This window comes from Panthera leo, chromosome C1 (assembly GCF_018350215.1).
Source record: "Panthera leo isolate Ple1 chromosome C1, P.leo_Ple1_pat1.1, whole genome shotgun sequence".
Taxonomy (NCBI): domain Eukaryota; kingdom Metazoa; phylum Chordata; class Mammalia; order Carnivora; family Felidae; genus Panthera; species Panthera leo.
The window spans coordinates 101,703,583-101,758,892 of NC_056686.1; the positions used below are offsets into that span (position 1 = coordinate 101,703,583).

Sequence of the window (55,310 nt, forward strand, 5' to 3'; positions counted from 1 at the left end):
CCAAGCCATGAATAGACATGGAGAAATCTTAAATGCATGTTACTAAGTGAAAAGCCAATCCAAAAGCGTGCCTATATAATTCCAACATGGCATTCTGAGAAAGGCAAAACTATAAACACAGTAGTAAAAAGGTCAGCGGTTGCCAAGCATTAGGGGAGAGGCAGGGATGGCTTAGGTGCAGCATAGAGAACTTTCAGTGAAACTGTTTCACTGAACTTTCAGAGAACTTTCAGTGAAACTGTTTCACTTTCAGTGAAACTGTTCTATATGATATTGGAATAGTAGAAGCATGTCACTATGCATTTGTCATAAGCCATGGAATGGACACCACCAAGAGTGAACTCTAATGTGAGTTATGGGCTTTAAGTGTTAACACAAGATGCAGCTTCACTGATTGTAACAAAGTTGCCACGCTGGTGCAGGATGTTGATAACGGACCAGGTATGCGTGCACGTGTACATGGGAATTCTTTGTGCTTTCTGCTCCCTTTTGCCGTGATCTCAAACATGTCCTAAAAACAAAGTTTATTTTGGAAATTAAATGAGATAATACGTGGTAGGTTCCACGTCTAGGGAGTTTGGAGGTCACAACTCCATGCTGACAACAGATGAAAAAGCTGAGCAGACTGAAAAATCAAGAACTCTTCTTGGATCTGCAAGAGAGGGGAGCATACAAGGCAAATCGTTACCTCTGACACTGGAGAAACAGACCGGTAAATCCAGGGAGTCACATTAATATGGGAAGCTTTCTAGTACATTTATTTCTGTGGTCACTGCTCTCTTCCATTTCCTTTCACCTGTTAGTCCATAAGGTTTTCAAAAGCATTGAGACATTTCAGAGTCCCTGATTGTTCATGTATGCTTTCATTCATTCATTCATTCATTCATTCAGCAAACATTAAGCTCCTATTGTGTGTTGGATATTGTGCTATTTCTTACGGGAACATAAAGATATATAAGGCATAGATACTTCATTCAGTTCAAACACTCAACAATTTTTGAACATCTACTATGTGCCATATACTGTGCTAGGTGTTAAGGATTCAGCAACGAAGGGAACAGCCCATTTTCAAAACAGTGTAACCACCACAACAACATGTTTTGTAGTCATTCTCTTAACTACTTTTGGACTCAATGCACTCCAATTGGATTTTCAGTACAACACACTCCAGGAGGACTTTCAACACAACTTAATAGAAATTGCTCTTACCAAGTTAATTATGAACTCTACGTTGCCAAAACCAAAGGTCAATTCTTTTTGTCATTGCATTTGATACCTTTGAAATATCCAGCATAACCGACCACACTTCCCCTCTTGAAATACTTTCTACACTTGACTTTCATAGTGGCATACTCTTCGAATTTGCTTCCTGCTTCACACCCCTCCTGTTCAGTCTCCTTAGCTGGCCCCTCCTCTTCTGTTCAACCTCTAAGTGTTGTTACGTCTGTCCCAGGAGTCAGTTCTGTGGCTTTTCCTTTTATCCATGAATATATTCTTCTCTATATTTCATCTAATCCTGTGACTTCAAATACTATTGTATGCTTCCATTTCCCAAATTTACCTCTGTAGATGGCATAAGGAGTATAACTGTCCTAAAGTGATCCAGGAGTGGTGTGTAATAGCCCAAAAAAGTGGGAGAACTCCAATTATCCATCAACTGGTTTATCAATAAACAAAATGTGGTATATGCATACAATGGAATAGTATTCAGCACCTAAAAAGAATGAAATACTGATACATGCTACGACAGAGATGAATCTCAAAAGTATATTATGCTAAGTAAAATAAGCCAGATGCAAAAGACCATATATTGCATGACTCCATTCATAGGATGTCCTGAAAAGGCAAATTTATAGAATCAGAAAGTCAATTCGAGGTTCCTAGAGCTGAAGAGTAGGAATGAGGAGTGGTTGCTAAAGGACACAATAGGTATTCTGGGGGTGATAGAATGGTTCCAAAACAGGACTGGGGTGATGGTTACACAAGCCCATAATTTTATTTAAAATAGTTGAATTATACACTTAAAACAAGTGGATTTTATGGCTTGTAAATTATATTTCAATAAAGCTGTTTGGAAATAAAAGAAATGTGATATTGTGGGCCCCATCTGCCTTCCCCTTTATTTATTTCTTATTTTCTATAGAATTTATATTGGTTCCACTCAGAGACTCTAAAGTCTCGTCCTATTGGCTCTTTGGCTGAAAGCAATTTCCAGAAGATACTAGCTGACTCTGCCAGCCTCCAACCCTCCCAACAGCTGGGGGAATGAATTCCCCGGGTCCTGAAGGAGATGGGGATGTGTATGGTTCGCTTAGAACATCACTCTGCTAGGCAAAGAGGTATGATGCACCTTGGTGGCCTCAAGTAGGGCTCCACAGGTCTCGGCAACACCGAGGGCGTTTAGCTAGTGCCGACAGCTTCAGAGACCAAGCTGCTACAACTCGGTGACTACAGTCAACCTTCCCTAGGCAAATGTGTTTGCAGCACGAGGATTCAGGTCTCAAGTAAGAAGAGGAGAATGTCCACAACACAAGGAAAAAGAGAGACTCAGAGGAGGGTGTCAAACCCAATCATTGTAGGGCATTTCTCCCAATATCTTTTTTTTAAATGTTTTTTTATTTATTTTTGAGACAGAGAGACACAGAGCACATGCGGCGGAGGGACAGAGAGAGAGGGAGACATAGAATCGGAAGTGGGCTCCAGGCTCTGAGCTGTCAGCACAGAGCCCAGTTTGGGGCTCGAACCCACGAACTGTGAGATCGTGACCTGAGCCGAAGTTGTTGCTGAGGTTGGACGCTTAACCGACTGAGCCACCCAGGCACCCCACATTTCTCCCAACAACTTAAGAAAACATTCTCTTCAAGTGCATGTGCTGTTTTTACCAGGACCATATGCTGGACTTCAAAACAAGTTTCCATAAATATCTAAGAGTGAAAATCATACCACAATAGTATTAAATTAGATGTCGATAAAAACAAGATATTTAGAAAATACCCAATTTTAGAAATTAAACAACATACTTCAGAACAACTCATGTGTTAAAGAGGAAATCATAGATAAATTAGAAAATATTTTTACCTGAATGATGATAGAAATCTAATACATCAAAATTGTTGTATGTGGCTGGCACAGTAAGTACTTACAGAGAAATTTATTCTTTTTTTTTTTTTTTTTAATTTTTTTTTTTCAACGTTTTTTATTTATTTTTGGGACAGAGAGAGACAGAGCATGAACGGGGGAGGGGCAGAGAGAGAGGGAGACACAGAATCCGAAACAGGCTCCAGGCTCCGAGCCATCAGCCCAGAGCCCGACGCGGGGCTCGAACTCACGGACTGCGAGATCGTGACCTGGCTGAAGTCGGACGCTTAACCGACTACGCCACCCAGGCGCCCCAGAAATTTATTCTTTAAGTGACAACAGTCACACACAAAAAAGGGATAAAGTCAATAATCTAGCTTTGACCTTAAGAACCTTGAAAATCAAGAGTAAATTGAACCCAAGGCAAACAAAAGGGAGCAAATAAATAAAAGAAACAGATGAAATAGAAAAGAGACAAGCAATAGAGAAATACAACAGTAAATTTTTATGAAATCCACACAGAAAATTTAATTTCACATGGATTCTATATTTAAGCATATATCCAGAACCATAAAGACTTTAGGAGAAAAAATAGGAGAGCATCTATCGTAACTAAAAATCAGAAAGTCATTGCTTCTGGGGTAGATTGCAGGCAGGGTGGAAGGTGGGAATTGACTAGAAAGGGGCAAGAAAGAACTTTTCGAGGGTGAAGGAAATGTTCTGGAGGTTGTCTTGGGTAATGGTGACAGTGGTGTGTACATAATTGTCAAGCTTCATTGAACTAACCCTTAAGATCTGGACATTTTCATTCATGTAAATTACACCTCAATTTTTTAAAGTAGAGAAGAGGCAACGTCTTGAGGAGCTTTTGGTGGTGGTACTGGGGCATCTCTGGGGCGCAGGCTTCAAAAGTATCCATAGTATCTTGAGTTCAGGACTCTGCTAAGAGTGGTTTTGCAACCAAAATGTAGGCTGACCGCAAACGACCATAAGATCCACAGTGACCAGAGCTACGGATCCCTATTCTCATTACCCGGATCATAGAACTAGACAGCTACCACTAGATAGCTTCCCTTCAATGGTGATCTTCCCCCATAAACCCAGAGCTCTCCAAGGGGAAATTGAAATTGAGGTTCTGGATATGTGGGGTTGGAAATTCCCATACAACTCAGTGTCTGGAGCTGCCACCAAATGCAAATGTCTACACTTTACAAGACAGTAACATTTCAAATGGCACTCTGAGAGAGGAGATAATGGACTATAGTAGATTTTCTCCCCAGATGTATTTGCTGCACAAGGCAAAAATTGCCATTGTGCTGGCAGATTTCTTCTCTTCATTTAAATCCACAGATTGTGCATCCCAGACAGCTGGCATGGACCACCGGATGTCTTGTTACAGGGAGGACCCAGCCTTTATCACACCGTGGCCCTGAAGCCTGCTTCCTGTGCCTTGGAAGTATGAGAGCTATGTTAAAGGTCAGCACTTTTTAAGGAGGAGGGACCCTGCAGGAGGCATGAGCAATGGGTATGTGGTAAGAGTTCAAGGTGAACAGGCTGAGCCAGAAACAAGAGTGCATAAAACTCCAATCCTGCCTTTGGGACATAAGGGGACCAGAACCCAGGCTCTTTCAACTGGCTTCCAACCATCTAACAGGTTAGAGCTTTCTCATTTTCTTTCAACTATTCCCGGGCATGGGCGTTTTGCAGAAATAAAGTGGAGGAAACAAATTTTTTTTTGTAAACCTGTAACTACTTGATCTCTCTTTCTGGCCTTCTCCAGGATCACGCTGTAATCCAATCTGCTCCCCAGTGTTTCTGATTCCTGGAGAGTGCTTCTTGATACCCCGGTTTGACCATGGCTGGGTGGATCTGCCTTGTGACAGGGGCAGGAGGGTTTCTGGGTCAGAGAATCGTGCGTTTGCTGGTGGAGGAGAAGGACCTACAGGAGATCCGGGCACTGGACAAAGTCTTCAGCCCAGAATTGCGGGAGGAATTTTCTAGTAAGTGAACTTGGGTTCATGGGTGGGTAGCTCCATCTTAACCCCTGGGTACGTGTGGGGAGAGGGTGGTTGTCTAGCAAATCAAGGAAAGTGGTAGCTAAATCAAGGCTAATCCCGGGTCCAAAGTCATCGGAAAGGAAAACAGAAGTGGTGTAGTGTAAGAGATACAAGGCTATCAGGAGACTGGGTCTGACTCTGATCCAGAACTAGAGAGGAATGACCATAGGTCAGCCACTTTGGCCTCGAGGTCTCTTTTCTTCTCATTTATAAAATCATGTATCAGTTCTCTCCCTTGTCAACAACTCTTTAATGTTCTGAAGATTTCAGACTTTGCAGCATCTGCAAAGGGCAAACGAGCACCATTAACCCAGAGACTCCAGCAGTGGGTCCCCGTGCCTCTTGATTGTCCTGGTCCTTCTGTGGCTTCATTTAGCATTGCCAGTGAAGGTGAAATAAAAGGAAGTGAAGGTGAAGCTGAGTGTGTGTGTGTGTGTGTGTGTGTGTGTGTGTGTGTGAGAGAGAGAGAGAGAGAGAGAGAGAGAGAGAGAGACAGACAGAGACACAGAGAGACAGGGAGAGAGAGAGGTAGGGAGGACACACAGCGTGCAATGAGGGAGCCAGAGACAGAGTGCGGATTCCTCTTGTGGATTCCCTGAACATCTCTTTTTACCTTTTGTCTCCACTCATCACCACGAGAAAAGTGGCTGCAGCATTTGCTGGACAACCTCACTGCTCTGCTCTTTTCCCAGATTGCTGACCCTGGAGCAAATGCAAAAGCTAGATTTATAAGACCTATTTCACCCCTCCAGATCCTCAAAACAACCCTGAGAGGAAAGTAGGAAAGGGGTCTCACCCCACAGGACAATGAGGAAATCGAGGTAAAGGTAAAGCGATTTACCGAGGCCCTCTGATTAATGGAAGGCAGGGCTCAGAGTAGAGCCTCATTGCAGAGGTCCCTGTTCCCCCTCCCTGCCCTCCCAGACAGTGCCCGTCACTCTCCTTGTCTTTCCTGTGCTCTGAATGTCTCAGATGTCCTATTTCCTCTACCCTCTGCCGCAACGGTGTCTCTGGTGAACACACAGGAACATACATGATCAACATCGACTGGGTGTAACCCTTATGTCTCAGCAATACTTACGGTCTGACAGCTGATGCCCCAAACAGGCGACGTTTAACCTAGAGAAGCAGTCTCCCAGGGTGACAAGTCACGTGGTGTCAGAGACGGGCCGGGGCCTCTGTCAAGATCACAGGGGAGAAGCCTTACAGTGGTTTTCCCGTGCCAGGCCCTGTGCTCGGTGTGCTACATGCGCCAACTAGTTTGCTCCTCGTGACATCCCTGTGGGATAGGTAATATCGTCCTCCTCTTTTTAGAGATGAGAAGGCAGGGCTGCCTGGGTGGCTCTGTCAGTTGAGCTTCCGACTCTGGTTTTAACTCAGGTCATGATCCCACAGTTTCATGGGTTTGAGCCTCCGCCTTGGACTCTGTGCTGCCAGCACAGAGCCTGCTTGGGACCATCTCTCTCTCCCTCTCTCTCTGCTTCTCCCCCACTTGCGCTGTCTCTGTCTCTCTCAGAAGAAATAAATAAGCTTAAAAAAAAAAAAAAAAAAAAAAAAAAAGATGGGAAAGCAGGCACAGAAAGGCATCTTTGTCCTGTCAAGGCTGCTATAACAATACACCATAGGCCGGGTGGCTTAAACCCAATTTATTTCTCACAGTTCCGGGGACTAGAAGTCCAAGAGCAAAGCAGGGTCATGTTCTGGTGGGAGCTCTCTTCCTGGCTCATAGCCTGTGCCATCTTGCCGTGTTATCACATCGTACTAAGGGGGAGGGATCTCTCTCTGGGATCTTTTATCAGAATACTGATCCCATTCATAAGGGTTAAACCCCCATGACCTGATCGCCTTCCGAAGGCCCTATCTCCTAACACCATCGCGGTGGCATTAGGATCTCAACACTTGAATGTGGGGGGACACAAACATTCAGCCCATACACAGCCAAGGCTAAGGTGTTCAGGGTCCCACAGCTGAAAAATGGCAAAGCTGAAACTGAACCCAGAAGGTCTAGCTTCAGCGGCTGTGCTTTTAACCACTAGTTTGTCTAGTAGCTTCTCTTAGGTCTCCCTACAGCGCAGCCCGCACCGCATAAGCAACTGTCTATTCAGTCTAGCAAAATACTTCTCAAGTTCACAGAGCCTCGGAGAGGGCGCGAGCTGTGCCGCTCCCACCAACACAGTCGCAGCGCCCTCTGCTGGTGTCTCTGCGCCCCTCCAAGCTAATAGGGTAAGAGCCCTTTCTTCTGGCTTTGGGCTTCTCCCCCCTCAACTTGTCAATTCCTCGGAGCCAGCCTGTGGAAGTCAGCAGCAAAGAAGAGGCAGAGGAAAGGAGGGGGAAAGGCAGAAGTGGAGACACAAAATTCCCACTGATCGCCAGCAGCTTTTCCTCTGCTTTCTTCCTCTTCGGGGAGTCTTGGAGTTGCCTGAAAAGGGAAGGGGCGGGAGGGGGTGTCGCAGAGCAAATTTGGCAGAGGCTTAAGCAGAGCAGATGGTTCCTCCAAGTTGTAACCCAGGAAGGAAATTTCTCAGCCCTGAGTTTTTCACTCTGAATTTCTCTCTCTCACTGTTCTCTGGTCTCCATTGCCAATTTCAGTTAAGTTGCCTTATCCTTTAAATACACACATACACACATATGTATATACGTAGACTTATCCTTAATCTGCCTCAGGAAAAAAAAAGTGCTAATCCTGCATTTGGGTGACAGGGGGAAGAGAGCAAAGCTTGAAGGCAGCGGGCAGGCTTGAGTCTTCACTAGAAGTGTGACTTAGACCTGCCCCTTAACCTGCCTCAGCCTCAGTTTCCTTGCCTGTATAGTGGAAATCAGAGTATCTTTGTCATGAGATAGCTGTGAAGGAAAAAACCAGACAACTGTACAAGTTGTGTACAAAGGAGAAAGCACAAAGTAAATGTGGGCAATTTACCCAAACTGTATGCAGTGCCATGTTTATGCCATGGGTTTATCCATTGCCCTTGGCTAGATGGTCAGAATGCCAGTTCCTCGGCAGCTGAGTCATTTGCAGCAATGATACCTGCTTTAGATGATATCTGACAAAGCGTTCCCTGTCAATGGCTCCACTATCCTTCTGGTCACCCAAGCAGGAAATACTCAGGCTAACATTGACTCTAACAAAACCTCTTCCTCTTAGCCTACCTCCAATAAGAACCAGGACCTGTCTGGGTAAGGTCTGGAAAGTCAACCCTGCCTATCTCTCCCTGACCCTGCTCCCTCTGTGGGAGCCCTGGTTCCAGTCCATCTCATCTGAAGTTTGGTGCAGACACTCTGATTCATCTCTCGAATGCCCTGCTCTCTTTTAGATGTACCACACCAATCCATTTTATATACCGCAGCCGGGGTTACCTTCCTACACCACCACTCTGTTGGCTTCTTTCTCTTCTTGTTCCAAACCCGTACATGATTCCTTATTCCCTACAGAATTAAATTCCAATTCTTTCCTCATAAGAGGAGGAGTGGATATAAATCCATTCTTCATAATCACCGTACTTTCCTTAATGAATTTTATGAATTTCTCATGAATCACTTTAATAATTTTTGTCCCAGGTGCAGTTGATCCCTCACTGCTCAAATTCCTTTTTTTTTTTTTGAAATAAAATGGGGTGGAAACAGATGTTTGCTCTATCCCAATAAATGTTACACATCCTGATTTCTGTGCCTTTGTTTACTTGTTCCTTCTGTGGATTTTCCCCCTATCCCCACCCTCCCCTCAATGTACTTGTCCTTGGGACTTGGGTAAATGCCACCTGTATCAGGAAACTTCCAGATCCCAAAAGACTTCCAATGACCTGACTCATGTTCACCCAGAGCTCCAGAGCAAGATCAAGCTGACCATTCTGGAAGGAGACATTCTGGATGAACAGTGCTTGAAGAAGGCCTGCCAGGACACCTCAGTCATCATCCACACCGCCTCTATCATTGACGTCATGGATGTTGTTCACCGAGAAACCATCATGAATGTCAATCTGAAGGGTACAGTACCCCAGGGAGGATATGGGATGATGTGGGCAAGTGAGGCTCAGAAAACAGAACAGGAGGGGAGGGGAAGCCCCCATCCCTGAGCACCTGCTGAGCCCGTGCCAACTGCTTTTTCTTATCACCACTGAGAGATGCAAGGCTGTTATCCCCAGTTTTTAGATGAGGAAACCAGGGCTGAGAAGGGCTAAGTAACTTGTCAAGTCCCCCTGAGTAGGAGAGCTAGAATTTACACCCACACCTGTGTGTCTCCAAAGGCCACACAAGCTCTTCTTACTGTAGCTCTACTCAAACATCGACTCCATTCCGACCTTAAACTCTTGCTATCCAACCACCTCCTACCTCCCCTGGGCTAGAATCAGACCTTACAAGTGCCTCCCTGGTCATCATTTCAGCCCTTCTGTGTGCCTCTAAGTTGGCGGTCACCCAGTGAGGCCGAGACCAAAGAGCTCTGTGATATAAAGGGCCCCCATGTCCATCATGAGTGATGGGCCGTAGCTCTGGGCCAGTTTCCTTCAGGCAGGACTCCTGTGCAGGATCGCCAAGCATAATGAGAATACCTAGCACCTTCCTGCTTACCTCAGAGAAGGATTCCTCTCAAGAGACCTAGCAAAGCAAGTTCACAGCAGTCTGACAGGACAGAATTACCCAGCACTGGCCTTCCCGTGATATTTCTTAATGGTACCAGCCTTCCCTTATCCATAATAGTACTTCTTCAGCTCACTGCTGGGTCTCCTATTAAAGGGTAGTTTCTAGCCAGGTGCGCTAAGTACACCCTTCTTAGATCCTCATCCCTTAAATGCCTGGCTGGTGGCTCTTTCTGATTTATGGCTTTCCAATCTACTTTAGATCCAGACACATTTGTTTAAGGGATTAGTGTAAATCCCTTATTAGCCTGGCACGTGATATTATCCTTCCGATCCCTCGATGCAGTTTCTCTAGGACCAGAGCACTCCAATCCCCAATCCTATCTGGCTTCTATGCCCTGCTCTACAAAGTTAGTCATTAGTCTACTCAGAGGCTCCTTTTCTAAAGCAACTCATGGCTTTAGGATCTCCAGCCTAAAGAAGCACAATCTCAAAAAAGACCCTTTCTCATTTCTACTTAGCCACACCCTCACCAACTCCCACGCTGCAAGGAGGGTGCTATATTACCCGACTTTTCCTTTTTTAGCCCCTCTCTCCTAACTCCTGCTCTCCAGGGCTCACAACAAGAGGGGATTTGGAATCACTGACAAGTGTTAGCAGTATCAGTGAATTAAAACCAATGTCACTCCCAGGTTTAGAAAATACTTCATAGGAATGGTCATTTCCCCCTTTGCAGATAAATTAGCCTGTAATTCTCTCAGCCTCTAGATTTGATTTTTTTTTTTAAATAAGGCTGTCTCTCTAGAAAATTAAATTGCACAAAGACCTTAAAGGGTATTTTTTAATAGAAAGAAAGAAAGAAAGAAAGAAAGAAAGAAAGAAAGAAAGAAAAAGAAAAACAATGCTTTGCCGGGGAAATTCCTTCCTTATGGGAATGATGCCTGCGTCACCTCCCCCAGCCAGAGGGATTCTGCAAGATCCTCCTGGTATAGGTATTAACCAGCAGAGGGCACACTCCTCTTTCCCGTTCTCCACCAGGCTGCCCAGAGAGAGCCGGTGCGGCTCAGGAATGCTAAGGAAAAGGAAGGTTTATCACGTCCGCTTTTCAGACCTGGGTCAAAGAAGTCACAGCCAGAATTAGGAGTGGTCTTTGTAAGGATCACTCAGTCAGGATTAGGTAAAATTCTAGTCCATATTCTGAGAGTATGGCCTCCTAATAACGTTATACTTAAAATAACCTGTTTTTAATGAAGTGGGAGGGATAAGTGATCATTTTTGTAATGTCTTTACTCAACAAAACATAAAATGGCAACCCTCTATCCTTTTCCAAAATTAAAAGTACACACACAGGTCCAGGAAATCCAAAAGCCTAGAAATTCTTGCTCTCCAGAACCCAAATGTCGGTTTGTTTTCATTTTTGCAGTTTTGCATTGTATCTATGGCTATAGCATAGTCAGATCTTAGCCAGAGACACAGAGGAGTACACTCCTGATCTACAATAACTACCTCACTTGTGGGTTAGGGGGTGGACATGGTCCGTGGGCATGGCTGGCCCTGTGGGTTATTTGTTGACACTGACTGCATGTTCCCCATGGGCAGGTACCCAGCTCCTTTTGGAAGCCTGTGTCCAGGCCAGTGTGCCAATCTTCATCTATACCAGCACCATAGAGGTGGCTGGGCCCAACTCCTACAGGGAGATCATCCAGAACGGCCACGAAGACGAACATCTCGAATCCACATGGACCGCTTCGTATCCATACAGCAAAAAACTTGCGGAGAAAGCTGTGCTGGCTGCTAATGGGTGGGCTCTTAAAAATGGTGGCACCTTGCACACTTGTGCCTTAAGGCCCATGTATATCTATGGGGAAGGAAGCATATTCCTTTATAACCAAATATACCAGGCCCTGAGGAACAATGGGATCATCAAACAGAGCAGCAAATTCTCCATAGTCAACCCTGTCTATGTAGGCAACGTGGCCTGGGCTCACATTCTGGCCTCGAGGACCCTACAGGACCCCAAGAAGGCCCCCAGAGTTGGAGGACAGTTCTATTATATCTCAGATGACACACCTCACCAAAGCTATGATAACCTCAATTACAGTTTGAGCAAAGAATGGGGCTTCTCCCTTGACTCCAGAATGAGCCTTCCTCTATTTCTGGAGTACTGGCTTGCCTTCCTGCTGGAAATAGTGAGCTTCCTACTCAGTCCAATTTACAAATACCACCCCCCCTTTACCCGCCACACGGTGACATTGTTAAATAGCGTGTTCACCTTCTCCTATAAGAAAGCTCAGCGGGACCTGGGGTATGAGCCACTCTTCAGCTGGGAGGAAGGAAAGCAAAAGACCATGGAGTGGATTGGTTCCATAGTGAAAGAGCACAAGAAGTCCCTAAAAACAAAGACTCACTGATCTGGGGGTGCCAAGGACGTAGAGGGAGGTCTTTCAGGCTCTCCCACTCTGGCTTCCCACAGAAAGAAACAAGGGCACAAGCCTGGGTCCTACTGCCTCCCATTTCCAAGATGGCCACCTTCCTTTACAAGATGGTAACCCTTCCCCATCCCTGGCTGAACCAGCAGCTCTCTGTCCTACCCACACTACAGAGGACAGACGAAAGCCTCCGATGCCGATTCTGAGTTATTCGGGCCTGTTTCACTAAATAGTTTTGCCTATCGGTTCCGTTTCCTTTTGTTATGTGTGAAACATTTCTTAACTTTTAAAAATTCCGATTCCTACACACAGCTCAATGAAAAGAGTAATAAATGCTTTAATGCCTAATCTGGAGGACGCTGTGGTTGACATGGACACACACCTTCCTCCTTTCCCTTCCATGTCCAGGTATCACTACGTCCTTTTTAGGAAGGTAGCATGGAACGGAGGTGGGCAGAAGTGTTTGGAAGCGGGGGGGAATCAAGATCGACTGAGTACCAGTATATATCACTGCATTAATCCCTCTCCAGAAAACTAGGAGGTAGGGATTAGTACTTCTTTTTATTGACAAGGAAACCCGATCATCATGACCACCAACTGCTAAGTGACCAGGCCATTTAACCCAGACAGACTGACTTGACAGCCCCTGTCCACCGACTCATGAAGCCTGAACTGCCTAAAATTTGCAGCCGAACGGGGATGGCGCAGAGGGGTTTGTCAGCGGGTGCAACAGAGCCCTGGAGTGTGCTTCTTGGGAGAGCCTGGCTCCTCTGGGCCACCTCCTTCTCACCCAGCTCTGTGCAGGAGACTCCTTAGGACCCAGAAGAACCCTTGAGGGGCATCTGGGAGAGTTCGAATACCCTTGCCAGGTGGCCTGGGCTGGGAAAGGAGGAGCTGAGATGTGGCCAGTCTCTACTGCCAATGCCAGTTTCCTTAGCCCCCAGGACGTACGTGGGCCACCCTGGCAATTCAAAGCCTCTATCTAACCTTTCAGATCATGCAATGAAACCATACCATGGGTTCTCGGGAAAGTAAAGGGAACAGATATGAACACCCCTAAAACTTCATCTCCTACCTAGCCCAAGAGGTAGAGGTCGACCACCCCACACCTCCAGAATGAACTCCTTTCTCCCTCTCCCTGGCTCTTCCTTACACTGCCTGCTGTGACGGAAGCTTATCCCTCTACGTCCATAAGTCTCTCTCCTTTCCCTCCACCTGCCCCAGCCTGTGCATCCCTTATCCTCAGGAGAGGAGGCCAATCAAGGCAGGTTTGGGGACTTGAATGACAACACAGTCATGAACTAAACAGAGGACCAATAGTCAAAAGAAACACCGTCAGGACTGGCGAGGACCACATGACCTGGGGCAGCTGAGGAGGTGGCCGTGGGGCTTGGAGTGTGGGTGGTGACAGCTGCCTCTCTCCAGACCAGGCTGTTGCCTGTCTTTATGAACCAGAGCCACGGCAAGAGTCGCACCCAACATCCAGTGGCTCTTTTCTTACCTAGAGAATGTACAGATTATGATTTCAGTTGAATTTGATTACCACAAGGGAGATAGCTTATGCTTTCATTCTAAGGAGAAAGGGGAAAAAAACATTCTGGCTGGGGTACAGGTTTCTATCACCTTCAAAGTCCCAAGGGCCAGAAGATCAACACAGGGCTGAGGCACGCGGAGATGCAGTGGGTTTAGGTGAGAAATGGAACACTCCATCCTGCCTTCCTGCACTGCCCAGAACACAAGGGACAGCACCTGTCCAAGCTCTTATAAGGTGCACACACCTTTATATGAGTGTCCCCAAGCGAAGGAAAGAAAGAAGGTTGGTGGGATCTGGGACAAGGGTTCCCCAGGTGAGTTTTTAGCCTAGTGAAATCCCACATCTATGAACCCACCAGGGCAATTCTCACAGGGAAGGGAAGGGGCATTGTGGCTAAAGGGCAAGGGGGGGGGGGGGGCGCAAGGTAAGCAGAGGCAGAGGAGAGGGGCTCTGACCCATTGGTGGTCCCAGCTGAGTACACATAAACGCCTCAAATGTTTGGACCCGTGAAGTTGGCCATTCTTATACTGGGCACAGAACTGAGGGCTCCCGGCCTTTAAACCTAATGCACAAACTTTAGGTCTCTCCCCTTCCCCACCCCTCCTCTCCCTTCCCTCTCCACTCCCTCCTCCCCTCTTCCCTTTCCTGCCACCCCTGCCCCCCACCTGGGTGCAGCACAGAGTAGGGTGAACAGTGAAGGAAGGTGCAGGTGCATGCACAACCACCAGGTTAAGCGCTGAGTGTATGTGAGTCCAGGGACCAGAGCTCATCTCAAGTTATTGGGAAAGCCCCCCTCCCCACAGCAGGGGGGGGCCTCAGCTAGGCCTCGAAGGCCAAATGGGACTTGGGTAGGAGAGTGAGGTGGTCCAGGCAGGGCAGGAGCCTGAGCAGTGGTGCTAAGGAAGGACAGTGAAGTGTGGAGGTGGGGTGGGGAGGAGGGTGAAGGGGAGTGAGGAGGCTGGCCTGCCAGGTGGAGAAGGGTTTTTCCCAGGGAGATTAGATGGCTTAGGGCGTCAGATGTGACAGTGAACTTGATAAGGCTGGCCTCAGGGTAGAGGTGGAGTGAGCAGGTAGGTGAATGGCCTGGTGGAAGGCCAGCAGACATGTGGCAGGGGGACTGAAGAGGTGAGAGGGGGTGAGCTGGACAGGAAGGCCACCTCAACCAGCTGCTTTAGAAACGTAGACATTCTCGGGGCACCTGGGTGGCTCAGTCAGTTGAGCATCCAACTTCGGCTCAGGTGACGATCTTGCGTTGCGTGGGTTCGAGCCCCACGTCGGCACAGAGCCTGGAGCCTGCTTCAGATTCTGTGTCTCCCTCTCTCTCTGCCCCTCCCCTGCTCATGCTCTCCCTGTCTCTCTCTCAAAAATAAAAAAGCATTAAAAAAAATTTTAGAAACGTAGACATTCTGTGTTTCACCCCAAGTACAAAGTTCTCAATTACTTTATTAACAAGCAGACTAAGAACAATAACAAAAACTGACCTCACAGTTTCTCCTCTCATTAGTATAAGTCAAATATCCAAGGAAGATCTGGAGACTGGGGCGAGGGCAGGGCAGCTCTGGATTAGGACAGGGCTCCACATCCCTCACATGCTAACTGCTCCAGGCAGGCCGGCCCACCCAGAAATGGACAAAGCTATTAGAGGGGGTCTTCGAAAAGACATGCCTGCCGGGGCGCCTGGGGGGCTCAGTCGGTTAAGTGTCTGACTCTTGATTTCAGCTCTGGTCATGATCTCACGGTTCGTGGGGTAGAGCCCCACGTCGGGCTCCGTGCTGACAGCGTGGAGCCTGCTTGAGATTCTCTCTCTCCCTCTGTCTCTGCCCCTCCCTCTACGCTCTCACTCTTGCTCTCTCTCAAAATAAATTTTGAGGTCCCCTGGATGGCTCAGTCGGTTGAGCCTCCAGCTCTTGGTTTCCGGTTCAGGTCGTGATCTCACAGTTCATGGGATCTGGTCCCGCGTCGGGCTCTGCTCTGATAGCACAGAGCCTGCCCGAGATTTTGTCTCTCCCTCTCTCTCTGCCCCTCCCCTGCCCTTGGAATGTGGGCTCTTCTCGCTTTCCCTGCTTCCAGAGGCTGCTCCAAGGACACGGCCTTGAGATAATGATGTGGTGTTGAGAACACCTGCACAGTATACATGACTGAACCCAGCGAAGGCCTCTTTATCTGTTCCTCTGAGGGTAGGAACCAGATCCAGATTACACCCGGGAAGCTCCTGTGAGGATTGTGAGGCAAGTCTGTATCACATGTCATGTGAATATCTGTGCTTTTTTTCCCCCAAAGATATTTCAGCGCGTTCAGTTACAAGGTGCTGGCCCAGAACCTCTTGGGGGTCTATGTAATTATGATATTGCTTTATTACCTTATTAAAATCTAGAAGAAATCTGAATTTCAACACACATCCAGCCCCTAGGATTTTGGACAAAAGATTGTGGACTGCTAGACAGAAGAATCAGGTGCCAGGAATTGCTTTACACATTTTATATAATAACCCTCAAACAACACTCAAAAGCAGGCGCTCTTGCTACCCTAATTTGACACAGGAGGAAATGGAAGCAGAGAGGTACGCAATTTGCTCGAGGTCATCCAGCTCGCTAGTGGTTCAGCTCCAGTAATAATAATAATAATAATAATAATAAAAAAAGCATTGTGACTTCCAGGAGTCCACGTGAAGGCATCAGATTCACATGTCTGCAGGAGCCAGCACCCGAATTATAAGTGAAGCAGGTTGGAGCCCAGAGACCCCAGGGCATGGGGGGGGTGGGCTGGGAGTGTGGTGTGCAGGAGGCCACGCTCTGCTTCCGGGAGGCAGCCGCTGATTCAGGCCTGGGATGTACTCCAAGTTCCCAGATCTTCTGACTCTTCGAGGAAAGCAAACCTTCCCAATCTTTATATGAAATCTCTTGATTTCTAAATATTGGCACCTAATTCTAAATTTTGAAAACAGTGTGCAGACCAGCTCCGGGAATGTGTGGGCTAGTGCCGAAACCGTAAGCATAGTATTTTAGTTCTTAAAAAGCGGGCAGCGAGGCGTTAGAGGCGATCTGTTCCTTCTTGGTGATGGGTCCTGGGTAGGCATTACAGCATATTCTGTACTTTTCTGTATGTTTGATATTTGATTGTGATTCTTCAACTAAATGAATTGTGATTTTTTTTTTAATTTTTTTAACGTTTATTTTGTTTTTGAGACAGAGAGAGACAGAGCATGAATGGGAGGGGCAGAGACAGAGGGAGACACAGAATCGGAAGCAGGCTCCAGGCTCTGAGCCATCAGCCCAGAGCCTGACGCGGGGCTCGAACTCATGGACCGTGAGATCGTGACCTGAGCTGAAGTCGGACGCTTAACCGACTGAGCCACCCAGGCGCCCGTGATTTTTAAAAAAGAATGAGAACTAGTGAAATGCATCTGCGGGCTAGACCCACAACTAAGGCTCCCAGTGTCCCATCTCTGTTCCCAGGCTGGTGGGGGCAATAAAGCATGAGACATGGTAGGTACTGTATGCGGTGAAATGTACAAAGGCCATCAGAAGGGTAATGTGCCTCGGGAGGATCCCATCTGGGCAGGGGACTCAATAAAGCACTTGCACTGGGCTGAATACTGAAAGATGGTAGGATTCTAACGGGCAGAAATGGAGGGCCTGTATGCCAGGCAGAGGGAGTCTGCCGAGACACAGAGGTGGGAAAGGGGAGTCATTTTCAGGCAACGATGAGACCAGTGTGGACAGACCAGAGAGGACAGGTGCCGGGGAGAATGGAAGATGCACCTGGAACGACATAATGGGAAAAGACCAGGGTGACCTTGATTTACCTCTAGGGGAAACTCTGCCTCTTTCCTTCTTTCCCCTCAGAGCACGAATTCTGTTCCCCTTCTAAAGACCATTTGACATTTAGCTACTTTACGTGTAATATGCCTTACCTTCTGTGGAAAATTACACTTTTTCAGGGCAAAGACCATGTCTTCATGTCCCCACTAGCAATGAATATTGACAGGCGAAAGAACTTGGAGATTTTTCAATGTGCAGCCAGTGAGGTTTCTTGTTCAGCTGTCCCTGGAAGAGGACTTGGGCACCAGTGTGCAGGATGAGCTGGAAGAAATTAAGAGGATACCTCAAGGGGCGCCTGGGTGGCTCAGTCAGTTAAGCGTCCGACTTCGGCTCAGGTCATGATCTCACGGTTTGTGGGTTCAAGCCCTGCATTGGGATCTGTGCTGACAGCTTGGAGCCTTGAGCCTGCTTCGGATTCTGTGTCTCCCTCTCAACTCTGCTCCTCCCCCACTCACCCTCTGTCTCTGTCTCTCTCAAAAATAAACATTAAATTTTTTTTTTTTTTAAAAAGAGGATACCTCAAGAACCTAGGCAAGAAATAAAGGTCTGATTTCTGCAGGATTAACAAAAATGGAATGCAGGGGGCAACTGAGGCCAGCCTGAGGCAGAGCAGACACTACTTTAAGAAATACCTGAGTAGGGTCACAGCACTCCTATGCACCCACTCTCTCCAGCCAGAAACCTGGATGTCCTTCCCCCACTCTCCCTCCAGCCTATCAATCAGTCCTACCAATGTCACCTCCGGAGTGCCTCCTGACAGTGTCCTCTCCCTGTCCAGTAACACAGCCTAGTTTGGGCCCTCGTTGTCTCTTGCTTGGCCACCCTGCCTCGGAGAGTCACCGATGAAATCTACTCTCTTAGTCATTGTCCATCCAACATAGACTCTGACCATGTGGCTCCTTTCCTGAAAACCATTCAGTGGAACCCCTTAGGATAACCCTGAGTGTCTTAGAGTAACAGTTAAGGCCCTTCAAGATTTAGCCCCTGCCCACCTCTCCAGATGCAACGGTCACCAGTTCCTGCCCTCTCTCTAGATTGTCCAGCTTTATGTGCCAACGACAGGCCAAGACTTCCCGCATATGTTGTGCTTTTACATACTCCTGTGCTAAAGCTGTGTCCCTTCTGCTTACACCTTGCCCATCACTCCTGCCAGCACATCTTTCTCAAGTCCTTGTTCACTTATCCAAAGCTTCCATTGTATCATCTCTGCATCCTGTGCATATGTAATCACATGGTAATTATTTCTATGTTCTGCCTCGCTCACTACACTGTCATGTCCTTGAGGGCAGCCACTCACCATTTCATCTCTGTGTCCCTAGAGCCAAGACCTGTGCCTGACACAAAGCAGGCACATAGATGGACCGTGGACTGACGGATGGATGGATGGGTGGTTAGATGGATAGAGGGACGGGTAGATAGACAGACAGACAAAACACAAACAAACTGAATTGCTGAGATGGGGAGGGAAGGGAGTCAGAGAAGGGGAAAGATTTCAAACCTCAAGAAATCAACAAACCTGAAGAAGCTGGGTCATCGTGAGAACCAGGAAGAGGGCAAGCAACATTGGGAGTGTGGGGGAGAGAGAGGAATCCATTTGTGTGGTACGAGGAGTGAGTGGTTGAAAGAAACATTGAGAGGGAATGTCACCTACGAAGGCAGAACGTAACTGGGAAGATTTTTATGGGGACTGGAAGTTAGATGTACAATCTGAAACAGCATGATGCCCAGGGAGTTTTTAGACTACAAAAATAAGGGGACGCCTGGGGTGGCTTAGTCAGTTGAGTGTCCGACTCTTGATTTCAGCTCAGGTCATGATCTCACAGTTCGTGAGAATGAGCCCCGAGTCAGGCTCTGCGCTGAGCTTGGAGCCTACTTAAAATTCTCTCTCTCTCCCTCTCTCTCTCTCTATCCCTCTCTCTGCCCCTCCCCCAAGTGCACACTCTCTCTCTCTCTCTCAAATAAAAATAAATAAATAAATAAATAAAATCTAAAAATACAAAAACAGAAACTAGGATATTCTATTTTTAAAAACTAAATTCAGAATAAAATCTCATCAGAAAACAAGGAAGAGGGAGGAGGAGGGGGAGGAGGGGGAGGGAGAGGAGAGGGAGGAGGAGGGGGAAGAGGAGGGAGAGGAAGGGATAGGAAAAGGAGGAAGGAAAAGGGGGGAGGAGGAGAAGGGGGGAAGAGGAGGAGGGGAAGGAGGGGGAGGAGGAGGAGGGGGAGGAAGAGGAGGAGGGGGAGGAGGAGGAGGGGAAAATCTCCCATTCCTTAAATGATTACTTTAAGTGGTCACTTACAGTGCTCCTGAAAGCACCCAGGGACTCTGAAGAAGTTTGGAGGGAATCCCCCTCCATTCACCTGGGACGGATCCCACACAAAGGTAAAGAGCAGGGAACAGAGTTGGTGTTTCAAGGCAAGAGAGAGGCTCATTATGATGCAGCGGAGGGGGAGGGGAGGACTAACAAAAAGTGGATTGGCCACTGTCCCGGAGGGCAGGGGACCCTGGGGTCAGTTGCAAACTCTGGAACAGTCACCAGTCTGTTCTAGAAACCTGAAGCTCCCCACTAATTAAAACTGCAGTCTTTCCTCAAGAAACAGAACCTGAGCAGGCAGAGTCAGCCCATCTTCCAAAATAGGGGCTGGTGACAGGGGGCGGGCACAGTGGGCACAGGATCTAAACTCCTGGCACCAGCTGGAGCCTGTAAAGCCACTGGCTCAATTGTGAGCAGTGCGCTTCATGAGCACGCGGCTTGTAAGGTCACAAGGGCCCTGTGCTTGGCTTACCGCTCTGCCCTGGGGGCCCCCCCGCATCTGATTTTGCACCTAGCCTTGGGATTTAAGCAGCCAATCCTGATAATGAGAATTTCTTTCATCAGTAGGCAAAACAACCCCCTCCTAATCACAGGTAAACCTGGAAGGCTCCCTGACCCCTCCTGGAGAGATCAAAGTGTTGGTGGGGTTCAAACTATAGAGCTCAACTAGGCCCTAGAGACTCCGGCATTCAGCTATGGTTGCCTTCTCTTCCTCACTTCACAAATGAGAACACGGAGGCCTGAGAAGTAAAGTCATTTTCCCGGGGTCGCCGACAAATCAGTAGCAGAGCTGGGCTAGAGTGTAGGTCTCCATTCTGCCCCTCAAGAACACACGAGAATCCCCATGGTGAAGAAAAGAGGAAGGTTTATAGCAGGGGCACCTGGGGCCAGGCACATACAGAGTTTGAGAAGCACAGCACATGGGCTGGGGGGGGGGGGGGGGGGGGGACGGTGGTTACTTTGTAGCCTCTGACACGTCTGAAACACCCACCTGAACATACTCTCGCCACACCACGCTGCTGCCATGGCCGCTCGTGCCTGCAACACATTCCTGTTCCCTGGCACCCTTCCCTGACCCAACGAACTGGTCCTCATGCTTCGGGCTGCACCTTCCCTAGAAAGTCTCTAGCCTTCCAGGGAGGGGTAAAATGTGTCCCTCCGCTAAGGCACTTGTCACAGTCCAGGTGGTTGCTTATTAACTTGCCCATCTCCCTAACTAGACTGTGGACTCCGGAAGGCTCCGTGAGGACCCTGCTTGGACAACCCACGCCTGGCCCAGAGCAAGCATTCGGTCAACATTTACGGAGTGGAGGAAGGAAGAAAGCCAGTGTTCTTAAAGAAAGAGACTCTGGACCAGAAGAAATGGGATTTTAGGGAGTGGAGGGAAGGTTGTCCAAGTAGGCGTTCCTCTAAGCAAGACAAAGCTGGACTCCATACCCACCTGTCCTGGTGACCTGCTATCGACTGCCAAGGTTGGCCTGTGAGCACCGTGCTCAGAATGGGTAGGAGAGACACTGCCTCCTGGAGGCCAAGAAAGCACAGAGCCAGGAGGCCACCCTACCAACATATTTGCTAAAGAAAAAGAAACAGGGATAAGAGAGAACATTTGGAAAGGGGGCAGAGGGCAGGCTTACCCAGCACACCGAGCCTTCTGCCCGGAGCCTTCTGCAGAGCTGATACAGCCCAGCACGGCTAGTGGAATGCTGGTCTTACACAGAGACAGCAGGTGCTTCATAGGACAGGAACAAAAGTTGCTGGGGCAAAGTGGGGGTGGGGAGGGGGGCGATACTGGGGGAGGAGGAAGAGGAGGGAAAAAGAGAAGACAGTATTTTCTCTCTTCAGAAGCTTCTATCTCCAGGGGCGCCTGGGTGGCTCAGTCGGTTGAGCTTCTGATCTCAGTTCAGGTCACGATCTCACAGTTTGTGAGTTCGAGGCCTGCATCAGGCTCTGCGCTGACAACTCAGAGCCTGGAGCCTGCTTCGGATTCTGTGTCTCCTTCTCTTTCTGCCCCTCCCCTGCTCTCTCTCTCTCTCAAAAATAAACATTAAAAAAAAAAAAAAAAGAAGAAGAAGCTTCCATTTCTGCAAACAAGGGTGAACACCTGGGCTCTCTTTCGTTTTGGCCCTTTTCAGAATTAGGCAACTCTCTTTACTTCTCTCGGTCTGTTTCTTTAGCTGCAAAATGAAGGTCGTGGCCCATTTCTCAGGTCCATCCCAGTGACATTGGGCAATCGTAAGTGGCTTCTAGCACCACCATACTTCTGCAGCCAACCTTCAGCAGAACACGGTCGTCCAGCTGTACATTTATTTGGGCAAAGCCAAAGGCTCCCTGGCCCTGCCCCAGCCCTATTGGCATCTGGTTCCTCATCTGCACAGGGCACACTCTCCTTCCGGATGTGGACGACCAAGGCCCGACCAAGCAGGAGCCCCCCGGAGAGTCCCCTCCCTCCTGAGCCACAGAAGCTAACATGCACTGAGACAAGCTCCCACGCCATTCCTTTGCCCGTCCCTCAAAGGGATGGTAGACCGGTTCCTCCTTTCTTCCTCTGTCCTCAGGAAAGGAGTGAAGGCCATGGCCTCCCATCCCCTCATCCCTCTGCCTCTGGAGCTGGAAATCTGAGAGGAGACAGGCCAGTGGTCAACTCCATGACCCCTCCTACGCCCACTGACATTAATCGAGAGCAGTAGAGCTACTTCAGAGGAAGCCTGGAGGTGGTCCTTGCGTATCAAAATTCTGGCTTTCCTCACCACTTTCTAACACCAGACTTGACAAAAGAAGTGTCTAGCCAGGTCCCTTGGCAGCCCCTTGCTTCGTTAGCCTCTCCAAGGTCACACTGCCTCTTTCGCCCACCCACCAAAGCCAGATAAAGTGGATCACTACCTGCTCTGCACCGGCAGTGACCCTGGCACAAGTCCTTGGCAGCGTCCGTTTCCCCCTGAGCCTTTGCTGGAGGTACCACCTTACCCAGGCATCATACCTGAAGCCATACTCCATATTATGGAGTTCTTCCTTCCCCCACAAGGGGCCAAATCCCAAGTCACACTTACAGTTTGCAAAATAATTCTCCACCAGGAAGCTGGTTTGATGTTAGGCAGCGAACAAAACCAGCCTTCTCCTTCACCGTTCTGGAGCGTTACAACACGTGAGCTTCTCTCTTTCATACCTATACCCCCAGCATCAAGCGCTACCCCAGCACAAGGGCACTCAGCAGGCTTATGGACTGAGCTTCTCAGCGTCTCTGCTCTTAATGAGCCACAGCCTTGGGGCACCAGGGAGGCCACCCGTCCATAGGAAATGTGTATAGGACATTATGGGAACGTCTCTGCGGAAGAACCACTCCAGCCTTCGTGGGTCAGGGAAGGCATCTCAGGGGAGCATCTTCTGTGAACAAATGACCACCCTAGTTTCCAGCAACTGGTGAAGTCTGGAACCGTTCAGCCCTTTCGCTGGGCATGACACCCCTTCAAATATCTGCACAGGAAGGCCAGCTGGAGCCCTGCCAATAAACGGATACACTTCTTAAATCTTTCCTAAGCACAGGGAAGCTTGGTACATGAAACACCTTGCGACCCAGCTCTTTGGTTTCCAGAGCTGAGCATCTGCAGCTGCTGCAATGCAGGTGGATACAGCTGCTGCAATGCAGGTGGATACAGACAAGTCTGTGAACAGTCCCCTGGACCCCAGTGGGGCGGTTGGAAATTGAAAACCGCTGGAGTGTGCTTCAGATGAGCAGAGCTGACCTTGAAAGCACAGGCGGCCAGCAGGGGACTATAATCTGCAGACACTTGAGGCTCCAACCAGGAAAAATAAGAGCCCAGCACTAGTCTGTTCAAGCTGGAGACCCGATGGGTGAGCTCCTCCCCTTTCTCTCCAGGAGCAAAATTCAGAAAACCGCTGGATTGCCAAGGGCAGCTCAGAAAAGGAGTAATGAATGGAATTTTGCTTTGTTAAGTGAGCTGAGGCGGAATGAAGGTCGGAAAGAAGGGAAGGCAGGCAGTCTATGACAGGCAAAGACAAAGGAAGGCCAGCAGCTGCCTGTGATGCCTATCTGGCACTACCTGATGAAGGGTGAATGTGGGCACTCCCCTGGCCCTTACTTATTATCTATTTGGGGAAGGTGCATGTGAAAGGCAGGCCTAGCAGGAATGACAGGCAGCAAAGCCAGCAGCATCTGACAATGCCCTATGCCTCTATACCCCCTTGGCAGAGGAGAGATGGGAGGCTTACCAGTTTTACTTACTGTAACCGCCAAGAAAGAAAGGAGATGCCTAAATGGTCCTGCAGATTGCTCAATCCTGGTTGCACATTAAAGTTGCCTAGGGAGCCTTTATAAAATTACAGGTCCTTGGACTTCACTCCAGACCAATCAATCAATCAATCAATCTCCGGACCAGTTTTTTTGGTTGTTTTGTTGTTGTTGTTGTTGTTGGGGGCGGGGGGGGGGGGGGGGGGGGGGGGAGGGGGAGGAGGTTGTTTGTTTTTAAAGCTCTCCAGGTAATTCTACTGTGTAGTTAAGGTTAAATTCAGAAAATCCTGATCTTAAACTAATTAAGCCTAAAGAATTCCAAATTGACCAGATAACATTTTCTCCACCTGGACCTCGGACTGAACCCTGCTCTAACAGCAAGTTCAGGCTGAGCATCCTTTCGTGGCATAGCCCAGAAGGCCAGGTTCACTGCTCTGTCCCCACAGAGCATCAGACAAATACTTCAAATACTCGTTCCTAGGAACCAGGAGCTAGACTGGTTGCTTCAAGCCAGAACAGTCAGGCCTAGGGAGGAATGTTGCAATCTCAGAAGGGAGAGCCTCCTCCACAACTAGGACCCAGCGTTCACTGGACCTGCCAGGCAAAGAAGGACCGGCAGACACACAAGGAGGTAGTTGTGATCATTACAAGAAAATAAGGTATTTTTCACGCTTCCTCTTTTCTAGTTCTTGTGAATCCCTTTCTTACAAACAGCTGTCTCATTGTTTCCATGAGGTTGGACAGAAACCAGCTAAAAAAGATTTTAAGTAGGAGTCCAGTCTAGCTGATAAGTTCCATTCTGAATTATCAGTAGCCAGTAAGTTACATGTCTGAGAGCTGAGGGAAAGAAAATACTTTCTTAGGTGATTCAGGAATATATTCTTTTAATAGATTAGAGGTGAGACCTAAGGCTGCCTCCCCTCCCCACCCCGACTTTCCCCTGCCCGCTGCCTAAATGCCCCAGATTGGTTCATACAAGGAATGAACACACAAATCTTTGGATATCGATACCAGTGGCATTGCATTAACATCCTCCCAACACCCCAAAGTCCCATTAGTACAGAAGTGCCCCGCTGAATTATTGGTTAAAATGGGCAGAGTATTTGGACATCAGCCAGTTCCAGGATGATCTAGGATCCACCTGAACATTCTAATAACACAGGAGTCAGCAAAGTTTGTCTGTAAAGATCCAGAGAGTAAATATTTTAGGATTGTGGGCCACGCAGCCTCTGTGACAAAGACTCAACCTTGCTGTTGTAGAGCAAAAGCAGCCACAGACAATCTGTAATCAAGGTTGTATGGATATAACTGTCACCCAAAAATTTTTACTTGCAAAAAGAGGCAGCCTAGGTTTGGTAGTTTGCTGACCCCTGTTCTACCAACATAGCTTCCATATACTGATCTGAGTGACATTCAATGGATGACAAAGAAGAAAAGAATGACATGGGGAAAGACTGATATGGATTTAATGACAAATATTCCATATTGGTGGCTGAACACCAGAATGCTGTCCAAGGAACCATCATTAAATAAAACAACCTGAAAATAAGGCAGTTCTCACATATACAAGCACACACACAAAAACTGTTATTTTCAGGATCATTAAATTATTCACTATTTTAACAAACAGCTGTAAAATAACATTACAGTGAAGGAAAATGTGCACAAACTTCAGAAACACAGTTCAGATTGTCTATGAACACAGGTTCTTAATCTGTACTTTTCACATATGTACAAGGCTCTTGATCCTGAAGAGACCACACGGCTCAAGGGGTTAACTTTTCATCTTCTCTTTCCAACTCAGAACTCAAGATTTCGTCAAGCCATTTAACCTATTTAAACTGCTCCTGGCTTCGCCAAGTAAAGAGCAGCCTGTACTTGACCAAACTCCCCAGGAAACAAATGATACACTTGCCTCCGCCATCATTAATGAGTTGATGGAAGGAATATTCAAAGTAACACTTTTAAGGGTGAACCACAGTTAACAAGCGCTGGCTGAAGAAAAACAATTCTCAAACTAAATACGAGAAACAATCTCCTGACCGCATTTCGAGTCACCTAATGCAGCTCTGTTCCCTGAAGAATTATAAGAGTGGAATCACGTTTAAATGCACCATGAGAGTGGGGGTGTTGGTGGCTGGACTGTTTTCTTCTGCTAAGGGATTTGCTCACAAAAGGGATACAGAAGGAGTAGCTGACTCTCTTATCCATGGCACCCAAGAGAGGTCAATGAAATCCAAAGATTTCCACTGCCACTAAGTTATTTTATATTAGCTTCAATCTCCTTTCCCTGTTGACCTCTTTCTTGAAAGCCATCCATACATAACCTAGCTAATATAGATGACTGTGCAGTGGCAGCAAAACACCAAATAACCCATAAAGTGGAGGATCAATCCCCGAATAATCAAAAGTTAGATGAGATTTCATAGGCACGAACTTGAGAGAACTTAAAACGGCTGGAAGAGGTAGATGTACATGGAAAAAAAAACAAAAAACAAAAACCACACACACAAAGGAATACGATTACCTACAAATCGGCTATATTCTTTTCAGAGGAGTCCTACACACTTAGTATTCAGAGTAAAGAGTCAGAATAAATAATGCACATTTACTTTGCTCATAGTGCTGTCGAGTACTAAAAGAAAATAAAGAATTAGTGTCTTCCAAAATTATCTATCTTTTGAAAATCTGTATTATTTGCATTTGTAAGCGACAATAAACTGATTAAGAGGGCAAGATCGACAGGCATTACATTAAGCCCAGAAGTCTCAAGACTTTTTTAAGAAAGTGTTTTCATAAGGACAGAAACATGCTTTCCTACAGTCCCCAAAGAGGTTCTTGGCTAAAACACAACTGATCAAGTATAAAATACCAGCATCCACAGAAACTTTGCTAAAACCATAAAAACAATCTTGCAATTTTTCTTCTTCTCCTTCAAGTGCGTCCAACAGCTTGTGAAGATGCTTCCATGAAAGGTACAGGACAACTCACGATCACTGGTGAGGAAAACAACACTGCTTTCCACAACTCTAACTTCTAGAGGCTAAACCAGGGGCGGGATTTTCAGCACAGGTAACCGAAATCTGTTTAACAGTCATCTAACTACAGCCCTACTAGAAATACAACAAACCTAAGACACCCTAATTGCGTGACAAAGACCAGCTTTGTCAACAAGGACATCTTTGGCCCTTCTAGACTAGCCTTAAGTTTTCCATAAAGCAGAAGAATTTTCAGTGTCTTTATTACATAAATCATGACAGGTTGTCTTCTAGCAGCTGAGCTGGAGAGCACAAAAGGTCAGGCCGTACCTATCCCTATGGTCATCAGCCTCTCTTCAGAACAGCCTGCTGTACTCTTGTCCCCAGGCCTTCCCTACGATCATAATACTGATCTACCTCACAAAGATGTGAGAAACAACTAACAATCATTAAAAAGCATAAAGCACTTTACAAATATAAAAGTGCTGTTTTGGCATTCATATAACAACCAGAAAACATTCATTGCTTGTGCTATTTGGCAATGTTGCATTTACACCTCTCCCTGCTTGTGCCCTCCAGGTGTAAAGCCTTAAGCTTTCTACCGTGCCTCCCTGTGTAACAAAAAGAAATTTCTACTCAGACCAAAAGCCCGTATCAAAATGGATAGAGGTGGCTGTTCTATTCCCTCCTCCATTACTACCAAGGTGGGAGGGGTGCACTGGATACAGAGTGAAGGCAAATGAGACAAAGAAGCCTTGTACCCCAACATGTGACCATTTGCTTTCCCGGATTTCTGATGTAAGGCTAGCAAAACTCTGAGCTGGTTGACTTCTGTAGCAGGTCACTGGTCTGAAACAAGCATCATGTTGACCTGGGAAAGGGAAAGTCACACACAGCCAGGACTGTTTCATTTTCCTGCACTTAGAATCTCACAAGTGAGACCTCAAATACCCGGCTTGGCACACACCGGACTTCCACATGGACCACCTTGACCTAGCATGGAGCTAGACTATTTTAAAGGAAGTAATAAAGAGCCAGGGGCAGGACCAACCTTACCCAGGTCATCTTAAAACCAGTTACGAACGCATTTCTAAACTTCAGTGTTGCGTTTGAAAACAGAGTGTGTAGCTTTCCTGCCCAGTTTCTCCTGGATGCCTCAAAATAGCAGCTAACTGTGGCTCAGAGAAAAGAAGGGAAGAATATATAAAATATCCTCCCCCATAGGATCGACAAGGTTTCGTCTACTTTTCATGGGACTACAGCTGTTGGGGGGGGGGGGCAGGGTTCCAACACTGACTTAACGCCTGGTGAGACCAGGATAGAATTATTCATACCGTCCTTTTATCCCATAATCCTCACTCTAACCACGCCCTCTCCCGATTTTCACAGGCCATCATCACCCTACCTACCCTATTGCCTGCCATCCTGTTCACTCCCCCACCCCGCCCCCCCTTCTTCAAGGTCCTCAAAGCGCCTGCTCCCCCCTACCCCGCCCCTGTGCTCTTCACCCCCTACTGCGTGCACCTGAAGAGTCTTCGCGCTCAAGCACATCTCCCCCAAGCGTGCCCTCCTGGGGGAGGAGGCAGGCAAAATATAACACCCCCAAACAACGCTTAGTCAACCCTCCCCTTCAAGACCCCCTAACACCAAAAGACTCCCCAGTCACTCTCCGATTGCCCCTCCCGCCCCTTCCCATTTCTTTCTACATGGCCTATCCCCAGAACATCTATTCCCCGCATGCTCCCCCCACCCCACCCCCAGGGCAGCCTCCCTGCGGCCCAGCCCTAACACAGGTGCAGCTTCTGGTGTTGCGCGAGGTGCGTTTTGTAGCGGAAGCCCTTGCCGCAGCCCGCACACTTGTGCGGCTTGTTGCCGGTGTGGATGCGGCGGTGGCGGATCAGGTGTGAGCTCTGGATGAAGCTCTTGCCGCACTCGATGCACGTGTAGGGCTTCTCGCCCGTGTGCGTGCGCTGGTGCTGCGTGAGCGTCGAGAAGTCGCTGAATCGCTTCTCGCACTGGCCGCAGCGGAAGGGCTTCTCGCCCGTGTGCACGCGCAGGTGGTTCACCAGGTGCGAGTTGCGCCCGAAGCCCTTGCCGCACTCGCGGCACACGTAGGGCCGCTCGCCAGAGTGCGTGCGCTTGTGCGTGAAGAGGTGCGAGCTGACGCTGAAGGTCTCGCCGCATTCGGAGCACATGTAGGGCTTCTCGCCCGTGTGCACGCGCTGGTGCTTCACCAGGTCCGAGCGCCAGCTGAAGCGCTTGCCGCACTCGCCGCAGCCGTGCGGCTTCTCGCCCGTGTGGATGCGCTGGTGGTTGGCCAGGTGCGAGCGGCGCACGAAGCCCTTGCCGCACTCGCCGCAGGCGAAGGGCCGCAGCGCTGTCGCCCCCGCGCCGCTGGCCGCCGCGTGCGCGCGCCGGTGGCTCAGCAGGTGCGAGCTGAGGCTGAAGGCCTCGCCGCACTCGGGACAGGGGTAGGGCTTCTCGCCCGTGTGCAGGCGCCGGTGCTTGAGCAGGTCGGCGCGCCAGCTGAAGCTCTTGCCGCAGTCGGCGCACAGGTTGGGCCGCTCGCCCGTGTGCAGGCGCAGGTGATTCGTCAGGTAGGTGTTGCGGCTGAAGCCCTTGCCGCACTCCCCGCAGCGGAAGGGCTTCTCGCGCGGGGGCCGGGCCAGCGCGGGCCCCGCCCCAAAGCCCCCCGCCACACTCACGCCCACGCCCACCATCCCCACTACCGCGCCGCACTCGCCCGCGAAGTCAAAGGGCTCCAGGCTGGCTGCGGCGGCGGCCTCGGCCAGGCGGTGGATGCGCTGGTGCTGCAGGAAGGCGGCGCCGGGGCTGAAGCTCTCCCCGCAGTCGGGGCAGATGGTGGGCGCGTCCATGATGCTGGCCATCAGGCTGTCGAGCTCCCCGAGGTCCATGGCCATGGGATGGTGGAGCCGGCGGAAGCGGCGGTGGGCAGGCTTGTCGCTCCGGTGCCGACTCCCCAGGGAGAGGTGCCGCCGCCAGGGAAGCATGGGAGGGGGCGGCTGCTCCTCTTCGTCTAGCGGGTTCTCCCCAGGGCTCTCCTCCTCCTCCTCCTCTTCCCGGGGGCTGCGGGAAATGCTGTCCGACTCAGACAGTCCCGGGAACATCGCCATCTCAGCTACACCAGATGGGTAATCTTCTTCCTCGCGGAGAGCAGCCCCTTCTTCCTCACTCAGCAGCCCCTCTGCAACAGAAAAGGTGGCAGTGGGGGGTGACCATACTTGGCGCTCAAAGGTAAACCTAGAGGAGGCCAGCCTCTTAGAGTGTGGGCCACGGAGTGATTCCCTTCCCCAGGTACTCTCAAGCCTATCTCTCCAGGGCCCCCACGATTCCAGCCTCTTTCCCACCTGGTACCTCCTGGGGAAGGCCTACCTGAGAGTGGGCTCTGAAACCTGGGAAAGGCTCACTCACCTGTTCCCTTGGGGGGCCAGTTCTTCCAGCAGCTGTCTCTGGGCCCAGGCCCCACCCATGGTACACATCTGAAGGCCTGACAGTCGGCTTGAAATGGTCAAGTCTGAGCAGGTGGGGCTCTGTGGGATCTAGGGACAGATTGGCTCACTCTAGCAGCTCCCAATGCGTTTCCAGGCCCTGGCCTCCAAAGACAAGACCAGTCCAGCCAACCACAAGAAAAGACCACCTGTCCTAACCAGGTAATGGGCTGATTTTTATAATTTGTTGGGGTGGAACAACAACCAACCCCAACTTAAGGGCTTTACTATTTAGGCCGGGCAGGGGGAGTGAGTGCAGGGCCTAGAGCTTAGAGACTGACTCAAAACGCACACCTGTCCGTCTCTGGTGGCCATCTCTAAGCAGAGGGCACTCCGGAAGCTTACTAGGATATGAAAAGACCACGTGCTTGTGCACACTGCAGGGGAGGGCAGCAGGAAGTCCAGGATGTGTCACAGGGGAAGGAATGTAACTCCACAGTCTTGGCCATAAGGTATTTGAGTTCACTTCTATCCCCCAGGCACGCACAGGGCGGTATGAAGCAATGAATGCCCAAAGGTGGAGCCAAGGAGGTGGATGGAGGGCCAGCACTTACTCTTTCCAGGTCAGGAGTAGCAAGGGACTTAGCAGAGGCCTTGAGCCCTCTGGGCATTATCCACATGCACCTGGGTAGTCACTTACCACTGAGTTTACTTATCTACAAACAAAGATGATGACTGTAACTGTAAACACCTGGATGCTTTGTTTGCTCAGAGCTGTGCCAAGTTTTTATGCACAACTCATCTGAACTCTCCCAACACCCTGATGAGGTAGGTTCTGATCCTAGCTGTGTTCCCTCTCGTGTGGTTCCAGGTGTTCATTTATAGCAGTGTTCTGCATACTGTAAAGTGCCGCACCAGTGAGTTACCCTCTTCACCCGTGTTAACCAGTTACAGCCCACCTCAAGCTGGACTCAAGAAAAGGCTGTTCCTCAGGCTTTCAGTGGCACCGAATCTGTTTAATGGTGTCCACTAAAGGACTCTCCCGCAACGAATGCCACCCCTGGTTCTAACTCTAGAGGAGCTAGAAATGATGGTGAGTGGGACAACTTCCAAGGAAATGCCAGCTTCGTCCTCACCTGGGCAGATGTCAGACACCAGTTCCCTCGCCTCTGGGTCCCTTCCTAGAGCTGCATCCTGTGGGTTGGAGCCCATCTTTGGCTCTGGGTGGTCTTGTCTCTTGAGTGCATCCTGTGAATTAGAGCCCATTCCCATTTCTTCTGGGTCCCGTTCCCTGTCTTCAGAGTTCTCAAAATCAGAGCCCATCCCTCGTCTTCTGAGTCCTGGGCTTCACACACACCCTGTTTATCTTCTTGTTCCATCCGGGAAGAACAGGACAAGGGACGGGACCAGGGACCCCTGTTCCAGACAAAACACAGATAAAGGTCACGTCAGTCTGGCCTCCTGCCCTCACCATATCTGGCTTGGATTTCCATGAAAATCAGTGGCACAGTCCAAGAAAACGTGTAGAGTTCCATGCCCCAGATGGCAAATCTCTGCTCCACCTCTCATTTTAAGATGCACAGAACTGAGTGCAAAGGAGGCTGGTCTGGGTTGTGTAGGAACAGTGGCACTCTGAGGCTAACATGCCGACTCCCGCTGGATACAGGTTAATCTGCTTCCGTATCTGAAGTGGATTATTCTATCAACATGGCTTTTTAGCCTTCATGGTGGCTGCACCCAGTTTTCAGCTGAGAAAACATAAAGCTCAAAAAGAAGACCCTGTTAGCCTTAGACTAACTTCTAAGCAGGAAAACCTCATTAAACCAATGAGGACCTACCGCTCTCTTACGAGCAGTGAGTCAAGATAATTCAAGCTGTAGCAGGTCAGCTAGGGGTGGAGGCAGATGCAGGGACCCTCTATATTAGAAGCCATCTCTATAACCTCATTACATCTTTTGCCTTATATAATATACTTTAATTGTAGAAAGCCCTTAACAGGAACATGACCCTCACACAGTTGGTAACCCCTCTACAGAACAGGCCAACATGTGAACTGCAGGAAGAAAATGACATCGGATTCCTAAACCTTTTGTTAGACATCAGGTTTAAAGGCCCCCTGCCAAGACTGAGCAGTTGAGCCAAAACTAATGGGCTCCTGCCATCCATCACTCCTACAGCTCAGCTCAAGGCAGCAAAGATCTTGAACTGAGACTCTGAAGTGTCCAGCTCTTTCCATGCCTCAGCAGCATCTGAACTAGCAAGATGCTCTTTCCTTGGCTGGGAGCTTTTCCTGCCTCTATTGAGAGGACTTCCCCAAGGCAACCCTGGTTCTGTAGGCTCTTGCCAGCCTTACTCCAAGGCCCAAGGCAAGTCAGTTCACCTGTCTTAGTGTCTTAGTGTCCTCATCAGTGCAAGGAGGACAACGCTACTTAGCCTTTCTTCCAGGTAGGATGTCCAAAGGAAACATTAACAAAAGTGCTTTGGAAAACACTGTAGAGAGGAATTGATAACTCTTGAGTTTTTTACAAATTGATCCTCACGAGAATATATCTGTCATTTCTATTTTTAATATGAAATACACAGATTATTTCTCTTGAAGTCCTGATGCCGTTTCCAGCATACCTCAGACACAGGGGCACCACCATAATTTTGGCAGATTCGCTGCCCTAAGTAGCAAATTCTATCCTTTCTCAAAGGTGAAGATATATTCCCTAGATTAGAGTGAAAACTCATGCCTGTCCCTTAAACATCATAAGAAAACGGCTTTGTCTGAGGATGTTCAGTCAGCAGTGTCCAGGAATGTTGCTGAGCTCCTTTAGAATATATACAGTTCAAAATGCAGGTTCTGGGATGCCTGGGTGGCTCAGTTGAGCGTCTGACTCTTGATTTCAGCCCCCAGGGTTATGGGATTGAGCCCCACATCAGGCTCCCTGCTGAGCTGAAGCTTAGCATTTCACCTCTAAACCCTTTTAAAAAGGACACAAGACCTTCTGAGTAACCTCAGAGCAAACACAGAATGAGAGTACTTTCTGATTTGCGATTTCTCAGGAACCAAGAGATAATTCCTACCAGAGATACTAAGCAAAGAAACATAGTTTGTATAGATTTAAGCGGGAGAAAGGAAGAGAGGCAGAGGCTGAGTTCCCCAGATGGGGCTGGAATATAGAAGTTCACAGCTGCCACACTCAGAATGAAGAAAGTTCTGAGCTCCCGAAGGGAACATGCCTAGATCCTCATTTGCACCAGGACAGGGAAGATTAGGTGTGCTCTAAAAAGGGTGGGAAGCTCCTGGCACCTAGAGCGACACCACTCATGGTGCAATATCTACTCAGATTTATTTGCAAGTGCATGAATGTTAGAGCAGACCTGGAAATCTGCATGGATTCAGTTCCATTCATGCCCTCACATCATGGGGTCCCAGGCAGCCATCAAATAACAGAGAAGTCTATTTAGAAGTAAGGAAAAGCAGTCATGATATATTGTTAGGTGAAAACTAGCTGCTCTTTAAAAAAAAAAAAACTCATTTATTAGTATATGCATACTAGTATATGTATATCTACACACACATATACAGGTTCAGAGAGGAAAACCAGAACATTATTTATTGAGCTGCTAATCAGCCATCTCTTGGCCACTTGTAAGGGTTGTGCATCATTTAATCTTAACCCAATGATGAAGGGTATGATCTTCAACTCCGGAGACAAAGATACAGGCACAGAAACTGTGACTAGCTCAAGGTCATATAAGTCATCGGGGGCACCACAGAGATTTGAGCCCCTCAGTAGAGAATTCCAGGGCCCATCTTCTTAGCCAGAAGCCTAGTGTGTCACTTGGGGTCACTCTTCCTTTTTGTGAACATCTGTATTTTCTACACTAAAGATACATTTTTTTTTATCAGCAAAAAAGCCAACTTTGTCTCTAATGTGACAAAACACATTAAAGGAAAGAATACAATTATTTTAAAAACCACAAAAAGACAAGGACAGAAGTTGTGTCTGTCTCCATCTAGAGAGGACTTCATCTTTAGACCCGTTATCTAAACACTGCGGTATAACTGAAGTGTCCATCAATAGTGCTGTAAGCACTTTTTGTTCCAACTCCTTTCCCATTCATTCTCAAAATAAAAGCTAGCAACGTGTTTTCTTGGGCAAGGCCAAGGGGTGGATAATGAATGGGTAGCAGGGCCCTGTGACAGATGTGCGGCTAGACTGCCCGAGGCTCAAATCCTCTCCTCTCCGTCCACTACTCTGCTAGTGCAAGTTACTTAACCTTGCTCATCCTCAGATTCTGCACCCGTAAGACAAGCACGGTACCGCCTGGCCTGTTAGATTTGTTCCTTATATCCTATAAGATTTGTAAAAGCCGTAGGCATAGAGACATAATAAATGGTATAGTCTTATAAGCAGAGCTTCCTTTGGCCTGGCAACTAAAGGCTCTATTAATGAACAGCCCACCCTATGGACACGACCACCAGGGAGGGGCTAGCTGCTTGGGGGAGCAGGGGTGAGGGAAGAAGATTCAGTTCCATATTGGTTTGGGGATGTTAAGAAGGGATCCTGTATTCAGAATGTATAAGCAAGCTGAATGAGGTGCATGGCTCAGTAAACCCTGACTTCCACTGTGTGTAAGGGACAGCTTCCTCCCAGGCAGAAGAGTTAGAAGTTTAAGGGTAGGGTGGGGTGGGGGGAACCAAACAGGTAATGGTGGGAGCAGTCAGGCAGACAAGATTAATTCTGCATCTATTTCTGATCATTGCACTAGCAGCAATGGGGAAGAGCCCAGGTTTTTGGCCAGCACAGCCACTGTGCTGTGTGACTTTAAGTATCTGCCCCCTCTGGAGCCAGGCTGGGTCTGAATGTACCTGAGTCCTCTTCTAGCTTGCCATACGGTACACGGGAGAATTAATCCAACGAGGCACCCCTGTCAGCTTCGTTAGACATTTTCAGCTGCAGCCTGTTTCCTCAACTAGCACAGCAAGCGGTTAACTCCCCAAATGCCCACCCCCTCCCCCCACACCTTTCTCTTGGGTGCAGATCACTTCAGGATGGGATCAGTCAACTTGGCCAAGGCTGCTCAAATCCTAGCTTTTAGAACCTGCAATATTTTCATGTCCTCTACTCCTATCCCAAACCTCCCCACTCAAAAAAGGGTAATGTTCGTTACCCTATAAAGTCACTATGAAAATGCTCACGTGCCTTCCACACAAACTCGACCCCATTTCAAAGACTGATCACATCAATTTGAGGATAATGCTACAGAGTAGAAGTAAATGGGATAAAGGATGTTGGGAAGGAAGGAAAGGAGGGAAAGGAGGGAATAGGCTGGGGGAAGAGGAAGTGAGGCCAGTAGCACAGACAGAAATTAGAATTTACCCGGAGTTTACTGGCACATTTTCCCAGAGGCCCCCTCTGGGGCTCTATGCAAACCTAGCCCTCTCCAAAAGCAAGAGGCCCACCACTTCACAGAGTTGAGGGAACTTCCCGGGAGTGGGGAGGTGGGGGGCAGACAAGCGCACCCCTCTCCCTCACCTTCCTGAAAGATCAAGCACTGGCTGTCTTTCTCCAGGGCATCTGGCACGGATGGCACAGGGTCATGCCACCGCTGGCCAGGGCAGGTGGGGTGGAGCGGAGCGAGGTGCTCCCAGGCACCTGCGGTGAGACGTCTCCTGCTGGGCGATGCAGCTCATTTGACTCCAATAATCCCATGATCCCACGAGGCAGACATGGAGGGTCACCCACCCTGTTCTATGTGTCAAGAATGCCGAGGCTCAGCAGATGAGCTCCAGGTGATGCAGCTCCTAGGTGGAGTAAGGACTCGGACTGGCCCCCTGCCTTGGGTGGACCCCAACGGGGGGGGGGGGGGGGGAGGAGGAGTGCTGGCAGGTGCTGAGCCCTGAGCCCCAGGAACCTGGGGGAGTGCGCGCGGCCCCCCAGGGGCCCTGGGCAGGCGGAGGGGGCTGGCCTGCGCACAGACCTCCCCCTCCCAGGTCCAGCGGGCGGGGGAGTCATGTGCCATGGCCATTGCCAGGTGGCCAGGGGCCAGGGCAGCGGGGCTGTCATGTCAGGGGAAGGAAGCGGCTGGGCGGAGGGCCAGGAGCGGCTCCCACTCCGCCTCCTCCAGGCTGCAGCGCCTTTCCCGTCCCCCAGTCCTCTGGAGGGTGCCTTCCTTACCTCCCCGCGGGCTGGCCGGCCTCCCCGCCTCCCCCACGGCGGTCCGGTCCGAGGCCTCCAGCCTTCACTTCCCACGCCCCCTGCACACCACTCGCTCCCTGGGGAGGGTTTCCATAGCAGAGGCAGGGCCAAGACACCCAGACGGGGGGAGAATGCTGGAAAAACAATCTGAAGTCTGCGGTCCAAAAGGCTGAACTCATGACCATAACTGGGGTCTAACCAGGGATTCCAGGGGGTTAATCATTTGTCAGTCCTCAGCACCAACTGAGTAAACAGTCAACTAGCACTAGCCTCTCAGGGGATATGGCCAGCAGGGTCCTGCCGCCTTGCGGGAGAGCCTGCGGTCAGCAAGAAGGCAAGGGCAAAGAAATCCACCCCACCACATTTGCACAGATGCCTCCGGTGATCTGGGACAAGGTGTCCGTATCCAAAGGGTGCAGCTGACTTCCCCAGTCACACACCCAGACTGCCCAACCCAAAACGCCAACCCTCCTGAGTGGCAGGCTGCCACATGAGGTGAACATTCATTTCCCACAGAAAGCCAGAAGATGACTGCAGCTAAGTACCAAGTACTGTCCAGACAGGAGAAGCTAAAATAACACGGTTTCCTCCTTGTGGTTACTGCTTTTTTTTTTTTTTTTTTTTTTCTTTTAACCTGGAGGGGGAAGCCCGGGTTGAAAAAAAGAGAAAGGCTTAAACCAAGGCCACAGAGAAATCAATTCACAACCCCAGTGGTCAGAGCTAGTCTGAGACGCCTTCCAATCTCTTTAGTCAAGAATAGCATGAATGTCCTTGGGGTCAGGCATTTCCTGTCTGTTGGTTGTGCTGGGGCCCCTCAGTTTGGCCAGAGGGGCCTCAGCTTGTCACAGCTGTCAAGCCTTCACCAACACCCTACTCCTGCTGCAAAAAATAAGGATGACTGCAATTCAGAGACAGATTCTAAGCGCCCTCAAAATTAGACCATCCGCCATCAGACGAGAAGTCGCAAAAGGTAGATTCTCAGGCAGGCATTTACTCGTCCATGGTTTATGTTTAACCGATTCGAATGTCCTACCTGATGCACAGAGTATCCCCTCTGTTCATATTTTTCCTCCACTCTGCTTGGCATTGTACCACGACCACTACCTGGTACACAGCCTCAGCCTCTTTTCTTATCTTGCACTTGGTAAGTCCTCAGAACTGTCTTCAGATACCTTGTCAACAGCTGGCTCAAATGCTCCACACCTATATTTCATGGAATCCTAGAGCTGGAAACCCCTTAGCTCAAACTCCTTTACAGACAGGAAAGTGAGGCTCAGAAAGGGAAACAGACGAGGTCAAAAATTGAAAGTTTGCTAGAAGGGTTATGGCCAGGAGAATCTCAATTTTTTCTGATGGCCTCTCCAATGACCTTCCCATCTCTTTAATAGAAAACACCACTTCAAATACAGCCAGCCAGATAAACCCAGGGCATATACTTACTTGTCCTCCCCCCACTCCGCCACCCCCACAACACCATTTGTCAGCATTCTCCAGAGAAACAAAACCAACAGGATGTGTATATAGAAAGAGAGTTACTATAAGGGATTGACCCATTTTGGAGACTAGTAAGTCCAAAATCTACAGGGTGGGTCAGCACACTGGAGATCCAGAAAAGATGATGCTACAGTTCCAGTCCAAAGGCACATCTGCTGGAGAAGTCCTCCTTACTCAGGGAAATCTGTTCAGGCCTTCAGCTGATTGGATGAGGCCCATCCATATTATGGAGGGCAATCTGCTTTACTCAAAATCTACCCATTTAAAGGTATAAGCCTTCAGGTTTGTTTTTTTTTTTTTTTTTTTTTTAATGTTTATTTTATTTTTGAGAGAGAGGTAGAGAGAGTGAGCAGGGGAGGGGCATAGAGAGAATGAGGCACAGAATCTGCAGCAGGTTCCAGGCTCTGAGCTGTCAGCACAGAGCCCGACATGGGGCTCGAACTCACAAACTGTGAGATCATGACCTGAGCCAAAATCAGATGCCTAACTAACTGAGCCACCCAGGCACTTGAAATCTACCAATTTAAATGTTAATCTCATCCCAAAATTCTGTCACAGAAACACTCAGAATGTTAGATCAAGTATCTGTGTACCTATTGGTTCAGCCAAGTTGATGCATAAAATTAATCGTAACACACGACAGCTTTAAAAAAAAGTCCACAATAATCCCATTGTAAGTCAAAATTCACCCATTAAAAACATGTTCTTTTTTATAAAAAATCATTCCTATATACAGATAGTTGAACAGGGTCTCTGGGTGTAGGCACCATACAGGACAGCAGGGAAGAATCAAAATTAATCTTAACCGAAGAGCTACACAGACACACACATATGTTTACAGGCACACACTCCCACTGCAGAGAGAGACGCAATTTAATAATCTGTTTCGCTGAAGGACGAGGGAGAAAGCAGACTTAGAAGGCACGGTGGGCGAATGTGGGCTGCGGAAACTGTTAACAAACAGCTTTGTTCTGGAGAGCTGATGCTGGAATCCTGGTTAAGGTTACCTGATGGGGCCAGGTGACTCCAGGAATTCTTCCCCCCCCCCCCCCCCCCCCCCCCCCCCCCCCCCCCCCCCCCCCCCCGCAGATGATTCTGTGATCCTATTTCCACTGGAATGAACAGTCCTCAAGAGAATGCAGACAGCGAGAGAGGAGCACTGGGACCAAGGGGTTTGATGTATACATTCAATCACCCCAGTTTCCCACTTACAGATTCAACAGGAAAAACTGCTCTCCCCATTCTCTGCCCAAAATAACTGTTTGGCGTTGCCGATGAAGATGGGCTGGCGTGTTCCAGCCCCATTCGTTTCAGCAGTGGGCAAGTGACACCACTGCACACAATTTGCCAAGGCGTCTTCCAACAGAGAAAGCAAGAAGAAAAATGTAGAGACGTCTCCTGATGCTTCAATTTTCCTGCCTAATTAAACTGCAAACTCTAGAGCTGCACGGTCTTCAGCACAGAGTGAGATGTTACATAGGCTGAAAAACATGTTTTTAAAAATCACATACTTGCATGACTCCTATTTCCTTAAAAATAACATTATCAGGGGCGCCTGGGTGGCTCAGTCAGTTGGGCATCCGACTTCGGCTCAGGTCATGATCTCGCGGTTCGTGGGTTCCAGCCCCACATCAGACTCTGTGCCGACAGCTTGAAGCCTGAAGCCTGGAGCCTGCTTGGGATTCTGTGTCTCCCTCTCTCTCTGCCCCTCCCCCACTTGCGCTCTGTTCTCTTTCTCTCAAAAACAAATAAACATTAAAAAAATAAGAATAACATTGTCAGCAAAGCCCAGATCATAGGAACTATGGGAGACATATGATCCAGTTTCTTTACCAACAATGACAAAAATAGCAAGAATGATACGCAAGAAGGAAACTGCCAAGTCAAAAGACTTGAGATGTCTCAACCAACACCAGCGTTCAGACCTTACTTGAATCCCAAGTCAACTAAGGTACAGAAACAAATTATAACACAACTGGGAACTCATGAATGCTGATTACATATTTGATAGTAAGAAACTTACTTGTGTGTTTTTTTTTTTTAAGGTGTTGGTATTGGGAATAAATTTACAAAGAGCTCTTACAGCTTTAATATATTCATAATGGAGTATTTACAGGTGAAATGGTATGTCTGGAATTTGCTTCACTTGAAATGAAATGTCCAGGATACAGGGGAGTGGGCAGAGATGCAGAAAAAATAAGACGCCCTTTCAGTGATCACAGCTGACTGCTGAAGCAGAGCGGTATATGCGGTGTTATCACACTGCTCTACTTACTTTGTGTTTGCCAGGAAAGCTACTAATAAAAAGTTGTAAAATGGAAAACATACGTTTTGTTTCTGAAACGTAAGGCTGATTATATTCATTCAAACGCTGAACCGACTGTAATAAAAAAATCAGTGACTTCCACAAACGGATTAGCCTGCTTTTACGAAGTACACCAAATCGGGACTGATTACGATGCTCAATATTGAATAGAGCCCCTGAGAACTGGGGAGAGAGGCAGTAGGGGAGACACAAAAGGAACTTAACTTTGATGTTTTGAGCTTTTTATTTCTTCTTCTTATGATAGAATAGCTGTTCTACACAAAATAGCATCAGAAAACTGTTTCCACTTTCATCACCTATTATATTTCCAAGGAACTCAAAAAACAATCTTGCCATAGCTGGTGCTTATTGTTAGTTCAGCCACTTTACACCCAAGACCAAGGGGAGACAAACCTGACAGGGGACACGGTCCTGACAACTCGGCCAGAGGAATGCTTTATCCCCGGAAAAGCCAAAATGACAAAATGACACGAGCATCCAACAGACTGAGTATATTGGTAACTGGTCGTCCCCAGAACGATCTTCTGAGGGGATGAAAAAGGTCAGGGTGCGTGTCGGTGAAAAGGAAGCTAATACACTTGTGACGTATGAAAATGTGATCTCCAGGAGATGAACCCTGGCAGGGACAGAATTACTTTACTAGCCCAAGCTGAGAACTGTTACATTTAGAGAGTGTCCTTCTCGGAGAAATGCCATGCAAATTTACTCACACCGTATCACAGAGAGAGCAGCTAGACGGTATTACGTTCCCACTTCAGGCTGGAAACCAAAAGCTCACAGACATTGTCCGTTTTAGCGAAGGGGACACAGAACTGGTCACAGGACACAGCTGTCATCCAGGAAGTGGTGCATTTGTCTCAACAAGGAGACTGTGGCATCCAAGCTCATTCACTGCTTCAATACCACAGTCCCCAAGCCAGTCGTGAGGCTCAGGGTTTCCTAATGTCCCCTTTACCTTCGGCCCCTAGCATTTCCTGGAGAGAACAGCATCCTCTACAAGCTTGGAAGCAGAATAATGGTATTTTTCTTGGGCGTGGGTTCTTAGCCTGAGAGCCTTCAGAGTCCATGAACTCCCTGCAGTCTTATGTGAATGTGTCTGTAGAAACTTTCTTCTGCTGAGAAGGCCCATGGCTTTCCCTTGGACTCTGAAAGAATTTATGGCAAACAAAACCAAACCCTGTTATAAACCACTACTACGGAGGACCCATAATACATTGCCTATCACAGTGTTTCAGAAGTCCACAGTAGTCTGGGGGAAGAGGTGTAAGAGCCCACTGCACCCCCACACGCCACGGGATGTTTTGGTGGGTTGGTGGAGAAGAGAAGGTGCTGACAGTAGATCCCAAATCAGGCGGCAGCACAGACACAAACGTCAGCTGATGACAGAGCAGAACGAGGCAGCCGGCAAGAGGAGAATCTGCTGGTCTCGTCCAGCACCATTTTACAGAAGCATAAGCCTTGGGACTCAGAAAGTTTAAGTGAATTACCCATGAGTGTACCAGTTAAGGGCAGACACGAGCTTCAATCACTGACATCGCAACTTTTGTTCCAATCCCCCTTCTATTCTACCCCACGCAGCCGACAGTGCTTGGCTGAAACACTCACACTGATGATCTGGGCCTCCCTGGATCTCACTTAGCTCACCTGCTTCTCGCTTCCTTATCACTTGTGTTACACGGCAGGTGCACTAAGAGGGACTTAAGTTGCTCTTCAAGACTCCAACACACTGCCTCTCTGGGATGTAGCTAATTTATACAAGTTTGACCCTGGGTTTATAGCTCCCATCAGCTGCTTACTTGGGCAGTGAGTCAAAGCACATTAATCAAGCCATTACCTACCCAGGACGCAAAATGCTTTGTTAGCTAATCCTCCTTTTCTCCAAGGAAAAAGAACTAAAAATCTGGCCAAAGTCGCCAACTCATTCCTAACAAATCTTCAAAGTGCTCACAGAGTCATCCTGCCTGGAAATAATAACTTGGAAATACCCAGGTGAAAAAAAAGGATTCTAGGAGGAACACAAAACTCTGCAGTATAAGGAATCCTGGCTCACACTTCATGGCGAGTAAAAAAGCGTTCCAGGCACGCTCATCCGACATGACCCATCACCACCAATACGGTTTCTCAGATTCACCCTCCTTCCTCTTACATCTTCTTGCTCCTGCTGTAATAGCTTGGCATGCTCTGTGTGGGAGACGATGCAGAAACAGACCAACCACAAGCTAAATTTTGCTGAAGAGACAATATCCACAGATGACGAGCCAGTAGCACGATTTTTTTGGCTGAAAATGTCTTTAAAGGATCCCTCCTTTTACTGATGAGGAAAATGAGGACTAGGGAAAATAAGTGGCTTGTTTGAATTCACAAAGGTGGGGAGCTGGTGGTAGAAATGGGACCGCCCTCCAGGTTATGGGATTCCTTTCAAGCTCCATGTGCCCTGCAGTGCACTCCCCAGCCGGCTCAGTCGTATTTGCAGGGTGTGCTCTGGCTTTACCACACATCACGGATGCTACCTTCCTCCTATTTTTCCTGTTCTCTTCCAGACTCCTGCTAATTGCTTCTTTTCTATTTTGATTTTAATTATTTTTCCCTCAGACAGTGTTCTTCAAACTTATCTTCGTGCGATGCTTAAAAAGGGTCTCTGATTTAACTGTTTTTCTTAGAGAAAACAGACATCTTGTTGGCTAGGAAAGAAAGCAATCATTTGAGTTAGCTTTGGGTTAATGGAGTGTTATGGTAAACAGTTAATAATTCCAAGTCCTTGGTACAGCATCTGAAAGAAAAGTCATCATGAGAGAGAGAGAGAGAGAGAGAGAGAGAGAGAGAGCAGGAGAGGGGCAGAGAGAGGGAGATGCAGAATCCAAAGCAGGCTCCAGGCTCTGAGCTGTCAGCACAGAGCCCGACTCGGGGCTCGAACTCACGGACTGCGAGATCATGACCTGAGCTGAAGTCGGACGCTCAACTGACTGAGCCACCCAGGCGCCCCTCACTCCATTCTAACAAGAATTTTAAAAGATATTTTTCTACCAAATTATGAAACTCTATGAAGGGGCACTTTTTCTTCACATTACTGTTTTTTAAATGCCCCAAACCAACGATCAAACTATATTACATCCCCTTCTGCAGTGCCTCCTGGGAAAAGGAGGGGTCCGTGCCAGTGAGACCTGATAAAGTGCTTCATCACCACACACATCAGTTCCCCAGGGAACCACAGGCTTCCCAGGTGTGAGCCATCCCAGCAGATAGTATTAATAGCTAACATTTGGAGAGTTAGGCTTACATCAGTACCAGCTATAATTTCTGAGCTTCCAAATCCAGTGGTCTCTTCTCCTATGATCTTGCCATTGTGCAAATTAATAAAAGGAAACCTCACCTAAAGTGGCGTCTGGATGGTAGAAGGAGAGGCTAAGAGAAACGGCCTTTACTACTCAAGTCAATTAAAGCAAGAACCTCCAATCACAGACCCCAATAGGAAAAGATGTACATTACATCTCCTGCAAGAAATCAACTACCCTGCAACTCAGCCAATGGGAAGGTCAGCAGCCCAGACTTGGGCTTGTCTCCACTGGACTTGCATTAAAAACAACCTCTTTCCACTTCCTCCTTCTTCTCCATAAAATAATGTTCCTCTCCTTTGCTTGCTGGGCACGCCTATGCTTTTGCCAAAGCTTGCATGTCTCAAGTTACAGTTCTGTTTTTCCCAAATAAACCCATTTTACTGGTAAAGTAACTGACCTTTATGTTTAAGGTTAACACCATCAACACCGCAAAGTGCTTGTATATGTAACAGGGATTCAGTAAATGACTGCAGAAATCCTGCTGAGACACGTCCCATGGAAATTCTCTCCTTCCTGAGTTTCATATTACACTGTCCCAGTCCTCCTGAGCACTTACCACCTTGGCTTCTCTTTATTTTTTAAATTTTTTTAAGTTTATTTATTTTGAGAGAGAGAGCAGGGGAGGGGCAGAGAAAGGGAGAGAAGGATCGCAAGCAGGCTCTGGCTGTCAGTGCAGAGCCCAACCCTGGACTCTATCTCACCAACCATAAGATCAAGCAGGACCTGAGCTGAGGTCAAGAGTCGGGCGCTTAACCGACTGAGCCACCCAGGTGCCCCACCTTGTCTCCTCTTCTGAACCCCTCAAACAAGTCAGCCTTCAAGGTTCTTGTCTACACTTTCTTCTCTCTCACCTCTCAATCATCTAGCCCCTTTCCCTAATTTTAGAGAAACACCTCTGCCCAGAGACCTCAGTATTTGAACCTCTTACCCCAACCCCTGATGTGCACTCCAGATCCACGTTTCTAATGATGCACCAAGCATCACACTGAGGAGCATTAATACCACTGCCCTGAACATCACACGGGACACAGGACAGGAGGCATCAACAGACCTGGTTTCAAACGGCGGTTTGCCTCTTACATAGTGTATCCCCCAGGACAGTTACTTACCTCCTTGAGACAGAGTTTCCTTGTCTTTGCAATGAGAAAAACAAGTGACCTTGAAAGGCTGTTGTGAAGACTAAATGAATTTCCACCAAAGAACAGTAGCTCTTCTCCCAAATCTTTGTTACAAATCAGTTCCTCACAGTACCGATTTCTGTCCATGCCTCTCTGTTCTTACTCATCAGGCTCAAAACCCTGTTGTCTGACCCTTCCTCACCCCTTTCAGTCAAATCAGTTTCGGAGCCCTTCCTTTTATTTCTTTCCTCTTTTTTTTCTGTGGCGGAGATCACTGCAATAGACACTCTTACCAGTTACATGCACCTACATACCACCTGCTGGATTGATCTTAAAACATAGTTACCACTCCATTTGGAGCTCAGAACCCTGACAGACTCTGCCATAGTCTTCAGAGAAGCATAAACTCCGTCTTCAACAATGTAGCATAAGATTCTCTTACCCCTCCCTGACCTCTAATCGGCTAACCCCAGGCAAAACCCTGATGCTTTAAGCCTCCCAGAAGGCACCCTGTGTTTTTCCTCTCTTGCCATGCTATTCCTCAAGAAACAGCATGATGCATTTCCTGGTAGGAAGTAATAAAAGCTCAGATGCTGGAGCCACGCCACCTGTATGAATCCAGCCTCTAGCTCTAGAACCTTAAACAAGTTGCTCTATCTCTTGGAGCCTTGGCTTCATCATCTACAAAATGGGTACAATAAGTATATGTACCCTATAGGATTATTGTTAAATGCTCAGAGAGAATTACTATTGTTTCGCTTTGTATGACTCTTTAAGGTACTTTTCCTTATCTTCTTCTGTCTCTTGTTAGTTTTTAAAATACTGTCGGTTTTAAAATTACAATAATTTGTATCGTATTCGTTTTCTCTCCCTCCCTACCAGCTCCCGACTGCCAGCTCCTACAGGGAACACGTTGATTTACTCACTTTGGTTATCCATGCCCCCCCCCCCCCAATAATGAGCCCTCAAATTATTTCTTAAAATGCATAAAATTAGGTGTCCTTATTTCTCTCCCTCAGTCCCAAAACGAAGGACTAACAAGACCAGGAAATCTAGTGATGTGGCCAAGATCACATCAGGTAAGGCAGAGCCATGGAAACTACCTAGCTCTCCGAACAGGATCCAATAACCTGTCAGCACCAAGAGCCAAGCCTGCTTAATTATCCTGCTAAATAAGTAGACATGATAGAAAGTGGCGATTAGCTTCAGAAGTTAGAATGTTCTAGAAAAAGAACCCTCATCCCTTGGCCAAATGCCAGCACCCTTGTTTGCATCCGATTGTCCTGTCGGGAGTCCTCCCCTCCACTCTAAGCTTTAAACACTCAGTTCAGCTCTGCAAAGGACAGAGGTGGCACACAGCTGTGTCTGTGTTCGTGGTGGGAAATGCTACTAGACTCCTGTCAATGTGACGGGACAGCTGCTTCTCTGCTCACCCCTGGAGGAAAAGCAGGACCAGAATGAACAGAAGTTAAATGATGAATGAAAAAGACTAACAATCATCCGTTAGAAGTTGCTTGGTTGGGGAGGGGGTCAGCGGGGAGGCACATCAGGAAACACAATCAAATACGGGGGAAAACGTCTATTTAACATTGTAAGTGTCTGTTCAGACCAAAGCTTCTTCTGTGGCCGTTTGCAGGGGGTTTGTGTTTTTTCATTTTCTACTATAGTCTTGTTATCTCTCACCTGCATACAATCATCAGCCTAGAAACCCCTTTTCCTCAAGAGTCCAGAATTAAGCTATGGACAAACAGAGGCTCTTCAAGAAGTGTGTAAAAAGGTCCATGCTCTACAGGAAGTAGGTGACCAGAAATATTTACCAAACTACCAGTTTGATCAATACATACAAGTACCTAGTTGGGAGCAGGGAAGAAATAAAGGGAGTTCTTATAGCAACTGCTTCTGAGCTGGTCCAGGCTGAGGTCACAGTCTAGTAAAATTCCATTGACATTCACCTTATTTAAAAAAAAAAAAAAAAAAAAAGAAGTGAGGGAACATTTCTGCAGGTTTATTTTACATGAGATTTCTCACTTCTGGGGTAAGCTGGGTTTGCATTAAAATAGATATGGCACACGTACACTCACCAAAAGGAGAAAAACAAGAAAGGTTCATGTATATAAAAATATATCAAGAGAATGAGAAGGCAAGCCACAGACTGGGAGCAAATATTTGCAAAAGACACATCACATATAGGCCTGTTATCCAAAACACACAAAGAACCCTTAAAACTTAACAACAAGAAAATGAACTACTTGATTTAAAAATGGGCAACAGGGGCACCTGGGTGGCTCAGTCCATTAAATGTCCAACTTCAGCTCAGGTCATGATCTTGCGATTCCTGAGTTTGAGCCTCGCATTGGGGTTGGCGCTGACAATACAGAGCCTGCTTGGGATTCTCTCTCTCTCTCTCTCTCTCTCTCTGTTCCTCCCCCATTTGAGCTTTCTCTCTCAAAATAAATAAATAAAAACTTTTTAAAAATTCTTTTAAAAAATTTAAAGTAAATAAAATAAAAATGGGCAACAGTTCTAAACAGACACCTCACCAAAGATCTACAGATGGCAAATAAGCCTATGAAAAGGTGTTCAACATGATACGTCACCAGGGATCTACAGTTTAAAACAACACACTACTACACATTTATTAGAATGGCAAAAAATTGAGAATACTGACAACATCAAATGCTGGTGATGATGCAGAGGAACAAGAACTCTCTCTTAGTGCTGATAAGAACGCAAAATGGTACAGCCACTTGGGAAGAGAGATGGGCAGCTTTTTATAAAACTGAGCCTTTCATACCACACAATCCGACATTCTCACTCCTTGGTGTTTATGCAAATGAGTTGAAAACTTAACATCCACACATAAAACCCTGCATATGGAGGTTTACAGCAGCTTTAATCATAATCACCAAAACTTGGAAACAACCAAGGTGTCCTTCAACAGATGGATAAACTGTGGCACGTCCAGAAAACAGAATATTATTCAGAGGTAATAAGAAATGAGCTATCAAGTCATGAAAAGCCATGGGGGGAACTAAGTGCCCATTACTAAGTGAAAGAAGTCAATCTGAAAAGGCTACATACCGTATGACTCCAACTATATGACATTCTTGAAAAGGCGAACTATGGAGATGGTAAAAAGATCAGTGTTTGCCAGGAGTTAGAGGGGAGAAAGGGATGAACAGGCAGATACAGAGGACGTTCTAGGGCAGTGAAACTATTCAGCATGATGTTAAAACGGTGGATACATGTCATTACACATTTGCCAAAACTCCTGGAATGTACAACACCAAGAGCAAATGCTAACGTGTACTGTGGACTTTGGGTGATAATGATGTGTCAATACAGGTTCATGGATTTTTAACAAACATACTGCTCTGGTATGCGATGCTGATAATGGGGAGGCTGTGCATATGTAGGGGCAGGAGGCCACTCTGGAACTCTCTACCTTGTGCCCAACCTTGCTGTGAACATAAAACCACTCTAAAAAATAAAGGCCATCTTGTAAAAAAACAACTATATTTCCTCTGCTTATATAACATTTAAGCATGGACGCTTTGCCACATCACACGGTAGGAAATTGGCAATGCCATCATATTAGGAAAGAATCAAAATGAAATACTTTAAAAGATAACACATCCATTCACTCAACAAATTGTTACTGAACACTTACCATGTGCTACCCATTATACTGGGTTCTGCTTTGTGGAGGTTACGTTCTAATGAAAAATCACTGCTTTCAAAACCACCTACTACTACCAGAAATTATTGTCAATACCTGCCTGAGAGATTATTTTAAAAAGAGAAAAAAGGGGCGCCTGGGTAGCTCAGTCAGTTAAACGCCCAACTGTTGACTTGAGCTGAGGTCATGATCTCATGGTACGTGAGTTTGAGCCCCGCATCAGGCTCTGCACTGACAGTGTGGAGCCTGCTTGGGATTCTCTGGCTCCCTCTTTCTCTGCTTGCTCTCTCTCTCTCTCAAAATAAATTTAAACAAATAAAAAAGACTAGAAAAAAGAGTGATTCTTTGAAATACACAAAGGTTCCTAGGTGTTGGGTGGGGTGGGGGCAGGCGGGAGGGTGGGGGGGGGGTCAACACCTGGAAATGGGTTCTTCCAATAGTGCTTTGCCTTAGTGTTGTCAAGCACCAAAGATATGCTAACCACATGAATGTGCACAGCACTGAGATAAAAGTGACACATTTCTGATTAATAAAAACCAGAAAGAATGGTTCCTGTTTTCTAACTCATGGTAAGATTCTAATAAAGTTCTCAGGAGACAATATATACCTAAAATGCCTCTCTGAAACAGGTAGGATCTTTCCCCCTAACTACACGTAGTTTAGCAAATTACAGCACATACAGGATGCATACTTGACCCTTTGCAGGAAGGGAAACTTGAAGACTCACATGTGGTCCAGCCACACACCTCGCTGGAAAACTTGCTGGCCTACAGATGCGCAGTGAGTGACTGCCGAACGAAGGCAGGCATCCCAAGAACTATACTAGTTGCCTTAAAATGATTCATGTGCTTAAAACCACCCCACAGCACACTGTGTTTATACCCAGGCTTCCAAAGTGCTGCGCAGCCTTGAGGTCAGGGAAAAAGGAGGCACAGTGGGTCTCAGGGATGAATGCGATATTGTGGTGAGTAAAAGCCTTTTCCACCCGAAGAGGAGAGGCCGCTGATCTTTTTTACCATCCCCATCAATACAGGACACAATAAAATCCAAATCCATACCCCACACAAGTGATGCTGCTCTCAGAGGTAAAAATAAACAAACGCTCTTCCTTCCTCATCCCCGCCTTACCTTCCCCGGCCCAAACATATCTGTAGGAGCAGGGAAACTTGTGATTTTCTCAGATGTGCAATAAAAAGGCCCTTCCTATAAGATTACGGGAGAAGGCGGGCATGACATCAAGGGGGGAGGTAGTGAAGCAATGGCCCCGCCCATGCTACCCCATTATCCATAAAACACCATAATCATTTATCAGTGATGTCAGTCAAGCTCATGAAACTCAGCAGTACAGGGGTCGGCTCTGGCATATTTCCAGAAGGTGTTTATTTCTTGCGGCAGTCACGTGAAAGGGATGAAAATTAACCAAGAACATGATCCCAGTGACCTCTCTTCCAAACTGTCAACATGCAAATAATGTTTCATGCCTACATTTTTGCATTTTCAGTCATTACCAATTTACGGTCGACTCAGCTCAGTTCCTGAAGGGCCACCCCACGCTGGGTTGTGTTCTGGACACATGGTTCCACCATGCGCAGGGAATACGCAAATATTCCCTCCACTGTGGGGCTTATTCAGGTTTGCTTTCATTAGGAAGACGCTGACCTTCAGGTATTTCAGACAATGCAGAAAATTAGAGGAGAGGCTGTGTAACCTGGAGTGTCAAGAAAGGCTGCTTGGAAGGGGTAAGACTTGGCCCGGAGGGAGGAATAGAAAGAATTCAGATAGGCTGGGAGAGAGGGGAAAAGGATTCGAGGCACAGTTCTGTGCTACAGGGTCTTATTAGGGATTCTGAACCTGAGCTTTCCAGCTGATGGCCCTGGGAGTTTAAGGGCATAAGAATAATGAATTTATGAAAAACCAGTACCTCTCAGAATGAGATCCACTAGCACGAACTTAAAACCCAGTGTTGCTGGCAGGAAATTTGGGAAGTGAAGGAAGAAGGAAGAGAGATCTGGCAGTTTTCTCCGAGAGTGAGGAAAGATCCACCCTTTCTGACCAGGGTTGGGAGTCAGAGAGCCAAATTCCAGTCTACCTCCAGATCGGAATCTGGGACTTGAAGCAAGTTACTTTAACTTCCCTCTGAGCTCCCATTTCCTCCGTTTTTGAATGGAGATCATAATAGGTAAGTCATCAGATGGAGGCAATGCACGGAAATTATCTAGTGCGATAGTTGCTACACAGGTGTTCAATAACTGTAACTGTTGCTGTGATCAAGGGAAAAGCAAGCATGAAAAGCTGTCCAGTTAGAGCTAAGTGAGGGGCGACAAAATTGCAGTGTCTTGGAGGAAAATCTGAGAGTCTGATCTGCCTTGTACTTGTATATACTACGTTTTAATCCTGGCAGACGGCTTGGGCTGTAAAAATCAAAGCAACATGCGGCGCCTGGGTGGCTCAGTGGGTTAAGCGTCCGACTTCGGTTCAGGTCATGATCTCGCGGTTTGTGGGTTCAAACCCTGTGTCAGGTTCTGTGCTGACAGCTCAGAGCCTGGAGCCTGCTTCAGTTTCTGTGTCTCCCTCTTTCTCTGCTCCTCCCCCACTCACACTCTGTCTCTCTCTCTCTCTCTCAAAAATAAATAAACATTAAAAAGTTAGAAAAAAAAATCAAAGCAACATGACAGACGTCAGTGGCTTCACTCCAAACAGCAGGAGAGCCTCTGCGGTGCTGCTTTCTAGAAAGCACATCTCACCCTCACAAAATTGAGGGGGAACAGTTACCTCCTTCCGTCCAGGAGCCAGCCAGAAAGTCACTGATTATTCACCTGGGATTAATCCATTCTGCACCCTGTCTATAAGAGTCTGAAAACGTAGGCTGGCAAAGAACCTACTCAACAAACTTCTAATGAATGTCTTTGTACTAGACTTGGTGATAGATCCTTCTAGGGCCTCTTAATCCAGGAGCAAAAGGAAAAGTTCCAGACTATTATGCACCAGATGCTTTAGGTTCACAATTGCAATGAATCCTCACAGGTCTATGGGAAAGGCTTCATCCCCTTTTTTGTAGAAAAGAGACAAATTAAGACATATGCATTCTTGGGACCCCTAGGTGGCTCAGCCGGTTAAGCGACTGGCTCTTGATTTCAGCTCAGGTCATGATCTCCTGGTTCTGAGTTCGAGTCCCAAAGTGGACTCTGCAGAGCCTGCTTCAGATGCTCTGTCTCCCTCTTTCTGTTTCTCCCCCTCCCCCACTTTCTCCCTCTTTCTCTCAAATACATAGATGTTTAAAACAAAGACATATGCATTCTTTCACTCACTCCTCATTTACTCATGCTTTTCAAATAAACACCTGTTTTGCACTGCTAGGTAAAGCACAGGGTAGAGTGACCACTGCCCTCAAGGGGGTTACAGTTTGATGGGGAGAAATATGAACATCCAGCTATCTCAAGACAGACCAGAGGTGTGAGTCATCCAAAAGATACAAAGTACCACGGGGATGAGATGAATTCTGACTGGGAAGTCTGGGAAGACTTCCAGAAGGGTGCTCCATCAGTTGGGCTAGGATTTGCAGAAAATAATCAGAGGCAGTGCCGGGATGCCTAACAAGCATGGAGTTTAACCCGGTGGAGACACACTGGTGGAAGGATATCTGTGGCATCTGGGAACGGGCACTGTTTGCTGCAAGAATGGGTAGGTAATTTGGGATGCTCTGGATCCAATGGAGGATCAAGGTGAGTGTGAAGGGTTTTGAATGCCAAACTAAGGACATACCTTTATTGATCACATTACCACTACATAGTATGCGGTGCTAAGAAACCTGATAAGGGGGGTTTAAAAAAAAAAAGGCAAAAAAGAAGGAAAAGAAGCAGCATCTTAGATACAAAGAAAAGCCCACAAAGGCGCCAGGGTGGCTCAGTCGGTTAAGCCTCGGACTCTTAGCTCAGGTCTTGATCTCAGGGTTGTGAGTTCAAGCCCGGCACTGGGCTCCACACTGGGTGTGAAGCCTATGTTTGGAAAAAAAAAAAAAAAAAGCCCACATAACACTGGCATAGCTTCAGGCTCCAGACCTCTTAAATGGCACTGCAGTTTTGTGAGGGGTTTTTTCCCCACTCTACATGAGCTGGGAGTATCTGTGTCTTAATTTATCATCTTTATACTCAACTTTTACCCTTCCTCTTTCCCTTAAATGGATGCTAGAAATTAGGCAAACATGTAGATTTTGAGGAAATCCAAAGCTTTCTGGGGGGAGGGAGAGGAAATGTGGTGTAACTTTATCAGCCTTAGTCACACAGCCTCCAGTGAGGTCAGCCTTCCCGCCCCACTGCAGCTGCATCAGCCGCTTTGCCTCAGTCTGATTTGTCTCCATTCCCCTCCTCAATCCCAGTGGTTTTTGAAGGCCATCAACGTTTTACTTTGTGCGTAAGGCAAAGGGTGGCCTGGCTTCCCATTTATGACTTTGGTTCACTCTTGGCGCCACCTTATTCTGCTGGGGGCCAGGCTGAACTTCTGACATCAATTCTCCGCCAACAACACCTCTACCGCCAACACACACATACATGTGCACATGCACACATACACACACACACACTGCCAAAATGTTCCCACTCGAGATCGTCTTCCAAACGAACATACCTTTCCGCTTTATCGGAAACATACCTTTCCGCTTTATCTGCCATCCCCATGCCCTCAGCCTGGACAACTGGGTTTTTCCCAGCTCCATTCTTCCCTTCAGATGCTTCACCTCTCCTACAGACACCAGCGTGAAGAGTCTGTTCCCCCTACAAACCCTCTATAAACAGGGCTGCGCTCTGTGCCTCCACACATCTTTCTCACCAGGAAACTTGGCTGCTCCTGTCTCACCACCAAGTGGCATTTTTACAGGTTCATTTGGCTCTTAAAATACATTCCACGTTAACTAATATCCATATGTTGGTTTGTTAAGAGAGGAAGGAACCATTTGGATACAGAATTTACAAAAAAAAAAAAAGACGGGAAGGGGGAAAAGGAGAAACCGAGGTCCCTTAGGCAAGTGAGCTCCGATACAGCAGTAGCACTTGGGCCGCGTTCAAAGTTGCCCACCTCATCCATCACTATGGATGGATGACTATTACATTAACTTGCTCCCCGAAGACTATTAACTTGCTAGCCACCATTCAACCGCCTTCACCACACCCGCAGTCCCCCGGGGACGAGGATAACGCCAGAGGGGATGCAGCGTACCCGCGTCACCCCACAGGTAAAGGACGCATAGGCCCGCTATAAAAGCAGGGAGGCACACACGACCAAATTGAATCCAGCCAGGCGCTCTTGTAGTAAGGGGTGGGTGATTCATTACTGGGGGGGAGGGGGACAGTTAGGAAAAAGGACAATCGTGGAAAGTCCCAGAGGAAGTGGTAACCCGATTCTGGAAGCCTGGCCGTAATGTGCACTGGCCGTTAGGTACACCCAGCGCCCCCTCCACCTCCTACTCGCCCGGTCCTCCCAACACGCGCCTCACCCCATGCCTCCACTCACACCATTATCCTCGGGTGAGCGCGTCAGCTTCGCCCGGCTACCCGCCCACGGGCACACATGGACATCGGGGGTTGGGAAGCCCACCGGAGCTAAACGGCGACCCTCCGGGACGGCGAGCTGCTGCCCATCTCCCCACCCACTCATCCTTATTGTGCCATCTGCCCAGTCTGATGGCAGCCCAAGCCGCTGATGGGAGTCGGCTGATGGGAGAGGGAAGAGGAGGAACGCGTTTCGCAAGGACCCAAGATGACCCGCTGCCCCTCCTTGGAGTGCCCCACCCCCACTCCTCCGGCCTCGAGTGGGGCTGGGGGCGCAGACAGACAAGGGGAGGGAAGCACACTCGGTCCCTGTCCGCAGCTGCACACAAAGCCCTTCACCTTCTCCTTGCCTTCCAAGCTCCTCCCCGGGCTTCGTTTTTCCGAGGGTCTCGGATGCCCCCTTCGGTGGTCGGCGGGACGGTCCCACCAGCTCTCGCAGCGCTGCCTCCTCCCTCGCGTCTCGGCCGCCTCCTCCCCGCCCCTCGCCACAGATCCCGGAGCGAGCTCAGCTTGGGCTCGGGGGAGGCGGGGGGCAGAGCCTCCCCCCACCCCGCCACGCGCGCGGGGCCTCTGCGCCCCGGGGGAGCGGACAGCGGTCCGGTGCGCGCGGCACAACTTCGCCCAGCCGCTCCGCCACCCGCTCACCGGCGCACAGCCCATCCCCGCGGCGACCGGCTCGGGTCCTGGTCAGCCCCATCCCCAGGCGGCCGTGAGCCCAGCCGCGGCCACGCTCCTACCTGCGCGGCGAGGAGCGAGGGCAGCGCGCGCCCCGGCCGGAGCCCCGCGCGCGGCGCGTCTGCCCTTGTGCTGTGGCGGCGGCGGCCGCGGGCTTGGCTGGCAGACTGGCCGCCAGCCCGGCTGACTCCTCACTGGGGCTTCCTGTAGGGCTGGACAAAGGACATTTCCTGGGAGGAGCAGGGGAATGTTCCCAGCATGCCTCGATTTGTAGTTCCCGGGGACTTCCTGCCACCACGGCGGCGGGCGCCCGGGAGGCTGCCCCGGCCGGAGGGGGACCCGGCACGCGAGCGCCGGCGCTCGCTCCTTCCCGCGGCGCTCCCGGACAGGGAGCGGCGGGGCCGTCGCTCCCTGAGCCCCGCCCCGCCCTGCGCCCCGCGCCCCGCCCCGCCCGACCCCGCGGGGCGCCCG

The 55,310-nt window shown here is 48.2% G+C and overlaps 2 protein-coding genes across 2 annotated transcripts; one reads left to right on the top strand and one right to left on the bottom strand.

The window, feature by feature from the left end:
- The first annotated feature begins 4,576 nt into the window (after positions 1-4,576).
- Positions 4,577-12,487, top strand: LOC122228558 (3 beta-hydroxysteroid dehydrogenase/Delta 5-->4-isomerase). The gene is made up of 4 exons (XM_042953660.1): positions 4,577-4,732; positions 4,859-5,078; positions 8,952-9,116; positions 11,306-12,487. Exons 2-4 carry the CDS (start codon positions 4,934-4,936, stop codon positions 12,115-12,117), a joined length of 1,122 nt encoding a protein of 373 aa, XP_042809594.1. The 5' UTR covers positions 4,577-4,732; positions 4,859-4,933; the 3' UTR covers positions 12,118-12,487.
- A 16,264-nt stretch (positions 12,488-28,751) lies between these two features.
- On the bottom strand, positions 28,752-54,943 carry ZNF697 (zinc finger protein 697). Its single transcript, XM_042953661.1, is given in 4 exon segments — positions 28,752-30,234; positions 31,615-31,806; positions 31,809-31,894; positions 54,902-54,943. Coding segments are annotated over 3 exon segments (1,662 nt in total). The 5' UTR covers positions 31,858-31,894; positions 54,902-54,943; the 3' UTR covers positions 28,752-28,813.
- Between the last annotated feature and the right edge of the window lie 367 nt (positions 54,944-55,310).

What these genes read in the sequence shown, in the direction of transcription:
- LOC122228558 (XM_042953660.1), top strand. Translation starts at nt 4,934, where the DNA reads ATGGCTGGGTGGATCTGCCTTGTGACAGGGGCAGGAGGGTTTCTGGGT. An exon ending in ATTGCGGGAGGAATTTTCTA is followed by an intron (nt 5,079 to 8,951) that starts GTAAGTGAACTT and finishes ATGTTCACCCAG; the next exon opens with AGCTCCAGAGCAAGATCAAG. An exon ending in CATGAATGTCAATCTGAAGG is followed by an intron (nt 9,117 to 11,305) that starts GTACAGTACCCC and finishes CCCCATGGGCAG; the next exon opens with GTACCCAGCTCCTTTTGGAA.